Below are 72,089 nucleotides of genomic sequence, written 5' to 3'. Positions count from 1 at the left end.
TTGTGCCCTCAGACATAAACTGTTGACCAAGTCTCAGACTAGGAGTGGGTCCAACTGCACCTATGCCCTATACCTCTGTGGTTCAAGGAGGTTAGAAAGCAAGGTGGCTCTCTCTGAGCCTTGTGATTTGATGGGAGGGCCTCCCATATGAGTGTGTTTACCCTCTCTGAAGTAAATAATTGTACCTTGCCGTCTCGAATCTTGTAAATTGCTGTCTTATTAAGCATTGTTAAATCCCTATGAATGTATTCCTGCTTCTCTCTTGAGAGTGTAGTTTCCATCCATTATGAGTGCTTAGAATTCTCTATGGACTGTTTAACTGTTTTTGTTGGGGTGTTTCTTGCAGTTGTGGGGCCACGTGGTGAGAAATTACCATGTCTTCTTCACAAGCTGCTGTTTTTAGGAAGGTGCAAAAAACTTGTTTAAAAAACAAACTTTTATTTAAATGTTAGCTAACAAAGAAATAAGCTAGAAAGAGTCTGTCTGCTCTGTGCACTTTGGAAAACAGGTTTGAAGCAGCAGGTGAAGCAATGATGTCTCCATTGCCCTGCTGGTGTGATCACAGCAGGCACAGGCATATGTATGTCAGCTTTGATTGAGCTGGCCTGAGCTGCTAATGCAAGTCAAGGCTAGAGCTGTGCAGGTTACAAGACAGCTGCTCTAGCTGAATCCTGGATCTCCAATCTCTCTGCTGCCAGTATATACATTCACTAGACCAAGGCTACATTTAGTAGAACTGTGTTCCAGGTGTATCTGGTTTTCAAATGGATGACCTATGTGCAGCTGTGTGGGCCACACCTGCTCATCAACAAAAACTGCATGACTAACTGCCAGGAACTTGCATTCTTCTGCTGAAGTATTTCACTGTTCTTAACTAAACATATTGAAGTTTACAGGATTGGAGGTGACTTGAGCATGTGTTTTCACGCTGCAATTAAACCTCCAGTTGCATTGGAAAGGCAATCTGTCTTAATACAAGAGCAATGTCTGCTCAGTGCACAAAGCCAATGGGCATGAGAAGGCAGAAAGCTGCAGCTAGTTTGTAACAGCTCAGTCTTGCATGGTATTTTTTTTATATGAGTTGTCAGAGTATTTATGCGAGGTCTTACTTTCAGTGACTGTGAGAATATTTGTATTGACCGTAGTAGATTGAGCCTTCATGATCAAGCTTAGAAGTTAGAGCATAGCCTTCTAAAGGATAAATCCCTGAATATGTGTTCAATCTTGGTGCGTGGCCCCTGAGGCTCTTCTGTGTATCTGCAAATTGCCATGTTGTTTTGAGAGGTAACATAGATGCGGGAAGTCTTTGGGAACCCAGCCTGAGTGATGCGTCTCACTGCTCAGAGCCTTGGATCATTGCGTAGTACAAAGGTTTGCTGGCATCAATCCACAGAGGCCTGGTTTTATGCTGTGTTTTATATTCTGTTTATAATAAAGTCCTTGGCTTTCCTTGTTATTTCTGGCTCTTCAGTGAGAGTTGCCGTAGCAGCTTATTCCTTTCATGTATTATTTATTTCGAGTAAGGTAAACTATTCTAGATTTATTTATTTATTTACTTTTTGGTTTAAAAATCGACGTGATAGTGGTAGACCATATTGCTGACTATGCCTACGCATTGTGCAAAGCCATTGCATTTTTCAGTGTTTGTTCTCCTTGAGTATTTCACTTTGACTTATGGTACCTTCTAGTCTGTATCTAAAGAGTGATATACTTGTTGAAATTATAGTTTGGACATATAGAGCAGGATATAAGGGGAGAAATGGCATCAAACGTGTTTTTTTTTTTCAATATTTTTGCTGTAGTTTCTTCTGTCTTCCATTCTTTCCTCTTCCCTGCTTGTGATAAGATAGCTATTTGCTTTGTTTATGCTTTATCTTCCAATACTCAAAGACCTTTCTGTGGAAAAACTTTTTTTTTCCCTTCTTCATAAACATTCAGTTAGCAGTAGTGTTACTGCATTCCTGTGTTTTATCAGTAATTTTTTTCAAAATTCCTCTAGTTCACAGTTGAAGCACTTAGAAATACACCAGAGTCATCTGTTCTCTTCCAGGTCCCTTTCCTCTTAAGTACTGATTACTGTCTACAAGCTTAATATATTCCTACTGATATAAATGTTTTTTAGGATGAGCAGCATAAATGTATCTTTCATACAGATATTCCATTTGCAATGTGTAAATTTACCGAGTGATGTCTATACTGGTGTCTGACTGCTTTTCTGTTACTCTACTCTGACTCTTGAAATAAGACAAAAGCTTCACGAGTTTAAAAAAACAAAAAAGAAAACCCAAAACCTAACAGCAAACACAGTAAAGAGAAAGTAAACATGATGGAAATAGTGGAGGACTGCTATTTCTATAATTTGCAAACACAGTAAGAAAGGAAGAAAATACTGCTGAAGCTGTAGCCTGGAATAGGAATCTGGAACAATTTTTCCTGGAATACTCTGCGGCAAGCACATCTACTCAGTCTGTAAAGAAAATTAGAATGAGCCCCTAACCAGGGCTAAGCAAGAACAACATGGATTAACATAAAGAATGACTACAAGCAGAAGTGTTAACTTTAACAGGGGCTCTTACAGTTGTTAGCAAGATTATTCTTGGGATTTTAGCAAAGGGTGGCATCCTAATTCTGGACCAGGTAGATTGGAATAAATGGATAAAAGATTTGGACTCCACATAAACCAGAAAATTTCTACTTGAATGAAAAGAACTGTTTTCAGCTGTGTAATGCTCTCCCATGAAATATTTGTCTGGTTCCACCCATATTGCTTTTTAAATAGCTGAGATAGCATCAAAAATATTCTCCTGTGCTTCCAGGTATATTTACTCTATGGCTTAAATTCTGAAACTGCAGCTCAAAGGTTAGTTTTCACTTTAAAAAATGAATATTGCAAACAACGTTCATGTTGAAAAGAAAGTTGAGTGTTTTTTTTTTTTTTCTTTTCTTTTTTTCTTTTCTCTTCTCTTATGGACTTGCCATTCTGCTTTCTCCACACACACAGAACCATCTTGGCTTGAGCAGCTCTATGCCTATGCTGAACTGGGTCCCTAAATCAGGAGACACCATTCTTCAGAGACAAGTCTCTGAAGGGTTATGTTGGCCAGGCAGCCTTCTGGGATTTAACTGTGGCACAATTAGAGAGTACCTCTCTATTATAGTTTATGCACTCTGTTTTTAAAATGTTACTCATGCAGCAGTGGAGCTTAGCGCTCCTGATATGTTGGGGTGTTGGTTGGTTGGTTGTTTTTTTCTGTGCTAAGCTTGTAGGATGTATCTACTACACAGCTTATGAGAACAACAACTTGGCATTTGGCATGTGTTCTGAAAAACTCCAAGAAAGTTAGTCTAGGCAGCTCTGACCACATTTTTGTTTTGTTCCTCCTAAGCTGTTGTGACTATGCAGCTATCCACATCCAACTAATTTGACTTAAAATAGTTCAGGTCTAGCTTTTAGATGTATTTAGTTGACAGATATAGTATTGTCTTAAGGTTTTTATGTAGTAACATGTCTCTGTGTTAAAAGTGTTTTGGTTTTTCCAAGAAGCACACCAGGGATAATCAAATATGGAGAGGTTCTTTGTGTGGAACGTGAAATCAAATAAGACTTTACAGACTGGAAAAGAGATGCTTGTAGGTTAATACAGAAGAGATCTGTTCCATTGTGAGAGGCAGAGAAAGCGAGTTATAAATGTTTGTCTTTTCTAGAAGAGAACCTAACTGCAGGGTTAGATGAGCAGTTATTTAGTAAAGCAAAACAAACACAACCGTCAAAACCACGTAAGTAAGCCCTTGCTTAACTCTTGCCAGAATATATATTGGTTCTGGTTGTTTAGAGTACATATAGGTTAAAAAGCAACTATATACGCTCATGGAAGACAAACAAGGTGGGGGAGGCGGGGGGGTTGAAGTAGAGAAGAATCTCAGGCTTGAGTAGTAGTAGAGCTATAGTTCCTTTAAAGGGAGAGCATTCTGCAGAACTACCTTTATACACTTCTGTTATGAGTAGTCCCTGTCAACAACAGTTGGAAGAATCAGGAAAGGCTGAAAGAACCTTTATTTTGACCTGATAAACTTTTTCCTGAGTTCTGAAGCATTTTTTTCCCTCTTTCTGGTGCATGAATTTATTAATCTCTGTACTCCTGGCATGATTTGGAATCTTCAGCTCAATTTGCCTCTGAATTACCCACAGATACTTAGTCTTAAGCCTAATCTTTTCTATACTTCACTCAGTAACGCTTTGTTTGGATTTAAACAGCAGTTTTCCTGTATCTTTTGTGGTAGACTTGAGGAGCTATGCCTTTTCTTCCTGCCCCACATTTTGCCCTTCAGAAATCCCACCATGCCACTGTTCTTTCAATTGTTATTCACCCACTGTGATTTATTCTAGAAAAGACTCTGAACTGCAACGTTCAATCAATAAACAAAATACTAGAGTGGCAGCTTGATGGACCAATTACAGGAAGGTAATTGTAAAAATGTGCTTTTATTTCCTCTAGACATTGTGTGCAGGAGTGATAAAGTGGACTGCACATTACTGAAGTCAAATTATGATGAATGAGAATTCATGCCAACATTTCGGCATGGTTTTGGCAACTAGCAGATTTATTAGCTGATTAAAAATAAAAGATGAAGACACACTGCCTGTTGTTTCATTGAAGAGCTACTTAAATGCTAACATAATGGAACTATTATTTCTAAGAACTCTGATTAAATGTGATATTATACTTCTACAGCATCGCTTTTCTTTCTGCAGTCTCACTGAAAAGGATAATCCATTGTAGTAATATCAATCTTTGTAGCTAATACCATCAAACTTCAAACCAATTGAATATTTTACCTGATGAACTGATGTGATTATATGAATTTAAATAGTTTCAGTTTTCACTAATTCGTACATAAATCAAGATGTCTTGCAAACAAAATAATAGTCTTTCTGGTTTCCTGTCATTTCTAAGATTGAAACTTAAGTTACCAGATTGCTACCTGTTGCTTGTTTATTGGAAGTTCTTAAAGTTCTCCCTATTTGTACAGACCTCTTTCCTTTCACTGACATCAGAGTCTCCAGGCTAGCATTAATTTCTCCCAAAGATTTTTAACTTGTACTATTTCCCTTGTCATTCAAGCCAATGTAGATTATACTTGTACAAAACTGATTTTATCAGGAATTTTGTGATTGCTAAAATAATAATGTGCTGTAAAGAGTTGGATGCTATTAGGATTTCCTGTAATCACATTTACTGAGTTTATTGTAATTGATTTGCAGATTAAAAGGTCGTGTGATGATCTAATATGTCCTATAATATGATGTCAGTCCTTCCAAAGCCTCCATTTATCTTGAGGGACTGATATGCAGCAGGGCAGGAGTGGCAGAATTGAATCTTGATGTAAAACTTCCTAGAGGCATAAAGAATATAATAAAATATATAATCAAATGTGAAAGTGACCTTTCTGCCACTTTTTCCTGACTCATCCTTTCTTATCCTTCTTTCTAACTCCTGCAACTCAGAGACTGTTACTTTATTTTCTACAGTTGCACGGATCCAGTGTTTTATCTGACTTCCAGTTGGCTACTCAGCATCTAGTAGAGGTCTGAGTAAGAGGGAACAGAATATTAGCAGAAAAACAATGAACTGTGTAGTATTTTTTCGTTGTTCCTTGTATTACTGACCTAAGGCAAATTCTGCAAAATACACAGGGAGAAAGACAGTACTGCTTGCATACATACTTTGTGGTAGCACTGTGACTGGTATAACTGGAAAGGCTATTTGGAAATGAGCTAATGCTTTGTATTATTTGAAAGCACTCTGTTTCTCTCAAAAGATTCTGAGGCTTGAAAGCTAATTGACGTTTTGAAAACTACCTGTAATAGTTTCTTGCCATTTAGTTGCATTGAAATTTGTCATTGTATTAATTTAGGTCAGAGTAAATAAGAGTTCCCAACTGGCTTTAGCTGTACTATTCATTTATATATATATCAGTAGGCCAGACAGGCAAATCATTATCACACAGCCACATCAGCAGGGACAGGATCAAAAGGCAAGACAGCATTTAACCAAGAAAACATGCATGTGTTGCACATATATAAGAGAGCAGAGGAGTTCTGATAGTAATTAGAGTTCCAGTGAGGGTCTTGCTGTTGTTACTCTGCAGCCAAGGCATTACTGAGCCTGACCTGTGCACTGCATGTAGTTTTAAAATGCATAGATATGAATATAATAAAATAACCCTAATAGGATTGCCTGTAGATACGTTGGCTTTTTTTCTGAGATAAGGTGTAATAACTGTAGTGTTTTCACAGGAAGTTATTTGTGCATGAAGAGAAGAGCACTATAGAGTGTAGTCAAAACTATTTTCCATAGCTCATGATTTGGTCATTTGTGGGAAAGAATGAGTTTGTGCTTGAAAGCTGTTTTGAGAGTGTTAGCAGTCTGCTTAGAGTGAATGAAATTACTGGTGTGCTTAAGTATATTGCTTTATTCTCCTGAAAAATTGAGCAGCAGAGGAAAAGAACTGCAAGTTGGTATGATGCTCAGCAGGAAGGAGCGTAGTTGTGTCCATTACTTTGATCCTTATTCTTGACTGATAGTTCTTAAAGATAAATTAACCCTGGGTATGCCTGCAATGCAGGAATGTGTCAGCATTTCAGTGGAGCAGTATATTCTGTGCTGAACTCTGTGCTGCAGAAAGGTGGCTGTGAAGAGCAACAGTGCCTGCTGTCTTTAAACTGTCACATATGCTGTGGATATTATTTATCATGCTGTTCTGTCCTATTTGATAGTAGCCTCCTTGTCATACACTTACTCCTCAAGAGATCTTGCACCTGTACTTGTTTACTCCTATTACTAACAGGAAGAGTCCTTCTGTATAACTTACATCCCTAGAAAATATGGTTAACGTACCTATTTTTATATCATTAAAAAAAATGCTTTTCCCTTTTGTAATTAATGCAGGAAGTAGTGGTATTTGTTCTTCTAAGTTCATTTTTGCACTGCACAGGGGATTATTCATGTTGGCTCTACATATGATTTTAAAGTATTTCACACCTGTTGGGATTTCCCTGATGTTTTTTGTAGAGCAATGTGTTTTCCTCTTTGAAGAGAGGAAGTTAATTTTTTTAAGAAGTTTGTCACTTGTAGTACTTTGAGAGACTGCCATTGTCTCATTACATTTGTGGATATAATAAAAATATGATTTGTAAACATCCTGGCTACTCTTTACTGTATTTAATGGCTACTGAAAGAAACATTCTAGTGTCATTAAGGTAGCAAGAAAATTGAACTCAGATTCTGGATGTTCTCAAGAGGGGATAAATCCCATCTCAGAAGTACTGGTGAGAATGACTGACATCACGGAGTATAAGAATGGACAGGCTGTCAGGGCCCGGGGGAGCACAGTAGCTGCTGTGAGTAGGAAGAGGTGTTGGAAGCAGGTTTTTAATACCTAGTTCCAACATAATGCCTTCCTCACAGCCCATGTGATGCAGGTCTCTGGGGTTGCAGCATGAATGGGCTATACCTTTCATCTACCACATAGACTGAAATTCTAAAAAGCTGAAATAGAAACCAGAGTAAAAAATCAGACCAATAATCTGGTAGAAAGTAGCTTATTACATCACAATATACAATAATTAGTTGTTCAGAATTACTGTGGCAACCACAGTGTAGTCTTCTGCAGAAGAAATTATTGTGAAAGAATGCATAAGTGATGATGGCCATTGTGGCTTGGGAGTGAGAGTCAAGAGTAGAATAGGGAAAATAGTTCATCAGTGGATGTTGGTGCAGATGAGCACTACTGCATGTAGAGGAGATGAAGGATTAAAGAAAAAGTTTCCTGCTTTTGCTGAAACTAATTCAGAATAGCCCATGGGTTTCATCAGCATCCGCCAGAGTAACATACTCTGAACAACTATGATTTCCTAAGAGCAGTGCACAATGAAGCTTCTGGTTTCATAAATCATCCATTTCAAAAGTTCTGGAGAAATATAAAACTATAACTCTAAAAAGAAAATATGGTGGTATGTTTTTAAATATTTCCCAACTCCTGTAATCAAGTTGTGTAATTCTTGTGCATTTGTAGCAATTATGAGACCTGCACAATCAAATGTTTCTTTATCCACAGTGCAGGCATCATCATTCTTTTTGAGAAATTGTGGCTCTAATAGGTGTTAACTTTGCTTTATCTACAGTTAAATCAGGCTTTATTTCTGTTCCTTAGATTATACTGAACACACAGGACTGAGGTTTCTGATATCCTAAAGCCACAGGTCTTCTTGAAAATGACTCATGATGACATTTTGCTATGTCACTTACTATTTACATTTTTCTGTTTAGCTAATTCCAAGATTTGCTGTTGGTATGTCTCGTGCTATATCAGAGATTTACTGAGATTTGCCCTGAAAAATGAGAGATTTCCAATTCTTTTCAAGGATTTGCAGTTGTCAGCTTGAATGATTCAAGTTAAATAAATAACTTTGGACTTCACTGTGTTTCTTCACTATTCCTAGACTTTTAAGAGTAACACTGTTAGAAGCAGTCTCACCCATTCATCCCATAGCCACAATTGGTCCTCTTACGAGATTCTTTTCATAATTTGCTATATGCCTTTTATACACAACAGAGTATCTTTTGTCCTTATATTGTGTCTCTATGTAGTTTAACTATGCAGCCACTCAGAGGTCATTTCAAGGCACTCACATTAGCTGTGTTGTGCAATTAGTGCCTCACTTGTGCCGGTACAGTAGTTGTCCACATGCTCCTGTTTCTTTTTGAATTTGTTTTGATCATAGTTTTAACCGAAGGACAAAATTACCCTCTGAGATCTATGAGTTGAAGCTCAGCTCTAATAAGCAGCTCTCACTTTGAGTGGATCACCAAGTGAGATCAATAGAACTTCTGCATACAGCATAAGAAGAGTGCATTAGAAGTGTGCTCTGCTCTTCAGATTTCAGAGAACAGTTCTACCCTAAATATAAAATAATAGCGTTAAAATATTTTTTTTTTTTTTTTTTATGAAAGTGGTCTGTATCTTTACATGTATCTTCTACACTTGCTGCTAGGGTTTGGTGAAAGATTATTTCTAGTTTCTCTCTGATAACAATAAGAAACCCAAAACAAAAAAACCCAAACATATAGCTTGAACAGTCGGTCACATATTTATTTAAACTGGTGAATTTAACCAGACATCATCCATTAAGTAGACACACGGGTATGTAGCTGATGTGTTTAGAGATTGTGAAGGGGAATAGAATGGAGATATAAAGCTCTGTCAAAATCTTTGGGTCTCTGCATCTGTAGCAACCATGCAGTAAAGGTCTTTGTAGTTGAATATTCCCCCTTCAAAATGCAATCGTAATCATGGTGTAGTTACAAATTCTCTTTTAACCATCTATTGAACAATTTTGAGATTCTCCAAAGCACAAAGGACAGTGGTTTTTGTAATTCGTTATTGTGATATGAACATCAATACAAAACACATTTTCTGCAGTAAGTTGATGTATGTTGGAATCTTAATGGAATCTGTATGGATTTCACTTTTTGAAGAGTTCACGTGATACTACCTACCTGTATGCAATGCTGTAAATTGCTTAATGAATTGTCAGATGAAAATTACCAGGTGGTCTCTCACACTTGGTATACTAAAGCAAGTTACTACTGTGACATTCTGGAATTTAGTGGGTATTCATTCTTACCTGTAGTTTGTGCTGTAGCAACACGAACAGAAGAAGGAACGCTTCTGGATGGTGCGTTAATCTTACTAATTATTCCTTGCTATAAAGTATGACTTCTAAAAAGAAACAAAAATACTAACTCTTGGCAACTCGAACAGCATTCAATATTGGACAAATTCTTCAACTGATTTTAATTTTCAGTTCTTTTCCTCTTTGTATTCTTTGATTCTTTCAATCTAAATATTTTAACTTTTTTTTTCTCAAGGCAGTATGAGGTCCACAGGAGGAAGTCTATAGCTTTCATCTTGATTTATAGAGACGATGATAAAAGTTTAGTCTCACAGCTTGTTGCCCATTTCTCTGCTAGATTGCTGCCTACAGCATATGTTCAAAGACAGGTTGCCCATAGTTGAATGTAGCTTTATTTCAGTAAACATAGCCTACAGTAGAAACGTATTGAATTTTGGCTAAACTTGCAGAGAGTTTGGAGTAAAAACACTGTGCACAGTGTTGGGTTGCAGTTAATTCTGTTCTAACTTTTATAAGCCTGTTTGATTATGCTGGAGGGATAAATGTAGATGGGGTTTCATCCCTGTTTCAGATGTCTGCAGTAGTCATAGTTTGTGGCTTAGGGTATACAGAAACCAGATTTTGTCACTTATGCTCTATGAATGTGCCTTCTTGTGAATCAGTTTAGCATGTCTTAGAAATCTGTGTCTCTCACATACCATGAAGAATCATTTCTATGCAAACTTACTGTGCTATAGAGATGAAACAATATGAAGTTGCAAAGGAGTAAGAGGCGAATTATTTGTAACTAGGTGAAAAGGAAGAGTACTTTGTGTTTCCTTAGAAATCTAAGAAGGTATTTGATAACAGTATCGTCACTTTGAAATGCCCTTCACTCGTATGCATGATTGTCTTCTACATAGACTGACAGATATATTTATATATAATACTATTTACAGTCTTATGTTAGTAATAGCAATGCAAGTCTTTATTTTTATTGACCAGTACCTCCAATGTGAAGTAGTTTAACATGAGTTCAATAATAGAATTAATATAGTTATACATTAATTATTTATTATTATAGGAAGATATGTAATTTGATGGTTTTCCTGATGTTAGCATTCACTGGCCCTAAAACAAAAGGTTATCTCACCTAGACAAAGACATATTTAAGTGAAAGGATGCATACACTTTAAGGTCACTCCTTCTTAGTATTCCCTGCCTATTTGCAAACTAGAGCAGTGAGTTGAGACATACATCTGCAGTTTCAAGGGCACTGCTGTCTGTGGTGTCATTTTGCCATGTTGCAGTACCTGATCGATAGTTTTCCTTTTGCTCAGGTGAGCCTTTGTATAACTTTAAGCTGAATTACTAATATTATTCAGTCCACCTCTAGATGTTTGGCAAGAGGGAGGGAGATTTCTGCTTCACAGCTCTCTTGATGTCTTTTCATTGTCAACTCAGTCCCACTTTTATCAGTGTTCTCTCCCATGGAATGACCTCCCACTCTTCATTCATTACGTATCCTTACTGTGTTTGAGTGACACATGTATTTTGTTTTTGTTAGCTGGCTTCCACTCCTCAGTCATCAATTCTCTTAGCTGACTACTCTTTGCTCCCCAGATTGACCTTTGCAGCCTTGTTAAAGGGATTTGACCTTTCGCATCGTACCCGTTCCATTCTTGTCTCTTTGTTGTCTGGAGTTACTGTAGTACAGCTTTTGTACAACCAGAAGATGATTCTTGGTGCAGTCCTGTCCATAGGAGGAACCCTACTCCTGTCAAAATCTTTGCAATGCAGTAATCGAAAATTACAGCTCTTTTAGCATTAAATCTTTGTTAATGAATGGACAGTGTTTGTATTTTTTTCCTTCTGTTGCTGATGTAGGGCAATATAAATTGTCACACAAAGTTTCACAGAATCACAGAATCACAGAATCACCCGGGTTGGAAGGGACCCCAAGGATCATGTAGTTCCAACCCCCCTGCCTAGCAGGGCCACCAACATACACATTCAGATCAGGTTGCCCAGGACCCCGTCCAACCTGGCCTTAAACACGTCCAAGGACGGGGCATCCACAACCTCCCTGGGCAGCCCGTTCCAGGGCCTAACCACTCTCCTAGTAAAGAACTTCCCCCTAACATCTAACCTAAATCTTCCCTCCTTCAACTTAAAACCATTTCCCCTAGTCCTGCTGTTGTCAGCCCTTTTGAAGAGTTTACTCCCCTCCTGGGTGTAGGTTCCCTTCAGGTATTGATAGGCTGCAATGAGGTCACCCCGCAGCCTTCTCTTCTCCAGGCTGAACAAGCCCAACTCCCTCAGCCTGTCCTCATAGGGGAGGTGCTCCAGCCCCTTGATCATCTTAGTCGCCCTCCTCTGGACCCTTTCCAAAATCTCAATGTCTTTCTTGTACTGAGGGCTCCACACCTGGACACAGTACTCCAGATGGGGCCTCACAAGAGCCGTGTAGAGAGGGACAATCACCTCCCTGTCCCTGCTGGCCACCCCTCTCCTGATGGAGCCCAGGATCCCATTTGCCTTTTGAGCTGCCAGAGCGCACTGCTGGCTCATTTTCATTTGTGTTGCTAATAATAGTAATAGCTATCACTGACTTTCAGGAAAGAAAGGAAATAGATTTGCACTAAAAGATGAGAAACAGTCAATTTAAATGCATCAGACATTAAAAATTTTTACTTAAGTTGGTTTAAACAGAATGGAAATGAAGGATGCTACTAGGACTACATAGTGAAATAGTGGTTCATTAAGATCGCCATCCATAACCTGCCTGTCGCACACCCCTTGTTGAGACCAGATTGTCTGCTGTAGGAAAGTTCAGATTAATCTATCCCTTATGTTGTCGTATTTGCTGGAGTGGCAGATTAAGATTCTATTTTTGGTGTCTAATTTCTAAATTAGCAGTTTCCATCAAACCATGTTTACTGCTGTCACAGAAGAACAAGCTGGGTTGTGCACAGTCTCACAGAATGATGTGTAATTATAAAAGGCTGAGGATGTGCCCTTGTGCTTGCTAAATGAGATGGCAGCAGTTCTGTTCCTCTCAGAATATACTGATGAGCTCTTTTTTTTTTTCTCTGTATGTTTAATTGACACATTCTTTAATAGTTAAAATACTCAGAGTTTTTTTTTCCTGTTACTGGCTGATAATTGGTCAAATTTAAAGTAGTTTTTTTTCCTTAGTCTAACCATTCGTTATTGAAAAGTAGAATAAAATGCCTTTCTCAGCTCATTTAAAAAGAAAAAAAGTCAATATTTGTGAGGCTAAAATGTATCAGTCTCTGGTTTATCCCATCCAACCATGCGGAAGGCTATAGGTTCAAGGGTGCTAGTTAAATTCATTCCAAGAGAAGTTCTAATAACTCCATCAGAGTGGAGTGAATTATATCGTTTTGCTTCCTGAAGTTATGTTAATTGTAGATACGCACTCGATTCTCTAGTGAGTGAATTTGGATCAACTCCCATACCTAAAATTAGCTTTTATGAAAATTGGCACCCTTCGTATAAATTGGAAATAATCCACCAAAGTTTTTTTTTAAGATCTTAAAAGGTGTCAGGTTTCTCTTGGGGAAAAGTCTCGTAACTGCTGGAAAGTAATAGTCATAGGGAATAAAAGGTAAACATGGGGCCACAGAAACTTGCCTAGCATTAGCCTTTGGCAGTGAGAAGGGATTTCTGAAAAGAAAATGCATACAGGAAGGAGCGTATGTTGAACGTGGAAGGGAAAAGTCAAGATGTTGGCAAGATAGGTAGGTGTAAACTATAGAGTTTTTTCTTTCAGCATTGTTTTAAACGCAAACCAAGGCAGTAATTTATACCATAGCTCTTTACTGATGGAAGAGAGATGAAAATGATTCTTCAGTAGATTTTGTTTTCAGTATCTTAAGTTAAAACAAAGAATTCCTATATGCCCTATTAGTAAACTGCATCTAGTTTTAAAGTTCTTATGTGACTATCACACAATAACTGTCTGGTGGAACAGGGTAATTGTCATTCAGCACATAGCCAGGTTTCTGGATTCTTGGAGAGGTATATAATAGAACTAATTTCCCATCTTTTTTTTTTTTTTTTTTTTTTTTTTTGTTAAGTCCAACTTATGAATGTAAATAATACACATGAACAGTCACTGGTGAAAATGTAACTGCTCCTAAAAACGTAAATATTTTGAAAGAATCTACTAATTGCTGTGGAAGTTCTGTTTGTTATATTAATTAGAAACATTTTCTTGCTTTCAATTTCTGTGCTAGATTAGAAAAGTAGAAAGTGTTATGGATGATAGCACTCTTATATTAACTATGAAAATGTATGTTCTGGAGTATCTCTAAAGTAAACAAGTAAAATCAATTTAAGTGTTACTTAAACTGGTTCTGTTCTTTTTATGTTATTAACAGATAACCTATAGCTGTTAGAGATGTACAGGTTAGGTATTGTTTAGATATTCAGTAATAAATATATATGAATTTGAAAACATTCAGATTTATCGCAGTAGAGAAGTCTAAATATCAAGTTTTTAATTTGTTTTACATTTCTCCTCTACAAATATACCTGGTGAATGAAGGAACATTTATGTTTCATAAATGCATATATGTGAAATAGCTAAATATCTTAGCAGGCCTACTCTATTTTTAAATACTAATTATGTGTGGAAACGTTATCACAGATTGTACAGAATTATTTTTAACTTCAACATTTTTTTATCCATCATTCCCTTTTATTCCTTTTCAGGAAGGTCATTCAGGATAAGCAACTGACTACTTAGCCTTCAGCTTTTTTGAAGAAGGGTCTAGCAGTCTTGAAAAGGACTCATAATCACTCCCTCGGATTTCTTTAGATATGCTTGCTGAACTCCTTGGGGAGTCTTTGATATCCTGACACTTGATGTTAGTGCAGTGTGTTTGCCAAAAGAATTCTCTGTCAAAGAGGTTGCAGAGCCTTTCTTTCTGTTTGCCTCCTGAAGCTGCATGGCATACAGTTGTCTAGTGAGAAAATGGGGTAGAGAAAATGGTGTAAATGTAATTACATCAGGTGCAACAGCTTGAAAAGATTTTTCATGAAAAAGCGGAGGAGCAGCATTTAATTCTGAGTAAGATGGTGAACATCAGGTTTTGATTGTCAGGCTTCTTTAAAACATTGAGAATTCACGCCATGGAGTTCCTTCAAGAAATTCCAATCACATATGTTTCAGGTACTCCTGTGAAGTTTAAGTTACATCAGGTGTGGTTACTCACTGAGCCTTGGGTAGGGAAGTTGTGTGTACTTTCAGTTAGCTGTATCTATGGGACTTTGTTTCAATCACAGTGGTACACTATCTCTGGATAACAGGAGGTCTCAGAACAATCTTTCAATCCTGGAAATGCTAATGCATTCATGTTGCATTTTCCTTTTCTCTGATAAGGAATTCTTACATTTAACTTCTGAAAATATGAGCACAACCGCGAACAGTACTAGAATAATCACAAAGATTTAATTCTGGTCTTACTTAAGAGCTATTACTTGAGAGTTACTTAGTCTCTCTTAGATCTATGTAAATTAGCTTTTACAGAATATGAGCAACTCAGTAACTTATCATACGTTTCTGTCTTTTTGTTGTTTTTAAAAGTACTGTACAATATTAAGCGAAATAGAAATCTCTTCCCTCAGGAAATGTTACTCCAGTCATAGCAGCTTGAGTGTGCAAGAATGAAAACAATGCCTAGCTTGATTAAATCTAAAAGATTTAATGAGATAAATGGATAAATGAAGGATTCTGAACAACTTGTGCATTAACCGATGAGGCAGTGCAAGAAACTGAGCCTTCACGTTGAATGTAGTGGTGGGACAGTAGTCCTGGTGAACTAGTTCCTCAAGTGTTTTCATTGAAAGAAGGGGAAGATGGGAGCATGGAAGTGGTTTTGGCAGAAGTGAGCTCTTGATCATCTTAAATTGCCTTTGGAGCTCTATAGATGAAGAGTGTTGAGAAAGCACACTAAATCAAATGAAAAGGAAGAAGCAGAGTTAAGTAAAGCCTCCAAGGTGATAGCAAGAAGACTGAACTTTAATTTAAAATCTTACTTTTCAGAGAATTTAATTTTAAAAAATCTATACTAATAAATGGAAATAAATCTTCAGGTCTGCAAAGAAAGAAACATCGTAGATGGGACTGCAGCTGAATGCCCACCAAATCCAAATACAGCTTGAGCTTAAAATATTCTGTATTTCTAATTCTGGGTTAAATCATAGGCTTCAAAGAATTTGCCTTTGGTTGTCTTTATAGCTTTTTATAACTGTCATAATACCTTCTTTCTGAGAGACTTCTTATGTATGGTATAGTCAGATTTGTGTCTGGGAAATCCTTCTTCCAGAATCAGATTGATGGAGTAATCGATCACGAGTAAGGATCACTTAAATATAATTGCATGTTTGATTTGTGCAAATTTTGTTAGCAGAGTTAGAGTCAAATACACCTCTTATGTTAACCATGTTGAAATATTTAGTGAATTCTTTGCTATATGAGAGCTGTGCAAGTCTATGTACTATAATTTTAAAGGTAGGTGTAGGTGTGGTGTGTAGGACGTAGGTGTGAATAATTCTTTGTAAGCGTTGTGGTTGGGTGTTACACTAAAAAGACACTCTTCCTGTTGTCACCTTCCTTCAATGTAGGATAGACTCCACTGGCTGCTTTCAGCTGCTTTCTGATCTGTTTCTCAGGATGAAAGAAAAAAGAACAGATGGTCCAAGTTCTGTCTGATTCTGTAGTAGTCCACAAGTAACAGGTTATCCCTTTCTTGACTGCAGATTGCAGGGCTGACAATAGCAGGACTAGGGGAAATAGATCCAAGTTGAAGGAGGGAAGATTTAGGTTGGATGTTAGGGGGAAGTTCTTTACTAGGAGAGTGGTTAGGCCCTGGAACGGGCTGCCCAGGGAGGTTGTGGATGCCCCGTCCTTGGACGTGTTTAAGGCCAGGTTGGACGGGGTCCTGGGCAACCTGATCTGAATGTGTATGTTTGGTGGCCCTGCCAGGCAGGGGGGTTGGAACTACATGATCCTTGAGGTCCCTTCCAACCCGGGTGATTCTGTGATTGCACTGAGTAAGTTGGCGGAGGGAGATGGACAGAGGGAATAGGGATGCTTTACTGGATCTCTGTATGATAGAGTACTTGGGGGAACTCAGTGTCTTCCAGCTTCTCTCACCTACAGACACTTAAAAATGAGTTTAAGTTAAGCATCATAGGAAGCAATAGCATTGTAAAAGACAACCATACACCACCATGCTGAATGATTTAGGCTTAGTTTATTTTCATTACAAGTATGTATTTGATCTGTTTGTATCATCATCTTATTGCTATTTTGATTCATAAAATCAGATAATTTTCTGCTACGTTACTGTCTTAAAACATTCAACCTCAAAGCATCTACATTCAGGGCCAGCATTCATATCGTATTGAATTAGAAAACAGTTGGAAAGACTCCTAATTTAAGTGAATCTTGAAGGTAGTTGTCAGTGGCATTTTCAGTGCTCATCTACACCTTTACAGTGAGTGAGAGGAATAGAATTTGTCTTATTGAATCATACCACTTCAGATAGATCCTCAAAATTCAGGAAGTAAAGCTGGAAATGAGAAACAGACAATTCTGCAAAGCAAAGTCAGGAAAGCTGCAGTGTAAGTGTGGGTCATTAGCTGAGATCATTACCCAAAAAGCTCTTTCAAATTAGGGATTGTTAAGTATGTTTCTTTTACACCAGATACCTGTTTGTTTGGTTTGATTTCTTCTTTGGGTTGTGTTTGTAACTGAATTTGGACAGTCTGTCAGGTAAATGTTTCAGTGTTGGCAGTTTTATCTTCTAGATGACTTTACATTAAAGTATAATAGATTCATTTACAGTTACATGTTGCAATTACAGAAAAAAGGACATGTATTTTAAATGTGTGGTAAGCACCATTACAAGGATTTTGCTGTATATGTATGAAATTAGGAATAGCCTTCTGTGCTCAGATAAACCTGATCAACATCTTTTTCAAACCCCTTTCTGTGCTGACTGCTTACTGTACTTTCATAAAGATTCAGTTGTGTTCAATTCTGCAGTGGCATTTTGAGACTGCTTATAGGTTTCCACAGTCAGCATTATCCAAAGAATCACTTCATTCAAAATGTATTGTTTTTGCTTTTGCCCAGTTCTACTAAATACAAGAAAAATGTTTTCAATATGATACGACTGTGTTTCACACCATCAGGGAGAGGGGCCTAAAAGCAAAAAAAGATGAATGCTCTGCTTCCTCACCTTTAGTTCTTCAGTGAGATTAGCTGAGCTGTACTGTCGCTGATGGCAGTGAGCACATCCCCTTTTCTTGTCTACTGTGGCTGTCAGTGCAAACCAGGACTCTTTTGGACAAACTCATGCCATTGTCATTTTCTTTGGAATGTAGTTTAGAGAAAAACAGATTATAGAATAGCTGGTTTGAATTTTAATAGCTATTATTTCTGTAGTATTTGTATATTTGTAATATTTTCATCACACATGATGATGATAAGATGAACTTCTTTCAGTGGTAGTCTGCTCTTATAGCAATCCTTATGAGTGACACAGATTAATAGAATATGGCATTTCAAGATCTAGAATAAAATATGAACTAAAAAATGACTGTTTGAGGAAATATTAGTCATATGCAGAGGGACCTATTAAAGTTGCTTCACATACCAAGCCTTTGTTCTGAGCATGTGTGACTGGAAGTGCTAGGCTGTGCTGTCAGATTTTGTTTAGTTAATGATTCTACTTGTTAAAATTTTAACCATGGCTCCTTTTGTTGTGCTTCAAAGTGCTTTATAACATGCTTTATATTAATTTGTCTTATGCTCTTGAAAATATCATTTTTAGTTATTATTTGTACAGTGATTGGATTGCTCTGGCAAATGTTTATACGTAACTTTGATTTTGAACATGGAGTTCTGAGTGGAAAAAAAGCTGCATAGAATTCATCACTCATATACAAAGATTATATTATCCTCTAAGACACAAAATACAAATCAAGTGCAAGGAAAGCCTGAAACTAGACTGAAAGAAGTGAATGCTAGAATCTTTCTCAGTTCATGCTTTCAGAGAAATCTGCATTTAAAAAAATCTTGGTCACGCATAATAATAGACTGAAACAAATAGCATGCTTACACAGGCAACTTTCAGAACACTTCTGACTGAGAATATCTTGAAGGCAGTCCTGAAAGAACAATGTGTGAAGAAGCCCACATTGATTTTGTTTCAGTGTGGCACTGCCAGGTCCATTATCTTTAATCTCTCTACCTGGTGAACAGTAATAGGAAAAGATTTAGTTTTCTGTATTCATCTTCAGGTTATCAAAATATAATGGGGACCCTTCACTGTGGGGTAAAAGTGATTTCTAACACTTTTTGGTTTCTGATCATGTCTGATACCATTCTGTTTGTGATTCAGTCCCTGACTGCTACCCATCAGTCTTTCTCTTCCTTTAAAATATTCCCATTAGCAATAGAGTTCACTTGAATTTCATATGCCTTACAATTTCAGAGGGATCATAATTAAAGTAACTTCCTAGCTTGTGAGGTGAAAACTTCGCTTAGTAACAACTACTATAATAGCCACCAAGAAGTTATTGACTAGACCTGATGTCCAGCTGAGGAGCACTGAAGAGATGGGTGTAGTCAGTGACAAGTTGAGTCACAGAGCCACATAGCAAGCAGTAGCATTTTAAATATAGTATACTCACAAAGTGTAAATTAATAATTTTATTTTTATGCCATATTTATTGGTCAAGGTAGATGGCATTGATATTGTGTAAAAGAAAATGTGTATGTATATAAATGTTTTCATGTGCTTTAGTTTAATTACACATATTCAGTACCTGCTTTGTATTTTCTTCCTACTTTAACGGAGAAGGAAACTATGGGGAGAATTTCACTTCAAACAGTACTAAGAACTTCCTAGTATGTCAGGAAAAACATACCGAATAGTATGCCATAGAACATGCTGCATCGTATATGTTTGCATTTTTATAATTCCCATTTGATTTACCAGAGCCAAAGATTGGTTGCCACTGTCAAACAGCAACCTTCTGAGCTGGCTTTCTTTGTTAGAGTCACAGCTTTGCTTCTCCTGAGGTGTGAAATTTGATATTGTGCTCCCTTTCAGTCTGTTCATAGCAGAGATTTTTGTCATGGCAGTTACAAGTGACCATATGGAAGCAACAGCCTTTTAGACATCAGAAGCTGTGCTAACAGAACAAACCACATTTGTGGACTAGACGATGAATGCTTCTTTGTTAATAAAAACCAAGTAAAATGTTCTATCTGCATGAGAAAGCACGTAGTTTTCAATGCAAAACCGAGGGGAATCCTAACTTTCTGCTCAGGTAGGAAATGCATGCTCAAGTATGTAGCTGGCCTAAGATGCCTGTATGCTTGAGTGTATTTTTGGATTTCTTTTTGATTAATGTTATACATCAGTGCATCCATCTGTCCGTGTACTAACTGCAAGTTTCAAAGAAAGATAAGTGATACGCATCAATTAACAATGCAGGCAAAGTTTAGGATGTCAGCAAATTTTGGTAACTTTGATAGTAAAGTGTTGCCAGGATGAGATAGTAAAAAGTTTATATAATTTTCAAAATAAGTGAAATCCATTTCATAAAGGTAATTAATAGAAACCTATGAGTGAAAATAAAGAAAAAACACTTCTAGCTCTTCCTGCTCCATACAATCAGGAAAACACAGGAAAGAGACAAAAGATACTGTATTGCCTATCAGCCTCAGAAGGACTTGGTTGGGTAACTGCAGTAATTTCTCAGAGACTTAGTAAATGATTTCAGGGTAGTTTGGCAGGTCTGAAGTTCACGAAGTAACAACTATATCTCTATTTTACCACAAACACTTTTTAACCTACCTGGGAAACTGCTTCAGAGCAGAAGCCTCCTAAAGCCGTACTTTCAAATTTGTTTTGAGTGGTGGATGCATTGTCTGTGTTGGGCTTGGAAATGCAAGCTATTAACCTAGTAGTTATTGAATGAAATGATAAAAACAAAGCCTGTTTAAAATATAAAGAAAACCATGCAGTTTAGCAACCACTAAATCTGCTAACAAACAGAAGATTTAAATTGCTTCACAATGCCAGTTGCTTGCAGAATACCTGTTATTCTCTTGATAGGTTAAAAAATAATCTACTTGCAGCTTTGAGGTTGAAGAATGCAATGAATTTAGTAAGCTCAAGCCTCACTGCACTTGTCTTTCATGCTACCAAAGGTGCCCCCTTAAGATATTATACTGTTTCACACCTGATTGAATAAAGAATTTAAGTAAATCCTCTCTTGTAGTCTATCTGTTATTAAGTCTCTTATCATTTCTTAATGTTGAAACGTGTATGTGTCAATACCCATGAGGCAGCTGGAAAATATTTATGAAAATTGTCCTGGTCAAAGCTTTTAGATCTTTATTTGAATATCTGAGGTGGACTTGGACTTTATACTTTAAAAAAAGAATAAAAAAGGATCTAGAGTGCTTATCTGCCAACAAGTGCTCTATGCCATAGCGTAGTCCTTTGAAAACATTGGTTAATGACATAAAAAGGATCAGTAAATTGCTACCTTAGGGCAATAGATTTGCACTGACTGAATTTGTCGCTGGTGTAACTCCATCATAATTAATCAAATTACAGTTTAAATAATTTGGCCCAATGAGATTTCAGATAATTTCTTGATAGTGTGTAATCAAATGGACTTTACAGTGCAGGCATAAAATGTGCTTATACATCTGTGTCTTATAGACTGTACATGGCTAAATACCTAAATTATCTCAATATTATGTTCTTACATAGTTCATTCTATCTTCAGTTTATTATTAAAGTGATGTAGCTGTGGTACATCCAGCCAAATTTCAGTTCATACCTATGTTTACAAAAGCACCAAAATGAATGTATACCTGTATATATGGGCATAGATACTGTGGATTTGGCAAGTATTTGTAACATTTTTGCACTCTAAATAATTCAGTGTGTTTAGAGGTATTTGAAACAAAAACTGCCTTGGGATATCAGTAGGTCATACATTCAGTGAGAATTGGCTTCTCTGTTAACTAGCACTGGCACTGAATCAATGTAGTGTGAGTTATGCTAGCAGTTTGTTCAGTTCAGGTTCATAAAAATGTGAAATAAATATCCAAATTCACAATGGCTTATCTAAAGCAGAAGGAATCTCAGTGACTAATTTTGCATATGAAGTTGATGAAGGATGATGAAAAGAACAGAGCTTAGTACCTCGGAAAATACTTCATGGATAGCACTTGGTGTGTAAAAAAAAAAAACAAAAAAAACAAAAAAAACAAAAAAAAAACAAAAACAAAAACAAAAAACAAAAAAAAAAAAACAAAAAAAAACAGTTAACGAACATTAATAAAAACAACAGGGAAAAAGTATATTTTTTTAAATCATTTTTCATTTCTTTCCTGCTTCCTTGTGTTTTCTTTTTGTTGTTCTTATAGAATTAAGATCTGCACATTAGGAGCTCATGCTGCAAAATTCACTGAAACTGTAAACCATTGTGGTGTCTAAGAACATGCACATTAGGGAGTGGAAATCTCTGCTTTGCGTGCTGATAAAGTTTCTGCCCAAGTGTCACGAAGAGGAGGCTAAATTAAATTATATTAATGATGTGTGTCTGAGGTTGCAGAATCTCTCACACCAGATCAACTCTTATGTACTTCAACATGTCTGTGTTTCTGTTAGTTAATGCATGTGCAAACGATTCCATACCCTGGTCAGATCATAAGTGCTTAGCATCAGGATGTGTTACGTTCTTTTCCACTTATAAACTGTCTTCTGCAACAAACTGACCTTTCTCTGAATAGGTCAACAGCTTACAGAGCACAGGGACCACTATCTGACCTATGCTACACTGACAAATTTCTGGAGTATCTTCAGTTATGTCAGTACAGCAACTGCAGTTCGTACTGGTGTGAGAGCAGACATTTCCCTGGGAGCTGCCTTCAAGTATCTACATAAATGTGAAAGTTTAGAAAGTATAATTCAATTTATTTCTTTGCAGAGGTAATCAAATAAACAAAGGCTTTAAAAGTAGCACTTAAGCTACAGAAAGCTAACAGCTGGGATGGAGAAGATTGACTTGTAGATGAAGAATCCTTCTAACCTGTAGTCTTAAGTATTGCGATTTGACTTTGTGTTGGAGACAGCTGTCTATTGGGACAGTTATCAAAATCATTTTCCAAGGCTATATGATTGTGTGTGGATAAAGAGAGTCACCTGTTTTGTATTTATTTTACAGTCTGTTTAGCAGAAAATGTCAGTGGAAGTTCTATTTTTTTTTTTTTTTTAAAAGGAAAATAAAATGAGTATACTTTGAATTAAGAATGGATATTACTGACAAACTTCATTACAGATGATTGGTGCCAAATTGACGCTACGTGTTACTTGACAATTTTTCTCTCATTGAAATTAAAGAAATTTAGGATGCTTTCAAACAAAGCTGTGTCTAATTTTCTAGAAGTGCACTCATCTGCCTTGAGGGACTTTCATAAAAGTCTGTTTATGATAAACCCCTTCAAGCATAAAGTTTTCAGACATGTAGAATGTTAGCAACTATAAAGAAAAAAACATGTCTGTTTAATTCAGATCATTTCCCAGTTTACATAAATGAAAGGTTTGCTTTTTTCCCCCCTCAAGATTCCCATTTTCAGTGTTTTATTGCACAAAAGCAAGCAAACGGAAATGAATGCATTTACTTAGATATGTATTAAATACCAAGCTCAGGACAACTGGCCTAATCTTGCAAAATGTGCTGAGCTTGTCTTTGCATGACATAGCCATTCCAAAGCAAGTCCCCCAGGTAGTTAAATTTAGTCCAGCATTAGATCCCTGGTAATGTATGTTAGTTCACATGCATTTAGGACTGCTCCTTTGTGTTCATTTAGCCCTTCTGCCAGCCTGATTGCTGAATTCAGAGCAACGAGGAAGTGGTTTGGTGGGAGATAGGCAATCCAGCAGTTCATCAATGCAAGCCAAACTATTCTACTGTGTATCTCATTACCTATGTGTGTAATGTATGGCCTTACTGAGTGAAACATGCTAGTACCTTCAGTGTTTTCCTTTTTTTTTTTTTTTTTTTTTGGAGTTGGGACAAAAAAAAAAAGGTGCAGTCAAAAAGAATAAAATACAGTCCCTAATCTCATACACAGTAGTGTCATTATGCAATTATTTCCCCTTTCAAAACTGCATCTTCTTATTCCCTACCTTTTATCCTTTAGTGTTCCATAAGTTATGAATCTAGAACTTACGGCAGACCAAAAATCATGTTGTGGCAGATAAATACTGAAGACATACATTCTGTATATTTAGATGTAGTTTTAACATAGAGTATGTTCTAAAATTAGGCAAAAGTGCATGCAGAATAATAAAGTTTCTTCTAATTGGTGAATGACTTTAATTGTATGGCACCACACGTGTAGTAGCATTACTTCTGACATCTAGTGCCTTACTGCATGTTTCTAGTAAGGTAAAATACAAAACTAAAGAGCCAGTAAAAGTGAGATAAAAGCACTTAATCCTATGACCTTTAAAAGTGAAATGTAGCAGAGATTACCAAAGTACAGTATGCTTCTTGTATGTTATATATAGTTTTCTTGATTAGCTACGAACTTGTGTGTTTATTCATACTGAGTTGAAGTAATAACTGGAGTTTAGTAAATAGGGTACAGTAAATTAAAGGATGTCTTGTGTCTTATTCTCTGCTAAATGTCATTGAACAGATAAGATTGACCTTTTTTCTTCTTGTGACCCGATCTCTTATTTTCAGTGCAATCCTTTTGAAGAGTCTTCTATGCAGGCAGGTATGGTGATCTGCTTGTGAATGTTGGGCTCCGTTGTGTGCTGTGGTAGTTAAAAGTCATGATTTTCATAAAACTGTGTGCAAAAGATTCTAGTTCCTTTCCTTTTTTCCCAATATAGTGTATGTAAGGCAGCTGCAAGAAAGAAACCAGTTATCTGTATTATGTAGTGTTGTGCACGATGATCGTGCCCTGCTGTTCAGACACCTAGTGTGTATTTGGACTTACTTATTTGACATAGTGTTGCTCTGGGCTACATTTCATCATCTTGCAGTACAGGTCAAAGACTTTGGACCTTGCTACACATGTCCACATAAACAGCCTTCTAGTAATTAATGTGATCACTATTTATGCGCTAATTAAAAGCTCAGCCATGCCATCAAAATTTTAGTAACATGCTAAAAAACTTAGGAAAGTTTCAGAAAGTCAGAAACAGTGGCTTTTGTCTTGGTACACACACACTTGAATCTCTTCACTGATTCTCGACAAGCCACCATGATCTAGACAGTAGTGCTCCTTGAAATCTCTTTAAGTGTACAGCTACTCTTAATCTTCATGGATACTGTACTTGTATGGATACTGGTTTAGGTTTTTGGCTTTATTCGGAAAAGAATGTATAGATAGTTATCATTAAATAGAAATATTTTCTACTTTCTGCGGTATTACAAAAATAATTTTTTAACTTTATCTCTAGAGAACAATCAAGCAGAGAAACATATTACAATCTTTTTAATACAAGCAATCTGGAAAGGTAGATACTGTGCTCTTTTACTGCACTTTGTGCATGAACATGATATAGACCTTATTATTGTTTACATTATAAAATCTAATTTACTTACATGCAATTACTGAAGCAGTTTCTGAAGACAGATTACTGAAATACAAGATTTGTGTTCTTGCTTCATATATTACTAATTTGTCCCTGGGGAAAAAAAGCAAACAAACAAGAGGATTGCTTGTAAGCCTCTTTGTTAATATTTTAATTGTGCATTATCAACTGGTCAGTCCGGTTTCAAACTGCATACTGGATTTAAGGAATGTTTGAGAGATTAAGGTAATCGAGGAAGAGATAAATTGGTAGGATACACTGTGTAGAAGTAAGGATTTTTGGTAAAGGCTGTCTTTTAACAATAGCCACTGAACAGCAATGGAGCAGTGAGGAGTGTGTATATAAACAAATATGTATGTTTATAAACTTACGTATATAAATTTAGCATGTACAAATTCTATAGGTAAACATAATGCCTTATAAAATAATGCCAGTAAAGGTGAGAGTTTCCTCACTAGTGCGGACCCAAGACTAGGCCATAGTTACTGTCAGCATTTTGACTTCGAGGAGTGAAGTTGAATCAAAATCTAAGCTTTCAGCCTGTGCTATCAATGGTCTTACGGTCATTGATAACTGTGAGCTTGTTCCTGTTTGTTTTCCTTGGATAACAGCACAGTGCATCTTATCTGCTCCAGAAGGAAGACATTTATCAGAGGATAACTAAGTGATGAAATCCAGATTTTACTCCCTACCCTAAAATGACCTTTTAAAAAGTGCATACTTTGGTGCTATAGTTTCTATTGATTTCTACTAATGTCTTTTTATCCTTTACAGCACCGTGAAAACTCTGTGAAATTTAGTCCTGTAAATCGCACAGGCTAATAATTTCCACTTAATAAGGGCAAACTTCTGTTTTTGCTGTTTTTTGTAGAGCTAAACAAAATGTATGAAGGAAGCAGATTTTGCTAGCTGTGTTTATATAATCTATGATTCAAATGTAAATTGGAGAATATTCTATTTCATAATTAGTGTTTCCTACAGATATGATCTGATAAGCTACAGCAGTGACTGAAATGAACGGTAGAGATTAAAAATAATAATTATAACAAAGAAACAATGAAAAATAAACTCCAGGAAAACAAAGAAGCAAAAACAACTTAAAGCCTGAGCATTTTGAAATATGAGATTGGCAAGCAAATGTGTTCACATGTGTTTCAGTTACAATAGTGTTTTATCATTTGGCTTATGAAAAGCGACTTCTCTTTTTGCAGTGAAAGAATTGTAGCAGTCTCCAGTGTGTAGCCTCCAGGCTGATAAATTCAGTGGCTCAATGAGTGGGTGACAGAAAGGTCATCCAACTGACAAACTGTCCTGTATATCTTTACAGATATGTAACACATTGATTGACTGCTAAGATACATATTAGTTGTGATATAAACCATATGTCTTCTTACTTTAGGCTATGGATTTGTCAGGTACAGGTGACATATATAGTTATCTGCGGCGTTGCAAGCCCAGAGATGAAGTGACTGAAGGAAGAAAGGCTTCCTTTGAAAAGCTGGGGACATACCAAAAGTTTCAGCAATTCATTCAGTTTCACACACAATTGTAAACTCACCCAAATTGGATACATAGTAGAAATAGGATTGTCATATTGAAAAATGTCTGTCTTTAAGATTTCTGGTACATTAACTTCTGACCAGGCCAGTACTCAGAAGAAAAAAGTTCCTTTGGAAGACTTAGGCATCGTTGTTTGCAACAGTTGTCCTAACAGAGTGGTTGGGTGGCTCTTTCCTCTTTCATCTTATTAACTTCCTGTGAAATCCCTAGCACTTGTTTCAACTTGGTTCCTGAGGCAAAGGCAGTTTTCTTGCAAGTTTTTTTACTTGCAAGAAACTAAAGATCAGTGATTAATCTGCTCTTTTTTTGATTAAAGAAAAATCTTAAATGTTTTCTTGCCAAAAAGCAGTTAAAGAATAGTCTTCCATTTCAGTTATCAAAGTAGTCAGCCTATGTTCTCACCCCTTCAAAGTAAGCCTGTCACTTTCACATACTTTTTCAATGGAAGAGTGGAAGATTCACCCAGCAACTGTTCTTATACTTTTTTTTATTCTTTCCAAAAAATCTTGGCAGCCATTTGAATTTTTCCTATGAACTCAAATGGAATACTGCGTCCTGGCCTGGGGCCCCCAGTACAGGAAGGACATGGAGCTCTTGGAGCGGGTCCAGAGGAGGGCCACTAAGATGATCAGAGGGCTAGAGCACCTCTTGTATGAGGAAAGGTTGAGGGAACTGGACTTTCTTAGCTTGAAGAAGAGAAGGCTCCAGGGAGAACTCATTATGGCCTTCCAGATCTTGAAGGGAGCATATAAGGGGAGGAGGAGCATATAAAGGAATGGGAACAGCTATTTATGATGGTAGATAGTGACAGGACAAGGGGAGGAATGGTTTTAAACTGAGACAGGGGAGGTTTAGGTTAGATATTAGGAGGAAGTTTTTCACAGAGGGTGGTGATGCATTGGGACAGGTTGCCCAAGGAGGCTGTGGATGCCCCATCCCTGAAGGCATTCAAAGCCAGGCTGGGCAGCCTGTTCTAGTGGTTGGTGATCTTGCACGCAGCAGAGGAGTTGAAACTAGATGATCGTTGTGGTCCCTTTCAACCCAGGCCATTCTATGATTCTATAAGTTACTATGAAATGTCACATAAATCTCACCAGGCTTTTGGAAAAACTTGTCAAATTAGAAATCTGGCTGTCAAGAAAAAAAAAAAAGGGGGGGGAACCTATTACTGAAGCTATCACTATACAGAAATAATTTTAGCCATCATGCATTCTGGTTAGTTTTGTTGTTCTGCCTGAACTGCTTGACATACAGAAGAAATATGTTACGTTTGGATTTCCAACTACTATATGCTGAATTTGTATCATTTCAGTATAGTATCTTTTCAACACTGTGCTGTGGTATACACTTGTGCTGTCTTTTCCCTCTCTCCACATACATCTGGTGCTTTTAAAAAGGACTGAGAACCAGGACACACAAAATTTTTCATGTGTCTTATTTTAAATGAACTTATGTTCTATATGTTCTATATGTTCTATGTTTTATTTTAAATGAACCAGTTATTAACACTGGTTAAGAACTTGTGAACAAGCTGTTCCTCATTATTAGTACTGTTTGGAGGTAGAACATTCCTTCCCTTTGTTTTCACTGAATTTTTGTCCTTGTTTTCAGTGAATTTCTACCTTGTAGAAAATGCCAGATTGACAGCCTTGAAAACTGAAATCCCACTGTTTATCTTCAGGCAGCAGTAGTATAGTCAATGACAGCACAAACATCCTCTGCCTCATCAATATGCCTGAAGTGTCAGTGGAGGTAGTTCAGTCTCCATGGCCATTAAATCCTGTTGATTCCATCAATAAGAATGCCAGTTACTGAAAGATGTCATAGTGACTTTGTGATCCGAATGACTGCTCAAAAGACACTGGATTGAGACACCAAATTCATCTCACATACTTCAGCGCTTATACGATGGTAATGGCTTTTATTCGCAGTGAATCTGGGATGGATTCAAAAAGGCCTCTCAGATTTAAAGCTTTCTAAAATTCAATAACCATTCCCTTGAGCCACACAGTCCCTTCACTTACTTGAGAAACTTGTTCATGTTTTTTAACAGGTTTCTTTTCATGTATGAGGTCTTTATTGTTTTCAGTAGCTTTCTACCAGTAGGAGATAGGATCTGTGGGGCACGCGAATAAGACTACAGAAGGATTTACTTGAATATAGAAAACTGCATACCATCTGCTACTGCTGCACGTTTGGTTTGTGTTGCTAAACAAGGGGCAGGTACCTGTCCTCATTCTGAGTTCTGACATTGCTTTCCCCACCAGCACAGGGTTTTGAAATCATGAAAAAGTGTGAAAGGAGCTTGGGGCGCAGTCAGCAAAGCTGTCTTTCTTCCTACCTCAGTTTCCCTTCCTAGTAACCGAGGATAGTAATGCTTGGTTAGATATGATTTAAAAAATTCTAAAAAAGTATTGCTGCTACATAATTAAGCTATCTACTAATAGATTAAAATAACAGGGAGAGCAAGATTTTTAGTTGTGATAAGCCTTACAGACCACTGGGATGTGATATAGATTGTTTGCTGTCTTCTTTCTTCCAGAATGCTCCCTTAGACAATTCAAAATAATAAGAAAAGCAAAGCATGCTTCAAGAAAAACCTGTGGAAAACATATGTGCTTCATTATTTACCAGGCAATATTTAACCAAACTAGTATGTGGAACAGATGCTGAGGGTGCTTTTGTCTAATAATCATTTTGAGCTTAAAGAGAAAAAAAAAAAAAAAAAGTTGATATCTTATCAAGATGTTTGACTTTTTTTGGTTGTATCCTGTGACTTCCATACATGAAGAGAAAGTTAATGATATATATGCACAGTTTTCACTGGCAAGGCTTTGGGAATAGTGTGAAAATGCTCTGTCAAAACTTCAAACTCACATGAGAACTCTGGCTGAAGAAGAAATGCTTCAGAGCTTCATTTACTTTAGAAGGTAGTTGCACATGTGCTTCAGGACATCCGTAGTATTTTGGAGGGGATACAAAGAGGATCACATCTCTGTTTCTGCTGTTGATAAAAATACTGCCCATTGCCATCATTTTGATGGTGGTTGCACTGTCTTTCTCCAAATTGCTGTAATGAACAGTTATTTTTAAAAATTACAAGTTTCCAGAACCCAGACTTATTTTATGTCAGCATCCAATTACGTATGGACAATCTGTTTCATAGACAGAAGGTAAGGTTTCCAGCTGCTGCATGCTGACTGCTGCAGTTCCTAGGGCAGGTGTCAGATGCAAGTCTGTCCCACGCACACAGCCACAGTATGGGTTGGTCTCTGACACTGTTGCCCTCAGCACAAGAAAGCTTGGAAGGGGCAGAGTACCTCAATGCCCCAAATGAAACACTTAGATTATTTCTTACATACCAGGAGTACACAGAGACTATGGGGCAACTCTTAGCCAGGTTTCTGCTTTGATTCTATTATTGGAGGAATCCAACTTTCCTCTTAAAACATGCAGGTGAATCACTGGTGATGCTCTTGTTCCTCAGATAAGTTCGACATTTTGTCTGTCATTAAAGATGCTCCAAAACTATTCTGGATATCTTAGAAATCTCTGAATTCTGTTGACGTTTCTGACATTTATACCATTTCTAGAATATTTTGTTCCTGCTTGTGTCTTTAGCAAGAGAGAAAACATTGCCACACAATACATTTTCAGTTGTGTCACATGGCCCAACAAGCTGTGGCTGAAAAAAATTTGAAATCCTTCTCCATTGACGTGAATGAGATTTTTAGTTTGGAGATGGGTAAATGATGGGAGGGAAATAAAACTTGTCTTTTAATTGTTCTTTGAATTAAAAACTTTTGAATTAACATTGACTCGTTCACTCATTCTGAGGGGTACATGCAGCTGTCAGAACAAACTGTAAGGACAGGTGTGGGAATGCACAGATGTGCAATTTGAGACAGTGTTGGACACACCATCAGCTTCAGTTGTATTAAAATTCATACTTCTTATGGTAAACTGAGTTTTACCAGCATGGAATTAATTCAGGAAGGGTCGAAGCCAAACTTGGCTGCTAGAATGCACAATTTTCAAACAGTGCAGTTAGTCACTGTTACTGGGAGCCTTCCATTAAGGCATCATTGCGTGTTGAAGCCAAGTCCAGCAGAAGTTCTAATTTAAAGCTGTTCTCTGCCAAGTTGTGGGCTGCTTTGAAGGCAAGCAACACTGATACTGTGCTAATGAATGACAAAATTTATACAGTTCCTTCCCCAGTAGAAACTGCTTACGCTGGTTAAGCAATTAGAGAGATTTGCTTCTGTGTTTGTTGGTCTGGAGAACTAGTCTTTTCCTGGGTATAAGCAGTGCTCCCGCCTTGTCCTGTGAGGCACAGCTGGAATAATCACCCTTGGTTCTATACAGTCTGAACCAAGATGGCCTGATTTGTGCCAGCTAAGGATCCCTGCGTCAAAGACCTGGTTGTGTTCCCATGACATCAGTGTTAAAAGTCTTACCGACTTTTCTGTGATATCTGTTTTCAAATGCAACCCAGACTATGGAGAAAGTTGCAGTTGCTTTGTACATGGATAGCATAGCACAGTGTGTTGTACAGTTTTTTCTAGGGCACTAGCACTGCATTAGTATTTATCACTTCCAATCTTGCAAGTTCTCTCACATTCTTAACCTTAAACCATATAAAGTTTTGTTAAACAAATACATTGAATCTACATTAATGTCATCAAGTCTGTGCCCTGAATAATATATTTTTGTTGTAAAAATGACACATTTAATTTATGTCCACTTATAAATAATTTATTAGTAATCAGTAAATGATTAATAGACATCCTCCCCTGTAGTTATTTAAGGCAGCGTTGAGTAGGACAGTAAGAGCTAATGCACGCTACGGTGTATAAGTGCTATGAAAAAATGGATAGCATCTTCTAGTAATGTATTTTAATATTATTTATACATGTCTCTCTCATACGTTATCCACTAGTGTGCCTTGCAATAATTTTCTTGAGGAAGCAATGCGTATACTCATTATCCATGTGTCCAAAATTGTCATCTTAGTTTATGCTGATGCTGGTACTTACTATTTACCTTTTTAAAACATTAATATTGTTTACTTAATCACTGTCTGGATAAGTGCAATGGGAAGGAGAGCAGCTCTGAGTTAATCCTGCAGACAGTATATGGGCTTGTTGCATCCGTTTGGGGCCCCCAGTCCCAGTGGGAGCACAGAGCTGGCCTGAAAAGATGTGGTGTCCCGGAAGGAATTTAAGTACAAAGCTCAACTTCCAGCATTTCACAGTGAATGCAGATAATGCTGCTTCATGAATTTGATTGCTGTGCTCCTATCTCTCTGTTTTTGTGGTTTTTTTTTTTTTTTTTTTGGTCATAAAATACCTGGTTCTAAATGCATTAAAAGGAGCAAAATCTCAGAGTTCAATGCTTTCCTAGAGTGCTTGCTTCCTTATTGTAGATTTGTAACTGTTCGTTGAGTATCCAAATTATTTAAAACCTGACCTTGTAGTAAATACTATTTTTGTCTTTAAGTGTCAAAATAACATAGAACCATCCAGCTTCCTTTTTAAAATGCACCTTAGAAAGCCACTGGTATAGTAATCATAGTGATTATTCATTAGTATCAAGTGGCAAGTTTCTAGTACAGAAAAATAAATAAGTTTAATGAAAGTACAGTGACAGGAAAATAAGGAAACAGAACTGAACAACTGGTATTTTAATATCTCGATTTTCTCATTGAAGTTAATGGGTGCTTTTAAACTGACTTCACATGGAATATGGTCAGTCCAATAACTGCTGTCTGCTGATGTACTCAGGACAATTGCAGATAACTTAAGTAGCACTGTGATTGATGGTGTGTGCTGTTCCAGACTCGCAGTACGGGATTCAGTGATGATACATAATGATGCTTCTCTGTACTCATTTCAGATCTGAGCTATAGTTGTAACAGGAAAATATAATAATAAATGCATTCCAGATATGTCTCCAAATGATGCATCCTTAAACTGATACTTTTAAAATGAGCTGGCAAGGTAGCAGCACAGTGGGACTCAGGACTTTGCACTTTGAAAGGTTTATCTGTATCATGCCACAAGGTAGGCTGTTTTTAGCTTGACTAAGCACTAACAAACCTACATGACATTTTGAGTGGAAATCATTTGAATTCATACAGCTGAGAGCTGGCAGAGAGAGCTCGTGCTTGTCTACACCCTAGATTTTCAGCTTAGATCTATCAGGAAAGAAATAAGGAAAATGCATGTGTTTCTGTGAACTGCTCTGTTCGGTTTAGTTTCCCGTGGACAGGTGTCCATTAATACCAGAACTGTCACATCTTGTACTCAAACTGGTACAGCAGGACAAAGAAGCAATTATGATGTATATCCTTCATTTTTAAAGGTGTATATATTTCACTGTAACATATAAAATTCATCTGGCATATTAGATTATATTTAAAAGCTGTCCTAAAAACTCTTGTGGATGAAATAATGATTTTAAGAGATTGTTCTGTTAGAAAAAAATGTGCATATATTTCAATTAGTTCTTGAGCTTTTGATGAATGAATCTTCTAACAGCACAGCTTTTAAAATACTGCTTTTCAGTTCTCTGATGTTGAGAACTGTCAGATTTCAAGTGGAAGGAGATGATTTGAGATTCTGTTGGCCTTAAGTCTCCCTCAAGGGGAGAAAGATGTAGGCCTTGAGATTCCATTGTCTATTTTTCTCTTACTGTGTCTTCTTTGTCTTCATTACAATCTAGTTTCCACTGTCTCTCTTTCAGTGAATTGTTGGTAATTTACACACACCTGTTTGTTGTTTGGTAGAGGTTTTTCTCTGTTGCATTTTCTTTAGTTTCCTAATGAAGTTTCATCTATTTGTTCCTTTTTACTGTTTTTTGAAAATTTGGACAGTGAAGCATTTTCCCAAGATGGCAATGGGAATCCTCCACAGGCTCTGGGAAAACAGTAGAAACAAATGTGTATGATCACAGCACTAGAACACAAAGTTCTGTGAGTTATTTATTTATTTATTTGTTTGTTTGTTTGTTGTTTTTTGTTGTTGTTGTTGTTGTTGTTTCTTTTTTTTTTCTTTTTGTAGATATGCGTTTAAAATAAATGGACGATTGATTGCTACTAGAAATGAGCATTCTTGCAAGACATATCTACTCTATGAAATTTTGACATTTGAGATTTGTAAGGCATTAGAAGATTTTAAGATTAAAACGTTTAAAGAAAGCAGATGGCTTCATCCTAATTAATTTAATGAAATTTATTTAGTATGAGGAAGGGAGAAAGCTAACTGTCTCCAGCATAAAAGCTTTGTAAATGCATTAGCTCCCGAGAGGCCAGCAATCTGAACACTGCTACTGTGCTTATTAGATGAATTAGATGTTGTCTTTATTCCTTAAAACCCGTGAGATACAATAACTTCTGAAGTTCTTCTGGTGCAGAAGGATGAGCAGGCATACACTCTGGTATTGCAATAGCATTACTTTGTAGCAATGAAAGCTTGACTCAGCCCCATCTTTCACTTCCATACTGTCTATCAAGGTTTTAGAATATTGTAAAGATCTATTTTCAATTCAAATCAGTCTTCAACATTGTGCATTGTGAAAAGTATTGCACAGTCTTTGATTGTGAGTTGGACTGGCTTCCAAACATGCAGAACTGGAGAGGGTTGAGGCAGAGTCAATACGTAATGTTTCTGTGCTCATCATTACACCAGTCAGCAAGTACTTTTTCACTTGTAATTTTAGATAAACCCTAGTGGAAGCCATTTTCCAGAGAACCATACAGCACAGAATTACAGGTTTCTATTGCTATGATGCTTGTTTCCTAATCTGCCTGAGATAAATTTTGCACTGTCCTGAGTGCACTCAACAGTACAAGATTCTGTACTGTGCAGTTTTTTATCAGTTTTTACTGAAGTTAACTTGAAGATAACTATATTAGTAAATCCTGTTTTGTTTTTTTTTGTTTTTTTTTTGTTTTTTCAAAAAAGTTTTTCTTATTCCTAGATTCACAAACATTAGATGAGAAGAATGCATGTGCTTCGAATCTGAATTCGTCTGTATGAGGACCATGGACAGGTAGGCATATATTTTGAAAGATATCATATTTTACAGCCATTTAAGCAGTAGTGAGTTTTACACCTTCCATGGTAGTCTGTTACAGTGTTTAATTATCTAGAATAATTTTGAACAAAAATTGGTGTACTTGGCCTCATTAATGTAAAGCAAAGAAGGGCTTTTTTAAAGCAACCTCCAGACAGGATTTGTAAACATCAACTTCATTTTTATTTGGTACAAAGCGCATTAACAGCAGCAGCAGAGAGAGAGCTAAAATTTTACAAGTAGAGAATTAATCACAGCGGGTGATGACAGGCTGGTAAAGTGTCTCATTAGTAAAAGAATAACAAGGAGTTTAATGGAGAGTCAGTGTTTTGTAAGTATAATAGCCTGGGTTTTCAAAAGGGATTGGTGATTTGGGAATGCCTCTGGTTTTGATATCAATTCAAACCAGTCAGATATCTGAAGGCATTAAGAACATTTTTCTGCAGCTGCTTTAAAGTTTTTGGAGGGTGAGCTTGCCGAAGACAGACTGTCATTTCAGTCTGAGACACAGTCCTTGACTAAAACATTTCTAGTTTCATAGTGTATTAGAATGGACCAGCATGCTTTTAAGAGGCAGAATTGCAGCTGATATAAAATATCCTGGACCCAGACACGTAGAGCAGTGGCAGATTACAGTGACTGGCATATTCTCCCTGTTGTGAACTTTTTGGAGTAGAAAAACACTGTATCGTTCTAAGTGAGAGCTACTGTTATGTGGAAGCTTAAACCTCCTCCCCATTCTGCAACAATAGCACTTACACAATGCAGCTTTGTGGAAAGGCTTTGTTCTAAACATGCAATCTGCTTGCAACAAACGTCACCAGTGCAAGTTCTGTTCTAGAAAAGGGCATAAAAAATACAGATGGCAGAAGGAAGAGACATAACCATAAAAGACAAGAACAAGCTGTAACTTAAAGAGACAACTTGGACACTGGGAGACCTGAGGAAGAGATTCCTGTATTCTTTTAGCTGTTCTGAGGATGAGCCAGGGCTCATGCAAGCTGGGTAATTTACTCTTGTTAAGTGTAGCTAATCTTTTCAAACAGATTATCTGTTTAAAAAAAAAAATATATATATATACACATACACATACATATATATATATATATTTCCTTAAAGCTTCTGTGATACAGATAAAAATATTATTTTGATTGGCCTTTAATCCCATAAGTATTTCTTTCTCAACTACTAAACATATCATTTATAAAGGTATGTAACACAATTTACTGCAGGTAGGCATGGTGTGATGTTTTATTTATATTTTACTGTTGATACGTGACAGAATGATGTTTCTGCTGCTTCCAGTTTCACTCATTAGAGTGAGCAGGACAGCGGGCATAGCTTCTTGTAACACCACCAGGCTAAAGCATAAGGGGAATTTAAGCAATGCCTAATTCTTAGAGGCCCTCACCTGGTGTAAACTGTAGCTACAAGTTAGGAGACTAAATAATATAGGAAGAAGCTTGCTCCAAAACCAGTTAATGAAATCCAGTCTGCTAGTGCAAGAAAACTGAATTTTTCTTTGATATTCCCTGCCTTGCTAGGTCTATCAAACTCAAGTAAGAATTTTGACACCACCCCCTATCTATTGAAGTCATAGTGAAAAAAATTTCAGTATTCATTGTATATCCAAATTATTTCTAGATGTTCAGTTCATAATAAATCTACTTAAGAGTGCTTTGTTCTGATGAACTCATTTAAATGTATTATATTAAAAAAATGCATTTTCAGAGGCTTCTCTAGATACTTCTTAATCGGTTGTCATGGTGATGTCACTGATTACAGTTTTTAATGTCCCATTTGAAGATTATGCACTACTTAATGATCCAAAAAGTAGGTTCTAATTTCTTTTTCTTTTTTCTTTTTTTCAAATCTTTCATGGAATGAATTACAGAGGTTAGTCATAGTAAAACATAATGACAAATACAAATCATACAATGTAAAGGATGATTTCCTTAAGAGGTTTTACATAAAGTATATTTTCAGTAAACATAGCCATACAATAAAAAAGTTGTAGTCACCAAAAATGGGTATATGGGTAAAGAACACCTGAAATATCCTTGTGCAAGGATTGTCTTCATCTCTCTTTAAAATTACAAAATGGTAATGGTCTGCAGAGCATGTGAAATTATTTTATTTTGAACAAGAATTTGTTGTGACATATTTCTCAGTTCCTGGCTGGACTGTCACTTCGATTTAGGTAGCTTTGCAAGCTGCAGCAGAGATCTAACTGGAAATTCAGTTTCAGCTTCACCTGAGCGTGCTCCACATTTTGGGGAAAAAAGTTCTTCTTACCTTCCCTTCTTTAAAGGGTAAAATGTCATCCATAGTTCCTCAAAAAAGTTTAAGAGCATTCCTTTCATCAACAATATTTTAAATTTCAAGAGATATTTTTGTACACTATTGTAACCTTTATAGGTGTTGTGGACTGTAATCTTTCCTACATGCACATTCTTCTTTTCTATCCAGATAGTCTGAACAAAACATAAGAAACTCCTATTACAATATATATTTCAATTTTACAATCTATATATTACAATATAATATATATATATATTTAGCATATTATAATATAATATATATATATTGCAATTACACAATATATATTACAATAAATTACAATTTCCTATTACGATTTTTCTTTAAAAATCAATTTTCATTAAGGTCCATTTCCCAAAAATTATTTAGGAAAATTACATGGCATACCTGTGAAGTCGAGAGAATTGTAAATGGCGTAGGATGCACTTATATCAAGCACGTGAGCTTGATTCCAATTCTGTTTAACCTCAAGCAACAGATCTTTTTGAATATCACAGAATGCTCATCCCCAGAACCTCCCTAAAGATAGTCTAGGATAAATCTACCAAAACATGCATAATGTGAATGTCAAGTCTTCAAGTAACAGCTGCTTTTGTCACCCCATCCTCTACTGTGTCCTAGTGTAAATATAGCAATAGCGTTTCAGACTGTTGTCAGCGTTGTGCATGTGTACCTTTGGAGATTGCTTATCAGAACTGTAGTATTTAGCCTACTGAGCCCCCGCTCAGTACTGCAGAGCTGTTTGCCCCTTAGTATCTTGCTTTCTCTTCTGCTTCCATTCTGTCTTGCATTCATCAAATTCTGCAGCCCCAATCTGTAGCACACTGAAGTCAAGGAATTAGATGAGTGAACTGTTTGTTTATTAGCAAAGGAATTGTAAAAGTAGAGAATGGAATGAGAGTGGGAAAGAATAAGGAAAAACAAAGGAGAAAAAGGAATGATAGTGAAAAGAAACACAATGAACATTTTTCATTGTTGCAGATTAAAATGAGAGGAAAAGGAAATGCTCATTTTATTATATACTCTGTTTTGGAAAGTTTTTGCTATGTTTGAAAGAGACCTACCTCATTCTGGCTGTAACTGGTCTTCAGAGATTTTTTTGGTCTTGCTTACAAAGTGGTTTCCATTACCATAACATTGAGTCAGTCTTTAATGTTTCTATTCTCAGAAGGTACAGAGGTTATATTAGCCCCATTGAACAAATAAAGTCCTCTATACACAGAAGGAAAGAAAAAAACCACCTTGATTCCTAGAGTTTCAGTGCCTTTTCATAGGTCAAACTCAGGAAATTGAAGCATAAGCTTTCCTCATTAGAGTATAGTGCTCTGTGGTAGCTTTTGATATCCTTCCATTTTGTACAATTCTCCATGTTATGTGAGAGGAACAGAATGATTATCATTTCTTAATGAGCTTATATTTTCTGCTGTAAAAAGAGAAGAAAGAAAAAGCAAGAAAACAAAACAAAACACTGTTAGGACTTTCACAAACACCTGTCTGCCTCATTATTAAGACGTCCTTCCTATCTGTCTCAGACATCACAGTGATCTCTTCATTTATTCAGGCCTACTGTTGAACCAGTTTGCTTCCTCCTTACTAACTCCACAACTTCATACTTGTTTGCTATTCATGAGCACACGCAGTGTGCATGCAGTCATTGCTGTGTCCAATCAAGAGACCAACCTACTTAGAAAGTAGATAGTAGTTCAGGAATTAAACAGCTCTTTTTTTTTTGCAAAAGGCAGCCATACTTTATTAGCATTAATCTCCTCATAATGTCCCTCCTTCACTCATGATTGTGAGAAAAGCTGCCACATATCTTTGTGTGATTTTGCAAACACTTTGCATGTTTTTGTAGTATAGGATCTGCCTGAGCAACAGTACTTTCTAATAAAATAAATGTAACACAGCAGAATACTTCTCACTGCCCAGCCTGCCTGGCTTTCAGTTTTCTAGAAATGTCAATTTTATTTAGAAAAACAAGAAAGGAAAAGGAGGAAAAACAAACCGCAAAGTTCCTATTTCTCATTCTTTGTTGAATATTGTTTGGCCTGGTAGGATGAACTTCCAGGCTCTAACACATAATCCACCTTTTTGTACAACCTCAGTTCTGGTACTTTTCAAGTCTGCCTAAATTCAACTGCTGTTTCTGCCCTTTCTATCTTCTTAGTCTTGTTCTAGACAGGATGCTATGGCACACTGACTTTGTGGGTTCAGTCAATGTGCATTGCCTTTCCAGCAGTCAGCAGTAGTTGGTGGAGTACCAGGGTTCATCCCCTCAACACTTATGTGATCATACCATGCCTAGTCTAGAAATCCTTCCTGCCTCTCCTCATTCCAACAATTAATTTGCTATCTCCTTTGGCACAGCATCAAGTCCCTAGGTTTTCTCAGGATGATTGTTTCTATTTTGTGCCCTGTGTTCCTCTAATTATGAAGTAGAAGCATTCTATTGAAAGTATTCATATTCTACTTGGCTTTGGGAGGGTGTATCTAAATGAGTAGATTTTTGCATACACTTCACTGTAATATGGTTGTTAGATATAGTTAAAGAATAAATATACATAAGTTCATAGATGACTAAATTTTAAGTCCTCTCACTTCTTTAGCTTACTTTTACTTAATGCTTTTTCGTATTTTAGATAATCTATTCTATCTATATTTGCACCTTATTTGAGAAATTCCACTATTCAAACTGACCTCTCTGTGAACCGTTCTCCAGTTCTTCATTTTCTTGGCCAAACTGTAAGATAAACATTCCTTCTGTAGGAACATTCAGTCTGGTTTGTACATGTGCACTCTGGGAAATCCATAAAAATATTCTGTTTTACCTTCACTTCTTTCAGTAGTTTATGGTTGTTTATTTGTTTTGGTTTTTTTTTTGTTTGGTTTTGTTTTTAGGAAAAGCATATCCCATAAGAGCAAGAGAAATTTTGGAGGGTGAATAATATATACACACACACACACACACACACACATATAAAGTTATTGCAGTGCACAGCAGCACTGATATTTAAATACTTTCTCTGCTCATGACAACAGATTGTGTGTTATATATTTATTATTGTTTACCTACTCTAACTGTAATCCTCATTTGTTCAAAATAAAGGTACATTTATGGTCCTACAATAGCTTGTTTAGGCCAAATGTAGGTCATTACATTTCTGTGAAGTACTCATCACTTTGTGGCTTTTTATGCTGACTTCTCATATTAAAACATTTCATACTAATTTATGCATTTTTTTCCTCTATCTTTTTTTATTCTTTCTTCCAACCACTGGAAATTTAATTCACCATTGTGGATTGAGTGGCCTGCATTCACTCTAATGGACGAGTGATTAGCTCTTCAGGATGGCATACAGATCTTAAAACAAATACATTTATTTGTCATTGAATATTCAGAGAAGATCGTGATCTTACTTAATTGCATTTCAGCAATAAGAAACATGACAGAAAGTTGATTTTTCCCTCTAAACTTGAGACTTTTCATAGTGGCATTCAATTTGATTAATGTTTACATTAACTGCAATTTATTGGTCACTTGTTCACCGGAAGCTTTCCAAAGAAAGATTATAAATGCTAATATGTTACTATTTACATCCCCATAAAACATCCGCGGATTACAAATTGGAAAATACAGGACTAATTAACACTGATCAGCAGATGTGTATGCTGATGTGATATATTGGGAAAATCTGATTTTCAGCTTCATTTAGTCAGAATCAACATGTTGATCATTATTATGAGTGACTGAGCAGGCATTAAAACATAATGGTAAAATCCCATTTATACTCCATTATATAGTCTTGTTTTCCTATAGCTCTAAATAGGTAGAAATAGGATTAAGTTTCAGATATATCTATTTTGCATTGAATTTGAAAATGAAATTCCATTTATGTAACTGTGTAAGTAAAGATACTTGGAATCTTTCTTAAGTTAGTATGGTAAATCAGTCCATGGATGATACTGACAAGACTGGTTCACAGAGGCCTAGAAATATTTTCAGTGTACAAGAAAACTGAAATTGCCTTTTTTTGATATACTGCTCTTAGATAATTTTAGTGTGATTAGAATAGGAGAGAAGAGAGATATCACAACATAACTAAATCAAGAAGGAAAAACCTTAAGACAATTGATATGTTCTGAGATCATTACAGGTGTAGTACAATAGAAAAGGAAGAGCTTTCAGTTCTGATGAACAAAATGTATCAAAGGCAAAAAAACATTTTATTCTTGTTTTGAACTAGAATGTTTAGACACAATTGCACCATATGCTAATGGGCAGCAAAACTAAGGCAGATGTGAAGGTTTGTGAGAGGAACACACAGAAATGAGTAATTAGAATGAAGAAACTGGCTGGTCATACTCATGGCAAGGAACACGTCATTCCTGATTATTTATAGGAATTACTGGAAATGAATAGCATGAAACATTCAGCAACATTATTCGTTTTCTGCACAAATTTTTAATGCTTGTGATGTCCAAAAGAATTTGTATAGATTTTACAGCAGGGAAATATTTTCACTCATAATATGCTTAAGCAAGACAGACCATAAATGCAGTTTCTGAGTACCACCCTTAAAGTCTTAATTGGATTATTTTTGAATCAGTTTGAGATTAAATTCTAAATTGGTGGCAACTTCATTCATGATGTAACAGATTAAGTTTTTGCCTACTAAATGGTACTGAATGGTACCCCAGAAAATATGTGCCTGTTTTGTCAGATACAGCTTTGCCAGTGCATGCATGCTCACATACAAGTGACTTTTCTATCAACATGATAGAATATCAACTACTTTTCTATCAACATGAGTTATATGATTTTTATATATATTTATGTATATACATATATGCTTATATGTATTTAATAGTACACAAATATCTCAATTTGACATTTTTGGCTTTTCAGTTGTGCTAATACAGTGAGTCCTATTGTTGGCACTTTTAAGGTCTCACATATCTACCAGTCTGTACCTCCCATATATACCAGTCCAGCCTTCAGTCTCTCCACCTTCTTTGAAGTTTCCTTTTCACAAACTCTAAAAGTCTTTCAGAAAGGAGAAAAATGTCATTTTTTTCTCATCTGTTGTGAACAAAGTTCAGGTCATCTATGCAGTTTGTTCCTCTACCATAATTTCTTCCTTTTAACAGGTTGGGAATGCTCTGCCAGAATATAAAAGCAAAAGAAGGAGATTCATGAACTCAAAGAGCTTTTTTTTCTGCCTGGCCCAATCTCCAAGCATTTCAAATTTTATTAAACTCTTCTATTATCTGATATTCCTGTACATTGTGCTTTGGTTGGACCATTAGTTAATGGTGTTGCTATCAGAAACAAAGCAAGACTGACATAAGAAAAGAGAGATCTGTCTTTCGTTCACAAATGAACAAAATATGACAAGCTGATGTGTGTCGTTAGCAACTTTGCTACCAGAAATTTCTTCTAAACATTTCTGACTGCATTCCCCTGATTTTGACAAATGCTTTGGTCATAGAAGAGCTTTTGGCTTCAAAATGATTTCTATACAGTATTTCTATACAGGAATAGTATTTCCTCTAATCTGACCTTCTCACAAAGAAAATTTCTACTGGATTTTCAGTAAGAATAAGTTTAAATTTTTCTCTTAATCTGAAGCATAGAAATTATGCTCTCACCACAAATATTTTTCTGGAAACAGCCATAGTATCATCCACTGACTTGTTTTCTGAGTTCATCCAGAAGGAAATGATTATTCTGGAAGTTCTGGAAGAATATATAGTGCAGATATTAGATTAATCAGTTATTTGTTGTCAAATGGGAATGCATAAAAGAATATGCACCCTTTATATTTCTACATTTAATTAATATTTAATTAATATATTATGGAAACAATTGCATTTTCTTACAAAAGGGAAAATCTTACTCCAGTACTTATCAGTGCTTTTTATTTATTCAACAATGTAGATGTAATTCCCTCTTCCCCTTCTGTTGTGCTTGACCAACAACCAAACCAGAGTCTCAAAAACAAAAGTTAAGGAATTTCATCCTTTTCTACTACAGCACATATAGGGAGTAACAGTGCATTCTTCTAAAGAAATGCTACTGAAGACATAAAATGATTTCCCTAGCAGTCAGACCACTGCAAAGCTGCATGTATTCACTGCTTAGATCTGTGCATTTTGAAGTGCTTAGCTAAAGCTAGCCATTGCTAATAGTGATCCTTCTCACTTTTGTTTTATGACAGAAGTTCCATACAAGAATGACAGAACTGTATATTCATATTAGGTGTTCATATATCTTCAGATCCTTTTGACCAATTTAATTTTATATTAAGGCTCCTGAATAGGAATAATGAGTTTTCCAAAAAACATTTTTCATATAAAAATGAACAGGATGGGCATCTGTCTCCACTAAACACAGAACAGCTGCCTGCAGATCAGTGAAAATCTGCTGTTTTCATCAGTTGAAGAGATGTAATATATTTATCCCTGCTCTTAATTCATGTTTTCAGTTACTTTGTTGAAATAGAGGCAAATACCAGGTAAAAATACAAAAAATTTGCCTGTGACAGTCAGGAAAAAAAGCCAAACACCTAAGTTATCTACGTACTTATAATTAAAATATAGGAATCTCAAGTCAAGAATATGGGAGCCAGCAAAGAGAAGAGCTTTTTCAGTGAGGCACACTGTGGAGTTTGGGACCTTTAGAAGAGTACTTTTTTTTAAACCAAAGTCATACAATTTTGTACAAGTTCATCATACTGCTTATACAGTGTTCAGATGCCTGACTTTTGAATGTTTGCCTATGTAGTGTCAATAGAGCATTAGAGCAATGATTTCTTTTGACCCATCTGAACATGTTTTTTTTAGTTTCTAGTGCAGTAATGTTTGGAAAATATTATAAAACTGCAAAGTCTGTATCGTTTGTTTGTTACCGTTGTCCAGAAAGTCTCTCTCAAACCCTGTGAAAGTATCAAATAGTAGGCAAAGTGTGGTAGATACTCTAGATTTCATCTTGTCCACAATACATTTTTGTACTAAAAGCTGAAGTATTTTCTAAGACAAGTCCAAGTAGTGTCTCAAATTCCTGCCAGCATTCTACTTGAAACTGTAACTTTCTTCCAAGTCACCTTCTTTCTATTTTAAAAGCTATCATTATTCAAATGTTAGTGCATTTCCATATCTTCTATTTATTTACAGTCACTGGTAGTTGAATGTGTACAAATAATCATGCAGCTACTTTCAGTTACATTTTGAGTGGTAGGTCACTGTAAGATGCAGAAATAATTGTACACCTTAAAGAAAATCTAACACTGTGTATTTATTTTATGTGCATGCACAAACACCCACAAATATAAATATGTACATACACACTGTCCTGTCCCATACAGTTGTAACCAATGAAGTCTTACATCAGGTTCTGTGAGGCTTTTTTTAGAAGAAGATAACCATCTTGGGTTTCCAGTACTGTATCAATCTGGAAGTGGTAACAATGTTTTAAAAAATAAATCTTAGGGAAGTAAGTAAAAAATCATGCATTGGGAAGAAAGAGAAGGAACATCAAGTATTTTTTGCATTATTTGCATCAAATACAGTCTATCATTCATGTCAGCTATGAAAAATTGTCTATCATCTAAGTTAAAAATTGAAGAATGCTAACATTTTTACAAAAAGGCTCATCTAGATCTTAATTTCCAATTATTACTTTCATATATTGATAATTTAATTTAGTGCAGCTTCTAAAAGCAGCAAACCTACAGCTGCCTGTTGTACTCTACATGGTTTCAATACTCTTTATAATCTGATGTGTAAGTTAGTGTACCTTGAGGAATAGGGAATCTTCCAATTTATTAGCTGAAGTATCTTACATCTTTCGATGCTTGAAAAAATTTTATATTGACATATCCGGAGTTTTTATTGAAGTTATATTAGTGCTATCTATCAGGGATATGCTAGAAAATCTATAACTTCCACCAAAATGTTGCCCATGTGAGCAATTCAGTTTATGAAGTACAATCTTCTCAGGCTGACTTAGTGCCTCCTGGTTCATTTTTCAAGCTATGTGATGTCTAATGAATTTGTCAAAATAAAAACTAATACACAGTTTCACGTCTATCATCAAATTATGCTTTCCAATATAGGGCTAAAAGTATGAAAAAAGACACCTATATGAAAGTCTGCAAATGGAAAACATCTCAGGTCTATGCTATTCTATTTCCTGTTTTGACACTTCTTTGCAGTCTCAGAACTGTTTTACTTTGGTTGCAATTACACTGGGAGTTTGTCCAAATAAAGTAATGACACTGTTTCATTATGTGAAGCATGTAGATATTTGTCTGCGGTGCACCGTCCAGCCAGTCGATATATTTGAGAAAACATAAATAAAAGGAGAGGTTGAGAGGTCTTTATGACCTTCTTTAAAGCAATCTCAGATCCCATTTTCTAAACCACTAAACAGAGATTTTGAAACTCATTTGTTTTGCCTTACATATTAAGTCAGAACCTTACATCAAGTATCAGGCTGACATTTCTAAATAACAGCATAATGTTTACCTTGTTTATTTATGCAGCATTTTTTTCCTCGGGTCTTAAGTTTCTTTGAATAAAGCTAAGAACGGTAAACCTTTAGGAATACTAAAAGGAAAAATGATTTGTCTGTGCCCTATTCAGCAGGCATCAGTAATATATGCTATCCTGGCTACCAATTTTCATAATCATGGGTAGTTGTCAGTCATCATAAATCAGTCTCTACTGTGACCTCTGTGGGACTAAGCAGGTCACTGCAGAGTGCTTCACATGTTTTATTTTTCTCTTTTGATGGAGTGAAATAATGACACAGTGGCAAGAGGAGAGTTACAAGACCTGTAACTTCAATCAGACACCATGTATGCACTCTCAGGTACAGTCAGGGCTTTGGGACTACAAAGCTGTGCTTTCACTGCAGCTGATCCAGAGCTGGCAATTCTCTGGCCTTTCCACATGCAAGTGTAATGTTCAGGAACTTTAAGCTGATAAAACATATTAAAAACCCGCTGGGGAGGCACTGCTGATTATGGAAAGTAAACCTTAATGCTCAGAGAGGCTTCTCATAGAGAACATGTAACCATCAATAGACATATTCTCGTATTTCATCATTAAAAAGTGTATTTTAAGTGTTTCTTTTGTAAGCCTGTAGTGTCAGCTGCTGAGCTGAAATGATGTGGTTTTGAATTTAATGCTGATTTATGTCCACTGATACAAATGTTACACATGTGGATGCTCTTAATACCAGACATGGAATAACTTTTAAATGCCTTGAATTCATCTGAACAAATAGGCTGCCCTGTGTAAACATGTCCTGTTAAGAGCTTACCATGGTCTGTAGTGCAAGCAGGGAGTGTAAGTAACCTTAGATACACATGTAATTGTGTGGGGCCAGGAATGTGACATGGGAGCACACTGGCACCAAACAGTAAGTGCCATCCCTAAGAAGTACACAATGTACTGCCTATATTTGCTGGCTGGATAGTGCCAGTCCCAAGCTAGTCTCTGGTTAGTCAGTAGTGCAGGCAGACTCTGTCAACTTTTTTGCTGTTTTAGCATTTTCCCATGCTTGTTCAGAAGGTGATACTGCTGGGATAGTCAGCAGAGCCTGCAATGCAGTAATAAAACATGATTATAGATTTTTGTTTTGTTTTGGTTTGTTTTTCAGGCAGGGTTGAAGTAACTGTCAGGAAAAAAATAAGTTGAAAAAGGCAAAGGACTCTGAGTGAAATGATGACTACAGACAAATCTGGGAATAAATAACAGAGGTAACACTGAAAGACAGTCTGTTAAGGTCTTAAGATTACCCCAGAGGGGTTAATCAAGTTTTTCAAAACATTTTCCATTGGTTTCAGATGGTAACATCTAACTAATGAATCAAGAATGAAGATTCCTTGAAGGAATGTTCATTAGCTTAATTATGCTCATTAACATAATACGTTCATCACTTAATTCAGATCTGATTGGCTTACTTAGGATTAAAAGCCTGGAGCTGCAAAACTGAAGATGACCTTTTCTACGAGCAGGCAGACTTTCCTGCTCAAAAGGTTTGTGATCACAGGGTCCTGTAGCCCATGTTTTCACCAGTGCTTGCAGTCTATTTTTGTTCACCACTACAGCCTCAGTAACAAAGGTTCTCAGAGTTTCTTTTCAGTTCCAGAATATCTAATATTTGCCAGTCAAATTCCTACGAGACAGTGCTGTGCATAGGAGTGTATTCTGGAAATAGTTAATATAGAAACTCTGTTTAAGTTGAGTTCATTTATTCTTGATAATAACGGAACGCTAGGTTGGCATCCTAATGTCCTATTTTTCTGCTTAGTTGGAAACTGTCATGTACATGTTAACATTAACAGGAAAGCTGAATATGAAACTTGACTTCGCTACCTAGAACATTAAAATTTCAGTAAGTTCAAAAAAGAAAAATGCAAACAGTTGAGAGGTCATTTTGCTTGTTCATCTTTTTTCTTCAGTAAATTGCAAACAATTCTCATTATATCATTTATCTCTCATAATAGCTTAATTTGGACTCCTTCCAAATTAGAATGGAGGCAAAGTCATTGTTTTGCTGTTTTCAAAAGAGATGCTGAATTTCATATGAGTAAGGCAATAGAGCAAGGTCTTGAATACTAAAAAGAATGCACAATTTCCTTCTGGTAGCTATGCTGGCAATTGAGTTAGTATGTTTCCCTTGCTCGAATGGCTAAAGAAAATAATGGTTTTGTCCGTTCAAATGGCACTGTTGAATCCAAGAGTTGATTTCAGCGATGGGATTCATACATCATGCTGTCTTACTCCACATATGGGCTCTTCTTCTAGAAGAGTTCTTTGATGGATTCCTGTGTGATAAAACATATCACTCTGCACCTTATATTGCTTCCATTGCATTCTCTACACAGCAAGGGCAGAATAAGTCAATAAACTCTGCTTATCTCCGGAACATTCCCTTTTAAAGGTAGTATATGATGTTATTACTAAAGTCATAGTTTTCAAAGATGGTGAGACGATATTTCTTTTTGTTTGTTTTGTTTTTTTTGGAAGAAGGAAAGTCATGATACAGTAATATGCACCCAAGCAGTGTTTGTTGCCCCTACCTACATAAGCTCACTTGTCAGCAGATTGCATGCTAATTTATTAGGGCTTGTCCAGAACGTAACTACCTGTCTGTAAGCCAGTCGTGACAAGAACAAAAACTGTATCTGTTCCATAACTGGCACCCATCACTTGTGAGCTGAACTCACAGGAGGTTGTCATAAAACTAAGGCTACTGTATCTTTGCTTCTCAAATTTCTGCTCTAAGCAATGCCTGTTTGTATCTGAGTCCAGTATTAACTTCTGATGAAGGCCCAGCTGAAGTTTTCAAAATGCTTCAGTTCTGTAGTGTTTTGCAAGAGGCACGTCAAAAAGGGTCACAGCTTAGCCTTCCATGGCCATGCTTCAAGGTGGTGTTCCCACCTCTTATGTATCCTTTTTCCTTCTGGGAAGATCACCAAGTTCACTTTCAATTTAACAAATTGTGACTTTGATTACAATCAGGAAACTCCACTGATATTCTTGGGTGTGCATGGGTACAAAAATTAAAATTTGACCAGTCGCTACTATCAAATAATATGAAGTAATACTAGGGGTTACAATTGTAGGCATTTTTTAGTAACATTACAATAATTTGGAGAATCTAATGAAATTTAAGTAAACAAAGTGTTTCTGTTGGCAAATGTCCAGGACACAAGTACAATCTTTCATATTTTATTTGTAATATTCTCCTTAACAAGTGTCGAGTGTCAAGAGAAGATCAAAGACACCTTTAACTCCTATCTTGAAGATGAACACAACTTTTACTGTCTTTTAAATATTAATTAGTGACTACTCTCAGTTTGCTTGCAATGTAAATAATGGTAGTAATAATTAATATCAAATGTTCTTAAGCACTTTTCAAGGCACGGATTTCAATGAACTCTGCAAAAAGTGTTGTTATTTCCCAGTTTTGCAAATAAGGAACATAACGTGGTTTGGGTTAGGGATTCGCCTAAAAGCACACATTGATATAATGCACTTCTAAGAATAGCACTTACAAGACTTTGGCTGTCTGCCAAAAGATCTCTTCACTGAAGTACTTTGCTTCTGATACCTATGTTAAAACCCATATAACACTGATATAGATATGACTGAAAAGGAAGATCACCATCTATTCTACCGGCACCACTATCCTTTTCAGAACCTCAAACTCTGTTATCATAGATATCAGAGATTTCTCTTCTCAATATAAACAGACCTAAGCTGTTGCTCATTTGACAAGTGGTGTCATAGTCTTCAATTCTTAGATGATTGTATACAGAAATACTCTTTACATATTTTAGCATACTTTCCTCTGTGTAATTCTTACTGTTATGCCCACTCTTCTTGATTAATAGTACACACAGGGCATTAAAAATTAAAAGTTTATTTCAAAGTGGAGTAGAGTTAAATTCAGTAAGAGTGGTGAAATACACAGCAGTGTTTGTTGGATAAACTTGAGAATAGAAAGCCCTGCAAGTATTTTCTTATAGTGTAAGTTTGACATCACTGGTCTCATCAGGGATGTGCCAGCATCTCTGTCTGCTCCATCATTTATTCATGGAAATGTAGTCACTAGATACTAAAATGGTTAAAAATAATGATGTAAAGTTAATGAAAGGTAGAAAGTCACTGGTAATTTCTTACTTTAGGTACAGAAGAGAGCAAACTCTTAACAGCTTTAATACTATCCTTAAAATAGTAAAAACTAAGAAAATAAATGTATCCACTGATTGCATATGTTTAAAGTATGCTTTCAGACGTACCAAAGCAACTTAAAATGTTTCTTTTTCTTTTTCTGTTTCTTTCTTTCTTTTTACTTTTTCTTTTTCTTTTTTTTTTTTTTTGACACGTCTCTGATGGCTGTTGAGGTAGCTGTGTGTAGAACCAAAATATGATAATTACTGAGTTTTGATCTTTCAGTGCTCACTAGTCCAAGATCCAAATCTATTGAGGCCTTTATCGTCCCTACTTTTGATTTTGTTGGTGTTGAGAACACTATCAACCCAAGCTATCTGAAGGTAGCATGAGCCTGGTGAAAGATGGGCACCCGCAGCCTGTGCCCCTTAAAGTTTGTGTTTTAGGTGTCATCTGACTAAAAAAGGAAATTTCACTGTGATGCCTGGGCTAGATCATTTATAAATTAGGATATAATTCACAGATAAATTCAGGTGATTAAATTCTGTATCAGGAGAAAAAAGGTTGATGCCTGGGAATGCATTTCGGACATGCTGCACACTGGAGGTGTGGATAAGGCTGGAAAAGCTGCTTCTCTTGTGCACTCTGTTTAACCTTCGCTCTCAGTCCTTGAACATCTAGCTCTAAGCTGCAGGTCCTGAGATACAGTTATGCACTTAAGAGCATTGGTAAATGGTCGAGTTAGGGAGACGTGGGGGGAAGAGAGTGATAAAATAACACACCTACAAAATAGTAACTACCAGAGTCAACAGTAGTGCATTTGAACTTGGAGCACAGTGCAGCCAGGAAGTCAAAGCTAGTCAGTAATCTGGTGTACTTGGGTTTACTCAAATGGATAAAAGAATACCAACGCTTTCCAGTACCTCGGTCAATGAACAGTGTAATAATGTTTTTTATGACTGTTTTTAAGTTCTGGCTGCTCTGTGGCTTCCATCTTCAGGAAGCACATCATGCTAAGTGTGCATATGTTATGCTTAATTAATTGGAGTTTCCAAATACACAAGCAGAAATTAAAGTCTAATTCACAGAATTGCAAAGGCTGTAAGGCACTCTCCCATACTAGAATATTATACTGTGTACATGCACCATCAAGAAGGCCAGAAGGCTATCTTCTGTATTTTAGATATCTTTCAGATGTAGGTGGCTGTTGCTATTCCTGCTGATTTTTATTTATTTATTTTTTTTTTTGATTGTATTTATGTTGAGTGTTTACATCTCCTTATTTCACACTGTAGGAGTCAAAGTAGAAATCTACACACCAAAAACAGCACCTAAAGCTGACACTGGCTCTCAGAAGAGAGTAACTTCCATACTGTTCAGGAGAAGAAATCAAGCCTCTTTGTTCTCCTGAGACATTTTGAGACTTTGTTTTGAAGATTCATTGTAAAGGCAAAGGTGTATGGAGGTACAGTCATGGCAGTATTTCTTTTCCCAAGATACATGCTCAGAAAGAGGTGTGTGGTTTTTGGTTCCTTTCAGTAAGAAATGAACCCAGAATTGTGGATTACAAGTTTTGCAAAGAGACTAAAACTTAATCTAAGTTGCAAGCAAGAAATGGGATCCTGTGTAGAAAGTGGCTGGAAAATATTGATGTAGTTTCCTTTCAAAAGTAAATTACAAGTACTGATGTTCTCATAAGGCAGCACAGTAAGTGCCTGCCTTTTACCCTTCCACTCAGCATTTATCATCATTAATCGCTGAAACCACATTTTCCAAAGTCTTAGGAGAATATTTGTATTTTTTTATTTGGGATTTTTTCAAGGGTTTTTTTAATTTTTTTTTTTCTTTTTTTCTCATCTCTAACCAAATCCTGTCATTCTCTAAAACTAGTTTAGTAGCATTTTGAGATTCATTTCCCTCTTCAAAGCATTTCTGTACGTTTCCTGCATTGTCATTGTGACACAGTTTCCTAGCACTGCATTATTCTATTCAGATTGGATACTTTTTTTTTTAATTGAATCCATGTTGCTAAACATTAGATCTAATGCCACATCATAGTGATGCTATTAATAAAAGCAAAGTGTGTAATAATTTTTTGAAAGCATCATGATGCTGAATAGTCCATGAATATTGTTCACCAGTGCAGTGGGATCCTATTGCTAAATGCCCACTGCAATTAGAAATTCACTGAAATTGTCTAATAATGTGAGATCCCACCACAGTTGTCCAGGTGATGACATAGAGCTTCATTCTTTAGTCTACCTGCCATCATTTCTACTGATGTGTACAGGAAGGATTAACTGCTAATCATTAATGACTGTAGATCCCTGTTTGCATCTGAAGTGTAGATGACACATTGGAAAAGACACTTTTCATTGCCTAGGGTAAAAATTTGTTCCTCAGTTGGTGTAAAATGGCAAGACTGCAGGGAGTCCTACCAGTTGAGAAGTTATTCAATACTTTTATCATGCTATGGACTCTAGGAACACATTGTCAAATACAGTCTTACAAGAGAACTGTTAATATCACAGCAAAAGCAAATATCTGACAAGTGCAGTCTTATCCAGCATAAATGAACATGCTTACATCAAATAATTGTCTTGTCTTCAGGCTGATGTCTGTGATTAATGTTATTGGTAAACAGCCATAATGTCAAACACTGTTTCTATTAATTTTCATGCTGTTTTATGATATAGTAAATGTCATAGTTAAGAGAGAAAGGGGTAGTGTTGGGTTCCACTTCTGATTTCCCTGAATCTAAGCATGAAATCTCATGATTTTGTGCCTCAGCAGGATGACTGGGTTCAGACCTGCATATACAACTTCATGTTTGGTGACAGTCTGCTTGCCCTGTGGATTTGGCTGTATTTTTTTCTGAAAGAGATTGATTAACCATGTTCTTGATGTGAAGTGTTTTTAATGAGCAATTTGAAAAGAGACAAAAGATTTCTACTGACTGTGTTACAATTTTATTATCGTCATCTGGCTCTTGACTGAACTTCTCGGCAAACTGCACAGCCTGTTTCACTAAATTACAGTAAGACAACATTACATATTCTGTCTTCTATTAAGTTATCTTGCAAGCTACAGCAGATTTAGTTACCTTGCCAAACCTCCTCTTCTCTCCTTGTCTATATTTATTAAGAATCTGAGTTTAAGACAGCCCTGACTGACACTGCTTAGTATATGAGCCTAAACAGTGTGCTGCTGAACTGTTTCATTACTTTCCAAGAAACAATATGTGAATATTCTTGTGCTTTTTTGGGATGTGTCTGTTTTCAAAGCGAGAGAATGCACTGCCAGTTGTACTCTCGTTCAGGAAATAAACACTAGGTTAGCTTCCATGTGTTGGGGTAACTGGTCTCCTACTTGCTCCTCACTCTAAGAAATAAAAAAATAAATAAATAAAAAAATTTGTCTATCTGCACAATCTCTTACAGGAGATACTTTTCTTCCCTGTTTAATTTATCTGGTAAACTTCTGCTGTAAGAACTTAAGTTGGTGATCCACTTACACAAAGTAATTGCATAAATTTCTATTTAGTATATTTTTAGTTACACCACTGTGAAGATGCCTTAAACCAGTAGGCTGAGCATATTACTTATGAGAGTATACCATAGCATAAAAATTTTTATTTATAACTCTTATGATATAATTAAATTGAACTGTTGTGTCTAGGAAAGGTCTTGCTTTGTGTTTATTGAGTCCTGTTACCTAGGCCTTGTAGCAAAGGTTTCCTGTTCTAGTGGTAGAGCCCTCCCCCTCTAGGGTGGAGGAAAGAAATAAAATTACTTGACATGATTTTATCGTGTTCCCTGTCCTTACTGGAAAACTGTATGATGTCATGATGACTAAATGAGAGAAATCCTCATGTTCCATAGTTCAGGCTTAGGCAGAATTCTCTATGAATCACAATTTATTTCACACTTTTGTAAGAGTGGGCTCCTTAAGAACCAGGTGCACAGGTTTGGAGAGGTGCAACAGCTCATATTTCCTACTTCCCAGCGCCAGTTCCCTCCCCTTTTGTCTCACTGGTTGAATACTCCAGGGTTTACAACCTATTCAACTCTTCTAATTCCCTTAGCAGTTGTGCCACCCCTGTTTACTGCTTGGTTAATCCCTCTTTGTTCTCCTACTATACTTGTTTAGTTTTTGCTTATTATGGTATGCTGGGATAACCTCTCACCTTCCCCTCTGGCTATCATTCATACCTCAGAACTGATTTGTTACCAGTACATCTCCTGATGTTACTCAAAAACGAAGGTCTTCTATTCTGCAAGCAAAAATTTATCTTGTATCAGTTCCATGGCACCTCTTTCGATCTCTTTGGAGTCATAACATCTTGTTGTTAGGCAAAAACATTTCTTTCCCCACATTACAACAGAAGAGTGAATTCACTGAATCCCAGTCACTCAGACATTAACCAAGGAGAAGGGCTGCTCTATTTGAAAATCCTTCTGGTATGAGCACAACTTATAAAGTAAATTCTGACAAAAGACAAAGTGCTTTTATCAGAATTGCTGATGCTACTTTCCTTAATGAAAGAAGACATGTTTTTTCTCAGTGTAGCCATGTCTATCCCAGGGCACTTGCTACCACAGAAACACCCCTTGTTGATATTGTTAATGGAAAAAGTAAATGTATAGCTTTGTTCTATCTATGATCCCAGAAGTGAGAGATCACACTTCAGGTTGAAATGGGAAATGACCATTATTGTATGTGACCATTAGTGTCACAGTGGCATTATGTATTTGGGGATTTTTCTTAACAGTCTGGAAGCGTAAAGACGAACTGAAGAATTTGTCACATCCTCACCTAGTACCATTTAACATGGCCAGAATACATTTATTTAATTGTGGGTGCCTAGCATGAGTGAGACAAATTTTAGGCTAGGTGAAACTTCTGTAATTGCAGGAAGCTGAACTCCGAACTTGACTCCACGTTTTCTCGAGTTATTGATGGCACATAATAAAATACAAATGCTTACTTTGTATCTATGAAATAATTAAGGATAAATACTAGTAGTTATATATTTCTTAATTGGATAAATATACATTTCAGAAAGGAACTGGTCACATTTTATAACCTAATTAAATAAAATATAAAAGGATTATTACATGCAGTGGTCTATGATTATTGAGAGAGACAGATAAAACCAAGCTTTACTGCAGGCAATTTGAAGCAAGAAATTCTATAACAGAAAAGGAAAGGAAAGCATGCACTGAATGGGCACTGCTCTGCATGCTGGCATGGCTGATACGCACATGGAAGGAAAGCTTCATGGAGTTGTTACCATTGTTCCAGCAGTTCTAGGACAATACCGTATCACACAGCATGAAAGGAACAGCATGTATTATCAAATTCCATTACCCAGAAGCTATTCTTCAGAGTCTTTGGTACAGGTAATTATTGTGGTCCCTAATTTGGCAGCTTGCAACAAACCTTTCTGTCATAATGCTTCAGCCAGACAATGTTCTGCTGTTGTAAAACCAGCTCAGAGTTCTTTCCCTTTGTGCTAGAAGCTGCAGAGAAAAAAAAATCAGTTAAGAAATCATACTTACCTAGGAGACCTATGCTATGTGCTTTGCTACCCATTTTATTTTGCTTCTGCTAGCAATTTCTCCTCTCTTTCATTGTTTATTTTGTTTTTTGTAAGAGGAAGTATGTCTCATTTGTAAAAAACAAAACACAAGAAAAAGAAACAAAATAAAAAAGGAACCCGCAAAGCAGCAGTAAAAAGAGAAATTCTCACAGAATGTGGAGAGGGTTTAAAGACCATTGCCCTGTACAGCAATCTTCCTATGCTTCAGATTGGGCCTCTTGGTGTACATGGTACATGCTTGTATATTAGTGACATCAGTGATATGTTAGGAATACCAGTTTGAAAATGAGTGACCTTAATCAGGCTTTAAGAACAGGCTGAACTATTTCCAGTCAAAAGGTTTCATACTGGAAGCTAATAAACAAAAATGTCGCATGGGACATATTACTTTCATTAGAGTTTACATGAGAGTGAGGATGTATTTTCATTCTATTTGAAAAGAAAAATACACAAATGTCATAAGCATGTAGGGTAGAATTAATATTTTATTTTCCAGAAACTACAGGAAAGTAAAGGAGTCTCTTGTTCTCATTATTACAAAATCACACAATAGTTGAATTTGGAAGGGAGCTCTGGAGATCGCTTGCTCATCTCTCCCTTCTCAAAACAGGGTTAATGAGCAGCAGCAGGCTGCAGCCACTCGTGTTCTGACCAGCTCCAAGACACTGTAGCCCCTCTGGGCAACCCGTTCCAGTGTTGGACCATCCTTGTCCTCTCACTTGCAACCACTGGGAGAAGTCTCGTTCCATTTTCCTTACTCTCTCCTATCATTTATTTATACATATTGGTAAGATGCCCCCTGAACTCTCTCTTCTCCAGGCTAAGCAATCCTAAGGCTAAGCAAGCCTTGCACCTCCTTGTGTGACAGCTGCTCCAAGCTGTAAGAATAACTCATTAAAAGTTGACAAATAAAGCTATAACTGGTGCTATGGGGATGCATTGTAAAGCACTACTGATATCCTCTGCTGATGTATATGTTCATAAGTACATTGACAAGATCTTTTTCTGTGTTCTATGTTTCATTTTGAGTGTCAGCCGAGTGAGAGAGTAGCATTTTCTGGTAAAATTTTTACTTCCAAAGTGAATCAATAGCTGAAGAATATCAGTAGGACAAAATGAACTATTCTTTTAATTTTGGGACTAGTCTTAATTTGTGGGACAAATGAAAGAGACTACGGTAGGTATCATGGAAATAGAGGGTAGTTTTTGCACATGTGCTTTATTTCAATGGGATACTGAAATGCACAGGTTCATAGTAAAAATTATGAATTTGGGAACTTTGTAGGTTGGAGTCCCTAAGAAAATGGCCACGATGGGATCTTTCCATTTCTATCAAGAACCTGTAATCCATGCTTTCAGGTGATGTCAGGAGATATCTGGATTAAAAACTTTTTCTTGCTGCTGACAAAGGATATAATAGCAATGGTAGCGTCCTACACAGTCTTTGACAGCAGAAGTAGGACTTTGTGCCATGTTATCTTGGCTATACCACAAAAACTAAAATCACATTTGTTGCAGACTTGTTTTATCTTCTATCTCATGACATAATGGAAAAACAGGAAAAAGGAGAGAACATCTGACACTGTTCCTGTCAGAGAAGAAATTCAGAATGCCATCCTTTTTGCCCTTCTCTGGCCCAGAATAGTTGACCCCTTGTGGTTTTGACAGACAGTGAACTTTCTGTATCTGGAAGATCCCCAACACTTCAAAGGAGATGAACAAATTCATTGTCATCTCTGGCTTCAGCATTCTTCTTTATGCAGGCATCAGTGTCCTACTCACCTGACTGTGATGGCTGTAAGCTCATGCTGCCTCCAGTGCTCCTGCCAGTGCCTTTGGTGGCCTGGAGAAGATTTAAGACCTGGCAAACAGGCATGCTTTCACTTCTGTGAGTGATGTTTGTATGGCAGGAATGTAAGATTTGTCCCATTTTTAACAGTAATATCCTCAGCCTTCAGTTGTAGCAGTGCACACCTAATTTTGGCAATACCTTTTGCATCTTTATGTATGGAGAGAAAATGCTGCCTTGTCTGTAAAGAGAAGTATCTGGCAGTCCTTTGAAACACTTTCCATTTGTAAACAGTTGATTAGTATTCTGCAATAAATATTTACTTCCAATTCTAAAGCTCTCAGCACAAGAGACTAGTACTCTGATAACTGCGTTTTTAAAATCCTTCAGGAGGCAGAACAGTCTCCTTTAGTGCTAATTTGTATGTGAATTTTAGTATAAAACAGCAATATTTTTACTCATATTAAATATTGATGATGCATTGTTTCATGATCTCATGAAATATTTGACTTGCAATAATAATCTCCTCCTGGTCATGTAAAAAAAAATCTCCCCCACACCTCTTCCTAAAACTTGACAATTGGCTAAATCTGGATGAAAATAATTCTTTGTTCCATTACAAACAGCATAAAGGCTATGATTTGCAGCCTGAATGTCACAAGGAAAAAATCAGTTGCAGTCCTTACATAGGAAAATGAGCATATAGACTGGTGCTTGTGTCCTACCACAGGAATATGAACAGTCTCTGCAATCTTTCATTGCCACCTAGAAAACAGTTAGAGTTGTCTGGGCATGTTTTTTGGCAGGCCCTTCAGCAAGTCTAAACGTTGCTAAATCCCCTCCTGCCTGAACCACAATGCTATGACATTTTTTGGGTGACTGGGTCGAGAGAATTTGAAAGCTAAAATGTATTATTATTCTACGCAACCACCATCTAGTTCATTCAACTCCAATCAGGACAAGTTCTCCCAGGATCCAAAGGAAATAATTGAAAGCCCTACATAATACAGAGGAATGCTACAAATAGTGCATCCACTTAAGATATGAAGCTATCAGTTGTTGTGAATAGCATTTTGTCTGGGCTAAAATAATCCTGAGAGGAGCAGTCTGTGTTTACAAAATTGAATTAAATACATAGCAGAGATCTTTAGCTTAATAGTGATGTTGCTGGTGTCTCTCTCAAATTTTCTGCTGACATGCCAGTGAAATTCAGCTGTACTCCAACATATTGAAGTATGACTTTGCTTGCTTTAGATGTGACCTAAGTATGCTCTAAGAATAATGCAAACCACACGCAAACGTTTATGATGCCTTTAGCATTATTGAACTATCCTAAACCATTAGGATGGAATTGGAATTTTGTAACTGACCTCAAGTTTTTCTAGAACAGATGAGATACACAGTTTGAGGCAGTTCCTTACTGTTAATGTTTCTGCTTAAGATGTTACTTTGTGTCACAAAAACAATGAACCAAAACCAAACAATGGAACAAACAAAACCAACCAACCACAGACACACCTGGACACATCTGCAGATATTTCTACCCTCCCTTTAAAAAAATTTTTATGACTGCTTTCTGTAAAACCATTATTTTATGATGAAAGTCTGTTACTGCTTTTTGCATGCCACAAAGCATTTAAAAAATGTGACATTTGCAAAATTAGCCTAATGGAGTGTTTCTGAGTTGTTGGGGTTTTTTTCCATTTGATATACAGCACAGAGTTATTTGTGGCTTGTCTCTTGGTGAGAAAGGCTGTTCTCACAGTTCAGACAGGCTGCTCTGTTGCTCTGGTGTCCATATTTTGCTTACAAATACCATGCAGTGGGAAAGACTAAAGTTCAAGATACAGAGGTGACATTAGCGATGGCTCTTTTCTCTCTGAGATTCCCCCAAACCATCTGCCATCAACTGATAAGACAGCGTAAGTTGAAAAATGTAAGCAGCAGAGCTCCTAGTTTCATTGTCTGCATGACCACAGGAGAGATGAAAAAAAATGACAGCACAGTTCTGCCAGGAGGTACGAGCATCAGGGGAGTACCCTTATTAAACTAACATAATAGATGCAGTGTACAGAAGAGTCACTTTAAGAAAGCCTTGAATGAATGAGAGCAAATTCTTTATAAAGGCACATAAGTATTATACCCTATGAGAGTGGAGACAAGAAACAGTTCTGTTAAATCCACACTTGTGGCCTTCAGGTCTAATATTTATGACAGACTGAGCTTTGATTGACCACCTAGTGTATAATCATTCTGTAAATATCCAGAGCATGCTATGCAGTGGCACTGACCCAGTGGGTGCAGTTTTATTGGAGTCTTCATGCCTGCCTTCACATTATTATGCTGCTGTGGCCTTTTGAGCATAGCATTTAAAATGAATGGACTCCACACTGGGGTAGGATTTACCTATAAACTGTCATTTCTGTTTATGCAAACAGTCATGACTCTTAATGAGAATTGACTCAATTGCTGGTAGAATACTGCTGCCTCTTCAGCCAGAAATCAGAAGCTTCTAAGTCTAATTTTAGGCATCCGACAATTTTTTAAAGATAGATTAAAAGAGATTGAATTTTGACACATGAAACCAGATTCTCAAAAGGCCTACATGTTTGGCATATCACTCCAAGATACACAGTTCCTATTACATGTATTTTTATGCATGCCACGCATTGCATAGGCTGTTGAGAATCTGCCACCTGGGGCTTTAATTTTCATAATACAAGCATTTCCCCATGCAAGTGCATGCATGAAAATCATCTCATGTAGTCTGTGGCTGCAGGACTAACACAAAACAGTTTTGTGCATGAATTTTGATAACATGAAAACTAAAAAGTGAGTAGAGTCAATTTCCATCATATGTTCTGAAATCCTCAGTTTAAGCCATACTGTGCTATCAGAAGTGGCATTTGTATCAGAGACAGTGTAGAGGAACAGCATCCAGTGGGGCACTGGAAGAGGCAGAAGCAGTCTTTACTGTGCATGGGGGGAAAGGTGGGCCGCAAACTTCTCCTGTGGCAGATGGCATGGCTGGGTTCTTGCTTTCTGTAACCGGATAGATCCTTTTTATTTTCTTGGAAAATGACATATCAAGAGAGATTGGAAGTAAACCATTCTTAAATCAGTTAGGTTCAGAAGCTATAGGGAAAAGAAAGAATGAAACATGAAACATCTTTGTGCCTTTTTTTCTGGCCATGTTTGTATGCTCCACTTAGATGTAACTGGCTTTCAAATATGCTAATTTGGCTATCATCTTTCTTTTTATTATTATTTTTTTTCTTGTAGCATAGCTTGGACAGTCTCATAACATCTTCATTGTCCTGAAAACCCTCTGCTCACTGGACACGTGGTTTTCAATTTTAAAAAGCCCTCATTGTTCCTTAAATACTAGTATTGGCCTCTAGGAGGATGATAATAATTCCCCATTGGCCTGTTGATGGCTGAGTGTTTCTTCCCCTTTTTCATGCTTCAGTAATTCTATGAATACGAGTAATGAATGAGCCATGGCCAGTTTGTGCTTTTCTTTCTTCCAGTGCAGTATTACTCTAAATATAAAATGAGTTGGACCTATTTTAGGAATTATTGGGATTGACTCCGTTTTCACAGGTCTTTAAGCCTTTGTGATTTGGCAAGCCAAAATTACAGGCTTCATTCACTGTGCAGCCAATTATACTTACTTTGCATGTGATAATTCAAGTTCTTTGTGCAGTGCTGGAGGTCTTCTGTTTGTTTTGCAAACTCTGAATTATAAAACCCTTTTGTTTTCACTCATGTAAGCTTATCCATTCCAGACTGGGCTTTCATGTGGTGTAAATCAGTATCTCTCACCAGGCTCAGTGGAGCTATGCTGTTTTCTACAAGCTGACAAGCTAATACATGGATTTACAAATGACAGAGCGCCCAGAATCAGTATTTTTTCCCTGATTTTTATTTGGTTTCCATGCAAAGCTGAAACGTGATCAAAGCTCCATTGATAGGTGAACCTGGCATAAGTGTTGGAGTTATAGCAGAATCAGGAGCCAATCAGTTCTCAACAGATAGTGAATTTTTACCAGTGAATTTTCATGTGGTTATACTGAGGAGTTGTATAGTTGCTGAGCATATTCAGCATATTTCTTCGCAGGACATACAAGGATGTGGAAACAGATGTTCAGCTGCTAATTATTCTGACTGTTCCACGTGTTTTAAAGTAGGAAAAGTCACATTGCCTTCTTGGGCAAATGAACTTTGCACAAAGGCAGATGCACGGGGACAGAGCTCCTTGTTTTATGATGGTCTGCAGGCTTCAGAGGGGCAGCTTTGCTGTGTCAGAAAGGGAGGGAGAATAATTTTCTTTCTTTCCTGGCTTTGTAAATGTCTTTGTGTTTTTCACCAAGGAAAAGCTACTGTTAGCAGGGCTGGGATGGCAGGTCGTGGCAGTCTGTGTAAGGGGAATTTCTTCAGAAGGGCTCATCACAGCAAGAATGGGTTAGTAAGTTACTAGCTCAAAGCACTTTCATGCCATAATTTAAAAGTGGCACTCGAGAGATGCTAAGTGCTTAATTAGTCAAGATTTCTAGATCTTCTCATTCACATACATTCTAATTGTAACTCTCATCATTTAGCTCCCTCCCGCAGCCCCCTGCCTTTCTGTGCTTGGGTACCATTCAGCAGCCCAGTAATAATCTGCCTGGAGGCTGCGACCCTCTGCCCCTGTACATCAGCAGAATTGCAATGACTTTCTTCTTATATGGGTTTTGTTAGATTGGAACATGCAGCTCAGAAGCAATTGCTGAACTCCTACCATCCAGGCTTTAATTTTGGAAACCTGCTCATTCACTTTGCCAGCAGTTATGTTCTGAGTTACAAAATGTCTCTACTTTTTTGCTAGTAGTCAGATTTCAGTGTGGGGTACGTTAGGACTTTTGGTCCCTTTTATGGCCTTTAAATAGATTGACCTGAAGCCTCCTGAAAACAACAAAAGTCATTTCATTAACTTCAGCAGCCTTTGGATCAAGCTGTGTCAGGCTGCATACGATGGCTCTGAAATGTATCTATTGAGTTTTTTTTTTCTTCCTTGGAAAATGTTAATAGCTTTTTGTCAACTTCTTGCATCAGTAAGAGTGCTAAAATAAATGGTTTCAAGCTGCTGCTGTGTAAATATTTGCTAAGTGAAAACAAAATATATTTTATTTCAAAATATAAATAAGATATTGGTGAAATATTTAGAAAACAAACCAATCCAACTGAAAAAATGTTTCTGTTTTTCACATCAGACATAGTTAAGATTTTTGGGGAACCCAATTTTGCCTCTTTGTCGTAATTTTGGATAAGAATATTTCACACATGAAAATTGCCTATGAATGTGTTATGGCTGTTTGGCATGCTTCCTGATAAACGAGATCAACTCCCCAGAACTTTTGTCGCTGTACTGAGAGTGACATTATTTAATGTGATAATAAGAGGAGTGAGAAAAGCAAGGTAGGAAAAATGACTGAGAGCCGTAATTCTAATTCCTAAATCTCTTCCAATCTGAAGAGAATTTGTCATCTTTATTTTTATCAGGCTGGGTATGCATAACTTTTTTCACTGCTTCTTCACGTTTTAAATCTTTGAAGTTTGGCATCATTTAAGTTGCTCAGTTCTACATTCCTTCAAGAGAAATTATATCTTATCTAAGAACGAATGACAAATGCTAGATATACTACTCCACGTGAAGCCTAACCATTGCTTTGCAAAGCAATAATGCTGCCTGCTTTGATTCACATTGTATTCCCTCAGCTCACCTCCCACCAGCCTGTTTATCTTATTCACTAGCAGCCAAATATAAGGCTGAGAAAGCTTTTGAGATTTGTTTCCATAACAAGTGCAAAATTTTCTATTCTGATCACACTGTTTACTGTCTCTTGTTTGTTTGCACTTCCTCGTGCACTCTTTCTTTTGCTCTCCAGGGCTTATTGTTTTAAATGTTCCTTGATTGTACCACATTTCTCTGTCCATTTATCTGGGCCCAGGTACACTAATATTGTAATGAAAAAGGATTTCTTCCCTATAGGAGCTGTTAAAAAAAACTGATGTAAAGAGCTGCACAGAGGAAGCCATTTGCAGTTCACAATAACAACGAGTTTTATTGGTCAATAAATCCCAGAACTATACTGCTTTGCTTTTTTTTGTGGAAACTGTTTGCCCCTTATTTATTAACTAGCAATTCCCCCCCCTCCCTCCCCCCCCCAAAAAAAGTGCTTCTGCAGAGACTTTACTGGTACCAGGAAAGGCAATGTTCGCTCTTCCTGCCATGCCAACATTTAACACCCCCTAGTGCTAATGACGCAGTCAGGGCATTTAGGTAGCTCCTCACAGGCTCATCTTGTGAAGTCTATGTTCAGCATCCATCCGTGTCTTTAGAAAAACAGTGCCCCTGGCCCTCATTTAAGCATTATAATGACTTTCTCAGGGGTATCGGATGTTGCAGTGCTCTTCACTGAAACTGCTAATTCCCTGCCATATGCTTTCAGTACACATCTGCAGTGTGTTTGTTTCTGTACACTTTGACACTGAAAACATGGAAATTTCGGCAAGCAATCATTGGTCTGTCACTGACTGGGAATTTGTCAGTAAAACCAGAAAAAGAGACAAACCAAAGAAGTCATCAAAATCAAAGCATGGTCTGAGGAACAGTGGATCTTAGCAGATTTCCTATTTTAAAAGCAAAATGGAAATTTTCAGATCTCTGATTTCAAAAGGCTAATGCTATAATGCATTATTTTGATTGATCTGATGAAAATTGGTGAAGCAGTGAGCTTCCACACTTCTTATCCATCATTTACATTTGTAGATTTATATTGCCACACACATGGTAAGTCTGATGCAATTTCACTGAAACCTTAGGCAAAATTTAGACTTAAATCCAGACTGTATTGCTGCAGTACTGTTCCTAGAATATTTAATTAAATTAGTGTTTCAGAAATAAACTATTAAATCAATTCTGGAGTCATTATTTAGGTAGAATACCAAATAACAGAAAAGTTGTGAGGATCAACTACTGCATGACTAGTGTAATTTATCAAGTATTACTAGGCAGCATTAATATGATTCAATTTTGCTGTTTGTTTGTTGTTTGTTTTAACATTCTTTCCCTGTGCAACTTCAATGAAAGCTGGCTTTTTATTAGGATAATATTTACATTTCTATCAGCATCCCACTTACTCCCCAGCTGGGATCTGTCCTTTGTGCCTTTGCTGTCACCGGTGGTATGATTGATACATGAGTAATGAGATAAATAACCCTTGCCACATTGTGAGCTCCCCACATTCTTCAGGTGTGTTTGTCTTTCCCAGAAAGGAGATAAATTCTGATTTACTTTAGGGTGACATTTACCTTTTCTGAAGAGAATGGAACACCTGGAATGACAGCAAATGGTGGGGGAAAAGATAGAGGAATATCACCTTGGGCTTTTTAATTCATCCAGCTCAGACAAAATTACTGCAGGTTAACCAGGAGGCTGCTTATTGGAATCAATGTTTTTGTCCCCCAGTATGTTCCTTTTAGCATCTGATCAGCCATTGAAAAAAGACATGCATTAGCAAAGGGAAGGTTTAAAATGCAGATGAAAGTGGCTCTGCCAGATCTATGTCATGAGAAAAGTGAAAGGAGGCATGGAAAAGAGAATGTCAGAAAGAACAGATGTTGCTAATGAAACACACACTCTGTGCTGGGATGTCTTTGTGGGAGCTGAGTCATATCAAAAAATACCTTTTTCACACTTGCATTACATATTGTGTTATAGGGATGATGATACTTAACTCTTACTGACAAGCACTTTTAGCTGAAGTGTTAGAGTAACACTGAATATTAGATGGATGAAGACTGTTAGCAAGCTATTCTGCTTGATCAGCCCACAGATCCCAGAGCACGTGTTGATTTCTGAGTGATCAAAATGTTTCCTAGTTTCCTTAAAATTTCCACTGAGCAATAGTTTGGGCTTGCAACAGATCCATTGCTCAGGGAGGTAAAGCACCAACTCGGTATCTGTCCTGATTTGTAAGAGCAGGTGAAAAGCCTCTCCCTGTGACAGTAACTGCGTTGAATGCTGTAGGGGGTCCCAGTTTGACTGCTGAAATGCAGAGGCTTCCTTGTTCTGTAGTGTGACTTCCTGACTATGCATATGTTTGAAGAGTTTTGTTTTTGTTAGAATGAACATGCTTGAATATAAACAAGTTTCAAGATCTCAGAGGTTGCCACAAAATGGAGTTGTTATCTTCTGATCAGCCTTATCCACAACTGTTTCCCACTACCTGTTATTTAGATACTTTGGAACAAATTATTCAGAAGGAGAAGATGAGCTTTAATTGCTATTTTGCAATTTTAATGAATAAATGCCATTTCTGTTCATCTTCTATTTACTTTCACAATGTAAGGCAGAGTTTTAATGCCAAGAGTGAATTTCATTACCAGCAGGAAAAAAAAAAAAAAAAGACACTTCATTAATACTGAATTTATTCAGTAGTTATTGCTGGCATATGTGTGGCTGGCAAATGTCTGTGATTATCAATAGTAATACAGTATTTCAGAGGCATGAGAAAGCCTGCCATTTCACAAGTAACTAATTCTCATCACTGCTTCAGTTTCTGGAATTTTGATGTAGGCACTGGAAGAAAAGTTAATTTTTGGAACACCAAAGCTTGTGATTTTCCATAATTCTGATCTTCACTAAGGACTGAAAACTAAGCCCAGGGCTTCTTCCAATTACTTGTCATCCACACTACTGTCCACACAAGAGCAGGCTGAGGACCACAGCACTTGGAGCCTATTTACTTTAAGGACAGTACATCCATGAACCAATGTAACTGAAACAATGACATTGGAATATTTTCATGTTTTTTTAATCTAACTTGAAAATGTGATGAAATGCTTGAAGATCAAAATCATTTGATAGCTAATAGAAGATCACAATGAATTTTAGACACACATCTTTCTCTTTTTCAGGCTGTTTTTATCAAAAGTTCAAAATACAGAAAAGTTAAGAGGAGTATATCAAAGCTAACATTTTGAAGTATCTCCTACAACAGACACTACATATTAATATATATACATATATATACACATATATATCTGCATTTAAGTATGCACTGACTTGGCTGCATGAACTGAGTATCTATAATCTCTCTATAAATGCTTCTAGGCCCATTTATACCAGCTTAGCAAAACCTGACAATTATCTGATAAAAGATAAACAATTAAATCTGACAGTGTTTTTATAGGGATTTGCAAAGAAGTTCATGCTTGTGCTGTTTTTAATTAAAACCAACTAGTAAATGGGTAAGTTAGTTTTGTGGTTTTTAAACTTGAAGTATATATAAATTGACTCTTGTACAGCAACCTTCCCTATTATTAACTCACTGATAAATAAATGCAGCAGTTCTCAAGACCATTGCATGGATGATTATATCCTTCATTTTCTTTTTCTTGAGAAACTCTGAATTAGATCTGAATTGGGATTTAATTTATTTAGCCTTCTGTATTCAGTAAAAGGTATTATTATGGTGCCCAAGTGTGCTTGTAATGACAGCCCCTGCCCTAAAATCCTCAACAGCCATCTTTGTTTCAAAGTTCAGATAGTGATGTAATCGAGGTTTCAATTCCTTGCTGTAAAACTTAGCCCTTTGCATTATACAATCATCACTAATTTTCCTTGACCTTTTTTCCCATCATATTTTCCTACTGTGTGCAAATGTTTTGTACAATTCTTTCAACTCTTGCTGTGGGTGTCTGACACTGCTTGGATATCTGATGCTATTCTTCTTAGTGATTTCATCCCTGTGATTGCACTTAGAAAAATCATGTATCCACAAATGTACATTTGCAGTTTATGTATGTTCTTTCTTGTTTTAACAACTAATAATCACCTTAGTTTCAGGTTTATTACTGGCATTAACATCTCACATGAGTGAGTCATTACCAACTACCCTTTAACTACCATTTACCTCTCCATAATAGTTATCCTGACTAATAGCTGATTTCACCCAAATTTCTTAAATTCCTCAGATGTCAGGCTTTTTAAGAATCAAATGTCCCTATGCTTGTGTTGTGTCATTTGAAAGTAGCTTGGATATCTCTCTGACCTGATTGTGTAATGTTAAACTAGTCATATACATGTAGTTATTCTTCAGTCCTCATTCTGGTTAGCATATAGCTGCGTAAGAGAATCTTTAGTACCTGTCCTCAGTTACCCAAACAGTATCTTGTTTCCTCTTGTTTCCAGATGAAACTATCCCGAACCATTTATATGTGTTTCTCTCCCAGTTCTTTACACTCTTCTAGGTGGTTTCCAGCCATCTCAAATGTCTGCTTGGTACATCATGTAGGTGCAGGGAATTTGGCATATTTCCTTTACACTAGTATTTTTTTTCCTTATATTTTTATCTGTAATTGGTTAAATATTTACTCCCTTGCTTTATGGGTTTATTTTAAATACTTTTAGGTAATTATTATCCCTAATAGGGATTCTAGGAAGCTTCAAACAGGGATGATGCAAATGAGAGCAGAGCATAACTCCTTATGCTCTCTGACTTTCAGAAAAAAACATCTCAATGAATAAAAAACAGCAAAAAAGACAAAGTCTAGAGATTAATCACTGAAGAAGTTCTTACAAGTACTTGGTAGCTTTAGTCAGTTGACAAAGGGAAAGGAAAAAGAATATGCACCCTTAGTGAACTAAACAACTCAGCTCAGCCATTTTATGATTCGACAGCATTCCATACTCATATATTGAAGTGCAGGCACTGAAAGCCATCAGTTATTCTCAGATTCTTTAAACAGCTTCAGTGTGTGGTGTTTTTCTTCTGGTCACATCCACAGTGAAGCACATTAGTGTAACAGGGTAAAAGAAGTCTCTAAATCTCGAGCAGAGTTTTGATGTCTTATGACAGCAAAAGCAGAAAAATTCATAAATTGTTCAGCACAATTTAGAAGAGTGTGTTAATTTCAGCAACATTTATCAGAAATTAAGAGGGTTCATATATGGGAAGAATCTGATTCTCTTCAACACCAAGAATGCCTCACAATTTTCAGGAACCGGGATACTGAATTGTGTACAATGGTGACCTTTGCATTATTACACCAAAATCCACAGTCCTGTTGAGATTGAGAGGGGAACTGAATACAGTGGTATATGTAATTTCCAGCACTGACAAAAATATTGGACATTGGTATTTCATGCAGTACTTAGTTTTAATGTACAGCAGCATGGAACAAGCCTGTCTTGGCCCTTTTATATCTTTCCATGTTAATATTTCAAGAGGAATCTCTTTTCTCTCATAGAAATCACCAAAGCAATAAACAAATATTTTACATATACTGTGTAATTCCAAATCAGTGAAAAATATACTTGGCTTTTCCATGTAGATATTTTGTAACAAGGTCAGACCTTCAACTAGAGTAAATCCTTACTGATCCCATAAGGGATTTATATCACTTTGGAGCTACAGTCTTACTGTGCCCTATATATGTAACTTGCTGAGAACTCAAAAAACATGTAGAGACATTGCTATCCATGAGAAAGATAAGAAAAAATTATTAAAATTAGCTAAATAACATTGCTTAATATTCTTAATGGGAGTTGAAGCTGCAGCCTGTGATGCAGCAAGGTGTATGGAGCTGTCATTGGTTGCAGGTCTTCTGTGAGATCCCATGTTTGAGAAGCTCTTGGCTGAATCAGGGCCGAATTCTAAATGCCTCTGTAAACTGCTGTCAGCACAGGCTTTCTATTAAAGCTTCTGCTAGGGGCCAACAGGCAAAACTTGCTACACTAACAGCTTACCAAGCCATATAACTTACTTTTAATTGAAAACCCTAGGTCACATTTTCTACCCAAAGTTGCTCTTTTACCTGCTTTATTTTCCCACGGAGAAAGCATGTGTAATTGTAAGTCCACAGCAGGCTGCAGTTCACCTCATTGGATTGTACCCAGCCTCCTTTGAGCAATCACAGCACCCAGATGCCAAGCTTATAAAATACTTTTCTAGCTATAGCATCTGCCTCCAGATTGATCAGGCAGTTGTGTCTGAGTCAGTTATGTGGTTAAGGAGATAATGGACTGTCTGTGCTGGCTGGCCTGCCTGAATGCCAATTTCTTTTGCCCTGCATTTCACAGTAATTTATGCATCTTTACCAATTGTTGGAAGGTTTTGCTGCAGTCCACCTTGCAGCAGTTCAGTATGCAGCAGCAAACAGAGGCTCCGAACCCATCTTGTTCCTGACTGAGGACTGCCTACACTAAGAATGTGGCTGACTGGATTTTTGCTAGGCTCCCTGCTTAAACAACAGTAGCACCAATTATCTGCTGTGCTGTTGTACCAGTCCTTTTATAATTATGCTGTCAGACATTTTCTTATGATTCTGAGCCACAGCAATATAGTAACCTTTCTATTATGAATATTTCAGTGTTTGTAGCTCTGAATAAAGACTAGAACAAAACAAAAACCACTTTCTCACCCTCTGCCCCTCCCTTTTTCCCTTCCCAGATCCTTTTTATCTTTTGAGCTATAGAATAGAAACTAACTGTTATGCATTAGAATCTGAAGTGTTTTGTTGTTTTTTTGTTTTTTGTTTTTTGTTTTTTTTTCCCTAAATCACAGTTATTGGGAACAAATGAATATGATGAATTTATTGCATGTGAGGTAAGCATTCTAATTTTTATCTTCTCTCAGCATGAAACCAGCCTCCTCTGAAGGGACATCTGAATTGAAGAAGTAGAGGATAAATATAAATATGGATGGAGGTTAAACCTCCCAGTATAGGTGTGAAGACACAAACCGTTTGGCCAAAAATAATTCATTATGTTGTTTCTATTGCCAGCTTGCTGAACTCATGAAGCAAAAATTCCTGAGAGGTAAAAGAAACTGTACAGTAAAAGTGAAAAATATATACAAATAATAATGATAATTAAAAAGAATTACATGTAATGCTAATTTTATTACATTATTTAGTAGTAAAGTCACTCTTCATTGCTTTCATTTTTTCCTCCCAGATTTATGGATTTCCAAACAAAGAAAAATTCTGTGAGAGAGCATGTTGTACTTCTGATTCCAGCAGATGCACACAGGTATGTGTGTTCAAGGAGCATATTGGCTTAATAGTAACAAAACCTTAGGGGCTTTTTGAGTGCATATCCTATTTATTCTGAGGTTAAGCATTTTCCTGTCAAACTGCAGATAATAGTTAATATACTGTAATGTGTGTAATCTCATACGTTCCTGTGATCTCGGTTATTAAGATGCTAATATTTTCTATTAATTTTTAAATATACAGGGCGTGAATGTAAACCACTGTGCACATCTGAATAATTTTTATATTAATTATTGAACCTTTCTTAATTTGATTATATATAGTTCAATATTCTTTGCTAAAAAAGAAAAACACAACACATATAAGGAAGTCTGGAATTATACTACCTCTAGATGTAATCGGCATCCATCTGTTCACACACAGATAACCTTCTGTATGTATCTCTGATTTTGTACATCATAAAAAAAATATTAATTTATATTGATTACTATTGAACCAGGAACTGACAACAAAATTTGGAAGATTAGAATGTGAATTTGTGTCTGACAAAGATTAGTGTATAGAAACAATGTCTCTAGAACCAAGAGAATGTGCATATCTATAGAAACATGATAGTAGGAGAGCAGGAAGAAAAAAGCATAGTGTCCCAGCTTGTACTCTGTCTCCTGTCTGGAACTTGGAATAAATTGAAAGAGCGCGAAAAGGACACAGTAGCTCATGGATAGGATAGTTCTGCTAACATTCCCCCTCCTCAGAGCATTTAGGTATGGTTTTGCATGGGGAATTGATTCTTAATATATATTTTGGAATGCTAATTAAGGGAACTTGTGCTGATTATCATAAACCATAACAGTCTCCTATACTGATGCAAAGAAAAGATACTTTCATTCACTGCTAATAGAAATATCTGAAATGACTGGACTGCAGAAGCATAGGCACTTGACTAAGAACAGGCTCATATATTTTTTTTAAGGGTTAACTTAGGAACAGCCAAAATAAATTCCATATGAAATGTAAAAAGGCATGGGCATCTGCACATGGGTGTAGGATCAACATAGCATCTAATAGACTTAAGTTGTAACAGGTTCCTTCTATCCTGGAGAGGAATGATGTAATTTGTGGTTTGTATCTTGTTATAGAAATGTAATTTTTTTGTCATGTTTGGTGTCCCAGGGTGCCTCTTCTGCCTGACTCATATCACATGTGCATTGTCTGCCCTATGGATGGTACTATTCACCTCTTCCTTAAATGACATTTTTTGGCTTCTCAGTTTCCCTTCATTCTTCTTTAAATCTTACTTATTTCTCTTGTGATTACTATTGACAGGGTGAGAAATAATATTTATGAATTTTTTCTTCGTGACTCTATTCCGAAAATCTGATTGAAGCCAATGAAATTAGTTTTCTGACTGAAATACAACATATTCTTAATAGCTTTTATGAATGATGACCTGCCTTTGCCACCCTTCCCTTTTATTATATGTTCATCTTCTTTTTCACAGCTACCTCTTCAGGAGATGTGTTTGTGGTATTGCGTGTTCTCGATAGTAATTGCAGAAGTAGTCAGAACAGCAGATGTGGTATTCTAGGTTCTTTGTTTTATGCTCATTGAAATTGGCATTTCTATTTAATAAATGTCAGTAAATGACTCTGAAAAGCT

The sequence above is a fragment of the Lagopus muta genome, chromosome 12 (assembly GCF_023343835.1).
Source record: "Lagopus muta isolate bLagMut1 chromosome 12, bLagMut1 primary, whole genome shotgun sequence".
Taxonomy (NCBI): Eukaryota; Metazoa; Chordata; class Aves; order Galliformes; family Phasianidae; genus Lagopus; species Lagopus muta.
This window is presented reverse-complemented; position numbering follows the sequence as displayed.